This window comes from Aphidius gifuensis, linkage group LG2 (assembly GCF_014905175.1).
Source record: "Aphidius gifuensis isolate YNYX2018 linkage group LG2, ASM1490517v1, whole genome shotgun sequence".
NCBI classification, from domain to species: domain Eukaryota; kingdom Metazoa; phylum Arthropoda; class Insecta; order Hymenoptera; family Braconidae; genus Aphidius; species Aphidius gifuensis.
Window position 1 is genome coordinate 21,765,245 of NC_057789.1, and position 72,089 is coordinate 21,837,333.

A 72,089-nucleotide genomic window follows, 5' to 3' on the forward strand; every position below is an offset into this window, starting at 1 on the left:
GGGATTAATATTGTTGTAAATTCATAAAAAAGTAAAGGGCCTTTTAAATCAAGGGCGTTGTAGATATTAATGTTCATAAGTTATTAAATAATAAAGGGTCTTTCTAGTAAAGGGTTTTGTGATAGATATTGTTATTAATTTATGAAGAAATAGAAGGTCTTACCAATAAAGGATTTTGTGATTAGTATTGTTATTAATTCATTAAGAAATAAAGGGTCTTTCTAATAACGAGTTTTGTGATGAATATTGTTAATAATTTATAAAGAAGTAAAGGTTCTCCAAAATCAAGGGTTTGTGATTATTATTGTTAATAGAGTTTTAAAAATAATGGGTCTTTAAATTGGAGTATTTTTTATAATTATTTTCAATAAATTTGGAAAAATAAACGGTCTTTTAAATCAAGGGTTTTTGTGGTAATTATTTATTGTTAATTATAAAAATGTATGTGGGGTTTTATAGTCAATTGTTTATGTAATCTCCAATTTTTATCAATCATAATAGGGGTTTCATTGTTAGGGTTTTCTCAAATCATTTGCAGAGCCATCTATTGCTTTTTTTTTGTCTCGTAGTTTGACTAGCAATTTTGTACCACTGTGAATTTTGTCCCACTGTGAATTTTGCACCCTACTCTATGTAAATGCTAAGTTCGTTTATGTAGAGCGTTGGGCAAGGAATCAGATGAGCGATTTATATTATAATTTATGAGAAAATGAATGTAGATTAGAAAGGAAGCAACTGCGTGCAAGCCTGTCCCTCGCTGCAAACATCCCCGACGAATTCGCCTACCAATATATGGGTAAACCTGGTTACACAGCAATAGTAGCAGGGGAAGTAGTTCATATGATTCAATGTGTAGCTGTGGAGGTAAAAATAAGACAAGATGGTAAATGCTACAGCAATTTACCTATCACGAAAGGTAGAAATGAAAGTATGTTCATGACTCCTCGCACACACATCATAACCCCTGAGGCAACTCAACTACCATGTAACGGTCCCCTACCACAATATTTTAAAATTGACAATCTATGGTACAAATTTATTCCTAATCCAGTCTTGGGAAAAACACCTTCAATCTTGAAACCTGCCACTACAGCTAGCTGGAGATGCAACGCATTGACAGAACTAGCCTTATCAGGTATTTACACCTCAGAAGATTTACAGAACATGAGAGAAAGAAACATGTTCCCTATTGAGAGATCCATGATATTGAGTGACTTCGCAGCTCAAGCTTTTGGTACAAATCTTGTATACGCTAAAAGGTCCTATATGGGGATCATCAGCGATGAGGATTTCGAAAAGATATCTGAAAGTGTTTGGGAAAAGACATGGGGTAAATTCACTTACTTTGGTAATATTAGCGCTGGAATTATTGGAATATTCACTATTGTGCACATTTTTAAGACAATAGCGAATACCATTTTACATGGTTACGCCCTCCACACTGTATACGGTTGGTCAGTACATTTATTAGCAGCACTATGGTCAACTCTGGCCACTGGGCTCTTACACGAACGTAAAACTAAGCGAACTAACGATGGGGAATGAGACCTCTCCTGACATCGAACTGCTCCCCAAAAACGTAGAAACAGGCTTGTACCCAACCGCTCCTGTCAATAACGAATACCGCCCGATTCCCCAACCAAAACCAACATAATTAAAAAAAAAAAAAAAAAAAAAAAAAAACCATATGATAATAATAATAGTAATAAGTTAAAATTTAAGTTATGTTTAATAAACATCATGGTAAACAATGAAAGGTAATAAATTTACGATATATGTGTGTTGGGTGGGTCTTTGTTTTAATTTGATTGTAGATGGAAACACAGCATATCCTAAATAAAGATCTATCGCCAGAGGATTCCGAATCCAAATCGCTCATTGATGAATCAATAGAAATGAATTATATGAAAAAACGAAAACCACCTCTGAGATGGTTACTCACACAACGACAAACTCACGGAATACGGGGGATAGAATGGTCTCTCTCCTGTAATGACAGAGTTTGCGAATGGATACAGTATACCAAAGAGTTAGAACAACAAAAAACAATGGAAAAAATTGCTTCCGCCCAATATCGGCCATATTCCGATGACGACAACGTGTTAGGTGAACACGTTTGGGATCCAAGGATCTCGACACCAAAGAGACCACTCAGAAAAAGAAGAAGAATTCTATTAACCAAGAATTCATCTAGAACAAACAATAACACAGTTCCACCACAACCTGGCCAAAACAGCGTTGGTGAAGGGAACTGGTTATTCGATGATGTTCCTCCTCCACGAACGTCAGGCCGATACACACCACTTCGGTGTTAAATGACTACAGAAATCCGACGATGCTGGAACTTTGGATGATTGTCCTCAAATATTCTCGTTTTACCATGATGACGATAACCATTAAGAACACCAATTTTTTTAATAAATACTAATTTTTTTTATTAAATTTCACTGTTATAATTTACGCCCTGACCAATTATTCCTATATCATATAAGTAAATAATTTTAATGTTTTTGTCTGAAAAATACCTTCTCCGGTTGAAGGAATAATTAATCATGAATCAATTACCCCTTCAAGGAAGGCCACTACTACGATAATTTGCCTGCTAGATCTAAGTTACGTAAGAAAATTCGTGTCGAGTAGGTAAAAATACTAAAAGAAATCCGCATGTCTGCCTACTATTACAGAATAATACCATCGAAAAATGGCAGCGCCACAATATTTAATAGCAGCAGAAAACCTGCGAAAATGCCAACTACGAAGGTGTTCAATAGAATGGTCTTCTGCCCAGCTGAAAAGAGTGGTTTTAGCCAAAAGAACAAGTTGTGCCAGCTTGTTCTATGGTATCATCAGCCTAGCCTCTTGCATACAATTAAAAGAGGGTGTGGACACAGTAATCATTAAAAAGAAACCGAACGACCCGAGGGAAGAATTGTTGTGTGTACCGTGTTACGCAAAAACATTTAGAAATTCAGAATCTCGTTTCCACAAAATTGTACATAGGTTTCATCTGTTAACTTTGGAAAGAAACTTTAATTTAAATTGCCATAAATGCCAACAAACCTTGTTAATAGAAAATTTAGACGACAGAAATTGCGAATTCTGCAAATCAGGATATCACATCACTAACTGTTGTCCAAGTTTGTGGTCTTCAATCAAACTTGATCAAAGTCAAGCAGAGGTTATTCAACAACGAAAAATTCTGGAACAGCGGAAAGCACTGGAAAAAAAATGCTCCAAGTGTAAGCCCACTGTACCTGTATCTCGTCGCCGATGTTATTCATGTGGCAACATTGGCCACATCGCAGTAAACTGCCAAAGCCTCGAAAAAAGGTCAACCTCCACTAACCCAATAGCCTTCACAATAAAAAATATGAACCCTGAGACAACTTCCCAGCATCGCGGAAGAATAAGAAATTTCTGCTAAGAAAAACAAGCAGAAGACAGGAGGATTAGTATAAAAAAAAAAAAAAAAACATTTTAAACAAAAAAAAAAACAACAAAAAAAAAAAAAAAAACATAAACAAAAAATTTTCATATCTTTAATTATTATATTCTTTTCAAATAAGCGCGTCTAATAATAGAGACCATTAACTTTAAGAAATTTTTATTATTAATAAATTTAAAAAGATTAAGCATTAGGAAGTCCTTCTTTCCTTTCTGGGTTAATTTTTAATAATTACAAATAAATATGTCCTAGGGTAGAAGGATGAACAATCTCAATAAGTTGCTTATCCTTCTAAAATAAAATATGGTTAGAATTTAACGATTAAGAAATAATTCGGGTAATATTACATAAAAATAAATGTGTGAACTAATGAACCTTGCAAATCTGTTTAGATTTTTATAAATTTTTGTGAACTTATCAACCAATCGACCAACCACCATGATTTCTGCGAAGTACGTCACATGTCAATATACCGTGACGCAAGATCCAAAGTGGGAGAAGTTCGACGCCTCGTACTCTCCAAAAGGAGATTACCTCGATGCTGTCAGGTCACTGAAGCAGGCGGAAGCGGACGACATCCAACCAAGTCCCGGAATCAAAGATTTGGTGGTATATCGCAGCAAGGATAGATACGCAGAGACCTTTTACTGCGTAAGCTGCTATGACATAGAACGAGATATTACATCGGAAGAAATATATGAAGTAACTCATAACACAAGTTGTGTTGCCAGATCAGCGCTTTTGGAGCTAGATCTAGCTCCTTTTAATTTTTATGGCTCCTTTTCTAGCTCCTTCATTTTTGCTAGCTCTTTTTTTAGCTCCATGATTTTTTTCTAGCTCTTTTTCTAGCTCCTTGAGTATTGGCTTTTTTTTTCGCGCCTGCAGTATCGCACTGATATGACTGGTCTATATTGAAAGAACTGAAAAAGATGGCCGACGCAGGGTCGTCAACTTTTACATAGATTTCAGATGAGCATCACTATTATGTTGGTACTTCTGAGAAGCTGGATAAATATTGTCATTTTAATTTTCAGTCAAAGTCAATTGATATAGTCATCTCCAAAATTGCTTTATAAAATCGTAAATAATTAATGTAAAATAAATTTATAGTATCATATATGCTAAATAAATTATTCATATATGGACATTGTGATTACAGTTTGTGAATTTATTATTTACATGCATATTGTGTATTAAAGGTTAGTTGATATTATTTAGGCATATATATATATATATGCATATGCTTTATCGTTCTTCATACTAAATAATTATTGTGAGCACAGTTTATTTCAAGTAATTTTTAATTAAAAAATGCCAAAAACAAAAAATGCTTATTTACAAAGTCACCGAAAGCTGTGGGAAAATAAAACCGAATGTAAAGGTAGTAAAATTTTTTCATTGTATACATTAGTAATTGACTCAAATACTCGTATATTTATACGTATTAATTTTGATTATTTGCACTCTCTATAGGCTGGTTAACATCTGACCCAGGTGGAGATGAAAAAAAATCATGTGTTGAAAATATAAAATATAAAATAAACTTCACTAATTAGATATGTATATTATGTGTATTTATTTTATTTACCTACTTATTCTTTCAGTTAAAAAAAAAAATAACTATATTTTATCAATATTAAATTTTAGCGCCTTGAGCTCCAATATGGCGCTTTTTGATGGTGAGTCTAGCGCCATCGTATTAGTCAAGTCTGGCAACACTGAACACAACGGTATGGGCCAATAACCATGACCAAGTGGATATTTACTGTGGACGCTGCAGACTACTGATAGCAAAATTCCACCTAGTAAATTGGTGTGCACAATGTGCATACGAAGATAAGGGCTGGGGAATAGACCAAGGTCTCCTCAAGTCCCTCATGGAAAAACAACTAGAAAAAGAAGCAGAAGAAGACTGGGCAGAAACAGAAGAAAACATAGGATTGGAAACACTACTCCAAGACTCAACTGATAAATGTACACAATGCAACGGAGGTCATGATACAAAATATTGTCCTCAAGAACTAGCAACCACAAAAGAACAAATAGAGTCAGGGAAAATCTTCCAATACCTACGACGGTGTTACCGTCCCGGTTGCCCACTAGACATGGTGTCCAACAGCCTAGTGAGGAAAATTGAGAGAGGGCAAATCAACGTTGAAGAAGAGCTCAAGGAAGCTGGAGTCCTGTTCTGTCTCAAAGGGGCTCCCTATATCAACAATGTCACTATTCATCAAGCAGAGGGAGAAGAAATATTGTGTACGACATGTACATTAGACCGTTTCAAAAAAAAAAAAAAATTCTTTTTTTTTCTCTCCCACCCCCTAAAATCTTAGTATTTAAGAAGACAAACCATCTACTATTTTCAATTTTTTTTTTTTTTTTTTTTTCAATGTCGCTCATCGACTCTAAATATTTTCCATTTAAAATACATGTAAGCAGAATGTTCATTTTATACTTTTGTTTATAACTTTATCAATTTTTGAGCTAGAGACTTGGTAATACGACCATTCGAAAGTTCAAAATAAAAGCTTTGAAATACATATTGAAAAAAAATTTTTGATCAACTGTTTCGTGGCTAGAGAACTTTATAAACGTTTATTTCTAAAAAAACGATAATTTATTCATTCGAAGACCTCTGGGCATTCATATAAAATTAAAAATTCGGCATATAAAATATAGTGTCTAAAGCTTTTTGATTAAGCTTTTTAAATAATCATCTTGAATTGAAATTTATTGATTATTATAAAAGTTAAGATTTTTTGAAACACTGAAAAGAAAACAATGTTATTTGTGCAATTTTTTTATAAACGAATGAATGCTGTTTTCGGTTAGGTGTTTCAAAAAATCATAACTTTCGAAATAATCAATATATTTCAATTCAAGATGATTATTTAAAAACTTAAAACTGAACACTATATCTTATGCCGAATACTTTTAATGCCCAATGGCTCGAATAAAACGTTTACGTAGCGCGAGCAGCGCTGATTAAAATTTTCCAATATATTTCAAAAGCTTTAATGGTCGTATTTCTAAAGTAAAGGCTATAAAATATTGAACAGCCAACTAAGCATTAAAAATTGAAAATAGTATCTTGTTGAACTAAATTTTAATGGACTAATAAAGAGTATCTACAAAATACACCTACATAGACCATCCTCACATGTGGTCGGACGATCCAGAACTACCACTCAGCTGTGCAAACTGCGCTGAGATATTGTTGGAACAACACGACCCAAATAAATGTGCAGATTGTGTTAGAGAATTCTTAACCTTCAAGGATTTCAAAGAACTTTACGCCCAAAAAGCGGCCAAGGCTGCAAAAAGAGCCTTTGGGTTAAATTAATTACATATCTAGTTGGATTATTTTAAAGGGCAATACTGATTGTCTAATAAATGATCCGGCTACGATATTTCATGGGAAAAACATAAACGTAAAGAAACAAGGCTATGACGCTTGCCGGAACGAAAAAATATGGTATTTAAATTTTTTTTATTCGATTAAATTTTTTTTTGTCAGTTCAATAGATTTTTTTAATATAACAAGTGCATGCAATGTAAATATAAGCTAGGTGGGAGTACATATATATTCGGGAAATTTATCATGTTTATTTAGTAAATTTTCAATATTAATCATGGATAGTTCAAGTGAAGACGAATGTCAAGACGGTGGAAGTGAAGATTGTATGGAATTACTCGATGAAACGCGTGAAGAAATACCTAAATTTTCACTCACAAGTACGACGTATACATTCAAAATAAAAGATGTTCCTCATAATCGCGGGCTCGTTGAGTTTATTGAGAGTGTTTTTCGACAAGTATATGAACGTGTTATGTCTTTGTCTAGCAATAACACTGACCGAATTATTTTTAATTTCCGATCAGAAAATATGACTAGTGATTTATTTACAAATTTAACACCAATTAATGAGTTTACTTTTGATCGTTTATGGACAATAATAAGTAGTACATGTCAAAGTGCTGGCGGTATAGATGCGACGGCTGCATTTTATATAAAAGTTATAATTTTAAAATGAATTGTTGGTGGATGTGGAATGCCTAAAAGTGAAAGATCGAGACGTGGTACACTAATAATTAATAATAAAGATAATTTATGTTTACCAAGATCAATCGTAGTAAAATTATCTGAATTAGAGACAAATAAACTTGACGTGGCTAGATTAAAAGCAGTTCGTGACGCTCGATATGAATTACAAAAAACATTGACTCTTGGATTTATAAATAAATCTGGTGTTGTTATTCCACCTGAGGGATGTGGGTTAGAGCAAGTGAGACAATTTCAGATGTATTTAGCAACATTTCCGATTAAACGCGTTTTAAAAATATATAAATATGTTTCTAATAATATGAATGGACATGAATTAATATTTGATGGTACAGATTTAGTTGAGGGTTTTATTCGTGAAGAACAAAATTATATACCAATTGCATATTATGAAAATAGTCATCATTATGAAGCAATAAATACTATAATAACTTTTATGCATGGTACAAAAAAATATTGTTTAATTTGTGATGAAAAATATTCATCACCTGAAACGCATTTGTCATGTCCTGGTCGTTGTGACCGATGTTTAAATAAATTGTGTGAGATAAATGTAGATTTAATCGAGTGTCGTGATTGTGACCGGGCATTTTATGGACAACAGTGTTTAGACAAACATAGGACAACTCAATCTTATAATTCAAAGCATTCAGTGTGTGAGGCAATAAAAAAATGTAAAAAATGTTTTAGAAAAGTTCACTTAAATACGCGTCATTTATGTGGATATTATTATTGTTCTGCATGTGAAGAGCTTCAACCGCCATCACATTTATGTTATTTTAAAAGTAAAATGAATTATAAAAAAAAAGAAGATCTTTGTGGTTATGTTTTTTATGATTTTGAGACAATGCAATCTAAAACAGTTAATAATGATAATAAAATTTATAAAATTCATGAGGTTAATTATGTAGTAGTTCACCTTGTGTGCGATAAATGTATGAATGATACGAGTGATTTGGATGAGCCTAGTATACCGATCGAGAATAAATGTGATTCATGTACTACTCGCGAATTTATTGCTGAAGGGAAAGACACTGTAAAAAAATTTGTTGATTTTTTATTTGGAATAAAAAATAAATATAGTGAAATTATTGTATTAGCTCATAACCAAAAAAATTATGATGGTCAGTGGCTTTTAAAAGAATTAATTAATCGTAAATTAGGAGGAAAAATGAGTTCTATAATTACTGGTACAAGTATTAATGTTTTGTCGATTGAAAATATTAAATGTATAGATTCACTCAATTTTTTTCAAGCACCTTTGAGTGCTTTACCTGGTATGTTTGGGCTTGATGAAAAAATTTAAAAAGGCTATTTTCCACATTTTTTTAATAATGAAATAAATCAAAATTATATCGGTGAGGTACCACCACCAGAAATGTATGGTGTGCGTGCGAAAAATAAAAAAGAAGCTGACAAATTTGATAAGTGGTATAAAAAAAGAGTAGACTCTGGAGAATTATTTGATTTTAGAAAGGAAATGAAACTTTATTGTACTCTAGATGTAATTGTTTTACGTATGGCATGTTTAAAATTTATAAATTTAACTTCAAAAATTACTAATGTTAATCCATTCCGTGAAGCTTTGACTTGTGCTTCATTATGTATGCCTGTTTTTCAACGTAATTATCTTACTAAAGAAAAAATCGGAATCGTTCACAGGTCTGGTTATAGATTAAGTGACAATCAGTCAAAAGAAGCTCTTCAGTGGCTGGAATGGTTAGCTTATTCAACAGCAAGTAATATTCAACATGCTGGTAACTCTCATGAAGTCAAAATAGGTCCAAAAAAAATTAGAGTTGATGGTATAAATGAAAGACGAAAAAACATTTTTCAGTATCATGGTTGTTGGTGGCATGGATGTATTGAGTGTTTTATGTTTAATCGTGATCATGTACAAAAAGATGGTACAACTTTGAATGAACGTTATGAACGCACGCAAGATATTACAAAGTATTTAGAAGATCAAGGTTATGATGTTATTGAAAAATGGGGATGTGAATTTAAGAAATTGTTAAAAGATGTACCTCAAGTAAAAAAATTTGTTGATTCTATTGATGTAAATTATAACACAGCATTGAACCCACGTGATGCTTATTTTGGTGGTAGAACGGAGAATTTCGTCGAGTCATATACAGTACAACCCGGAGAAACTATACAGTATGTAGATTTCACAAGTCTGTATCCGAGTGTCCTTCAGCAATCTGCATTTCCATTAGCTCATCCTAAAGTATATGCTGGTCGCGATATCGAGAAAAAATTTCCAAATAATGATATATCAAAAATTGATGGATTAATAAAATGTCGTGTACTTGCACCGTCTGATTTACACATGCCTGTTTTGCCGGTACGTTCAAAAAATAAAAAACTTTATTTCCCACTCTGTCGTACATGTGTTGATACAATGGAGTCAGGTTTTTGTAATCATAATAATAATGAGAGAAGTTTAATCGGTACTTGGGTGTCGTCAGAACTAAAACTTGCTTTAACAAAAGGATATGTCATAGAAAAAATATATGAAGTTTGGCATTACGATAAAATGACGATGAATAATAAGGAAACTAATGAAGTCGGTTTATTTACAGGATATATAAATACTTTTCTAAAAATAAAACAAGAAGCCAGTAAGTACCCATCTTGGGTCAAAACTGAATCTGATAAAGATCAATATATCGAGGAATATTTTCAAGCTGAAAATATTAAACTTGATAAAGAAAAAATAGATTTTAATCCAGGTCTCCGTACATTGAGTAAAAATATGCTCAATTCGTTATATGGTAAATTAGGACAAAGAAGTTCTTTATGGCGTAAAACAATTTGCAGTGATTTGCAAGAATTTTATGAGATAGTAGATAACGAAAAAAATTTAATTCAATTTATCGAACCAATAAATCAAGAAACTGTCTTAATTTCGTTGAAATTAATTAATGAAGAAGAACCTTTAACAAAAACAGCTAACGTTGTATTGGCGGCTTTTACGACAGCGTACGCTCGGGAAAAATTATATTCTTGTATTCATGAAAATAGTAAACAAATTTTATATGTAGATACTGACTCTATTATAAGAATATGTGAAAATGAAAATGATAAATTAATTACAGGGAGTAAATTGGGAGATTTAACTGATGAGCTAGAAGAGTATGGAGAAGGTTCATATATAAAATCTTTTATATCGGGTGGGCCAAAATTTTATTCTTTTATTGTACAAAAAGCTGATGGTGGTCAAGTAGAAGTCTGTAAATTGAAAGGTGTACGGCTTGACTTGGAAGCACAAAAATTTATAAATTTTAATACTGTTAAATCATTAATTAAGCGTGAAATAGATCCTTTTAAAATTGAATATAATTCTATCCGTAGAACAAGAGATCTACAAGTGTACTCTACTATTGATAAAAAAATGATTTCTGTTACAGGACCTAAGCGTAATCACTACGAGAATATTACATATCCTCTGGGCTATAAAAAACAACGTGTGTAATAAAAAAAATTTCTCGAATATGTAATAAAAAATTTTGTTTCATAAATAAAAAAATTTTTTAATAGAGATAAATAAAAATAAAAAATAAAAAAAAAAATTTGTCCTATAAATAAAAATTTACTGTCAAAAAATATTTGTTTTGTCGAAAATAAAAAAATTGTTTTGTAATAAAAAATTATTTTACCAACCATTTTATTTTTCAGATTTCTATATAACTCGATTATTTATTTATTTTTTCTCAGTTGTTAAAATGTCTGTAGTGTGTCAATTCCTGTTTACTATGCTTCTTGCTGGAGCATCAGGCTGTGGTAAGACTACTTGGTTAAAAAAATTTTTAAATGAAAATATCACCGATGTAAAATTTGATAAAGTTTATTTTTTTTATGGGCAATGGCAAGACAGTTTTAAAGAATTTTCTTCAGTTGAATTTGTTGAAGGTCTACCAAAATTAAAAGAGTTTAATGATAAAAAAAAAAAATTAGTTATTATCGATGATCTCATGAGAGAGTCCTGCTCTTCCAGTGTTATTATGGATCTTTTTACAAAGGGAAGTCATCATCTTGGATTATCAGTTATATTATTATCGCAAAATCTTTTCCATCGTGGCTTTCGTGATATAAGTTTAAATACACATTATATTGTTTTATTTAAAAATCCTCGAGATCGTTCGCAAGTATTTTTTTTAGCACGACAAATATACCCTGAGAATCCGCGTTTTCTTCAAGAGGCTTATTTTGAAGCGACCTCTGTACCTCATGGATATATTTTACTTGATTTGAAACAGAGTACCCCAGAAAATCTCCATGTACGTACATGTGTTTTTCCAAGTGATACACATAATTTTGTTTACATTTCACGAAAAGACATAAATACAATAACGTCATCTAATAACATACCAGTTGTACGAATATAATGGCAGTTGGTACGTGTAATCCGTTTAATAAAAAACATAGTGTCAAAAATCTTATTCGCTGTATTGGTGAATGTTCATTAAATATTTTGAAAGGTACAATAAATATTAAAAAAACGGAAAAAAAAAATTTAAAAAAACATAAATCAATACTACGTTCTCTGGCCTCTCCAGGAAATATAAAAACAAAAAAAAAAATTTTAATTAATCAATCAGGTGGTGGCTCCTTGTTACCTTTATTACTCACTCCAATAATTACAGCTGTAATTACAAAATATTTTAAATAATGGAACATGCAAGAAAAATGGTTTTGATTCCTGAAGACTCGGTTAATAAATTAAATACAAACAATGACGTAGGTACTGTTCAAACACCTGGAGATGTGACGTCACGCCTTGATAATCAACTCCATAATATTTTAAATTCAAATAAAAATGACGGAGAAAAGTGGAATGAATATAAAGAAGTTTTGAGACGATTTTTATTTTTCAATAACAATAATAACAATAATATTGACTACAGAAATTTAAGTAATGATAATGATACAAAATATCCGGAAGACTTGATTATAAAAGCAGTTCCTAAAATTTTTCAAAAAAAAGCACAAGGTTTAATAAATCATATAACCAGAGCAGATAACGAAAATCGATTAAAATGGAATGATACAGGCTTGGTTAGTATAGACGGAAAAACTATTCATGATTCTAGTATTATTGATTTAATTAATGATGCGTTACGTCATCGTAAAAATATTAAAGCAATCGGCCATGATCAGTTTGCACGATTTTTAAAAGATATTCATGCGCCTAGAGATTTTGTTAGTAATATTAGTTTCTGGGAACAAAGCGACAACGATGATGCTGAAGAAGAAGTAATTACACCAAATTTAAGACCACCACCAATTAATAAAAGAAGATTGAGCAGAAGAGAATTGTCTTTTTCTGATGAAGAAATATCTACTGTACGTAAAGTTAAAAAACCTCCACAAAAAACTGTGAAATCAGCTACATCAATTTTGCGACCATCAACAAGGTCATCACAATGGTTAAGCATGAAAAAATAAATTTACCAAACATTTATTACAACCCCAAAAATCCTCTATCATTCTCGGGTGCACAAAATATATTTAAAAAATACCCAAAGTCAAAAAAAGAAATTAAAGATTGGTTAGATTCGCAAAATACTTATACGTTTCATAAACCAGTCCGGAGAAAATTTTCTCGTTTACATTACACTACAACAAATGTAGATGATTTATGGGAAATGGATTTAGCTGACTTGACCTCATTACAAAGTTATAATGATGGTAATAAATTTTTATTAGTTGTCATAGATGTACTTAGTAAATATCTTTGGGTTGAACCTCTTATTAATGAATCAGGAAATACTGTATGTCAAGCACTTGAAAAAATTTTTTTAACTAGTGGACGTCGACCATATTTATGGAAGCACCAGTAGGAGCTGCTGCTGGAGCACAAAATAAAGGATTGCAAGATCGATCACTTTTTATGACTAATGGCAATCAATTTGAGATGCTAGGCCATTTACATGTTGATGTTTTTAATCAAAATAAATTTTTATTAAATGGTGTTGAGATGAAAATAACTTTAACACGATCAAAGAATGAATTTTGTTTAATGGAAAAAAAAAAAAAAAAAAAAAATCGTTTACTACCGCCTCTCACTCGCTGAGAACACCATTTGACTTCATTAGACATCAATGACGACCAATGACGACAAATGAGTATACTCAATCTCCGCCGACCTTCATTTCGGCAATTGAAAAATCGTTTACTACCGCCTCTCACTCGCTGAGAACACCATTTGACTTCATTAGACATCAATGACGACCAATGACGACAAATGAGTATACTCAATCTCCGCCGACCTTCATTTCAGAGGATGGAAATTATAAAGTAAATATTTTAGAAGCAACACTCATCATACGTCGTGCTAAGCTCAATCCAAGTGTACTTGTAGCACATTCAAAAGCATTGGCCAAAACGACTGCAAAATATCCTTTGACTAGAGTAGAAGTAAAGAGTTTTATTTTAGCTCAGGGTATATTATCAAATACACTTGACAATATTATACTAGGAAGTTTACCTAAAAGAATTGTTGTTGGTTTAGTTGATAATAGAGCATTTAATGGTCATAGAAAATTTAATCCATTTAATTTTCAACATTTTAATTTAAATTTTTTCGCCTTATATGTCGATGGAAACCAAGTCGGTGGTAAAGCATTATCTCCTAGTTTTAGTAATAATATTCATGATGCTGAAGCCTATCAGACATTATTTTCTGGAACTGGAATACATTTTGCTGATCAGGAATGAAAATTTCTCGTTCTAGTTTTACGAAGGGCTATACTTTATTTGCATTTGACTTAACACCTGACCTCTCTGCTAATGATAGCATGTACTGGAATTTAATAAAAAATGGAAGTCTCAGAATTGAGATACGATTCGGTGTTGCACTTGCTCAAACAATAAATTGTATAGTATATGCCGAGTTTGATAATATTATAGAAATTGATAGTACACGTCAGGTACTATTAGATTATAGTAATTAAGAAGGGGTATACATATATATAGAGCTACTTTTGTTTATGTTATTCAGTCATAAATGTGTCGGAAGTTTTAATCATTGATATTCAGTGTCTAGTTGGATCTCGCAATGAATACTACCCGAAAGAAATTTCTGTCTTGACATTACACGATAAATTTATTAGTCATTGGATAATTGGACCACCTTTTAAGTACTCGAAATTTAAAAAAGGAGCTCGTCGACAAAACAATTGGTTAACAAAAAATTATCATAAAATTGATTGGGACGCATCTGAAGTACCTTACAAAAATCTACAATCATTAATTGAAAAAATTGGAGAACTTGGTAAAAATATTTATGTGAGAGGTGAAGAGAAACGTATGTTTTTACAACAATATTTGCGAGAACATTGTATTATTAATTTAGAAAATATATCACCACGATTTGGTTTATTACCAGCAGACGAACATTATTGTTTATTTCACGGAGTAAATTATCCTAATTATACTTGTACTCAACAAAACGTTTATAAATTAAAAAATTGGTTAATTGGAAAAAAATTAATTATACGAAGAGGAAAAAGTGAAGACGACATTGAAGTAGATGTAGTCTTTAATTCGTTTTTCAATACAGTCAAAGAAACATTGGTATGAATACTATTCAATTAGTTGACGCATTACCACTTACGGATTTGACACGTGCTGGAGTATACGCTAGTGACCGATTACCTCATATATGGCCGAAACCTTGTGGAATTATTGTTAATCTTGATAATCATAATCAACCAGGATCTCGTTGGGTGTGTTTTTACGTCAATAATTTGGGACATGGACTCTTCTTCGACAGCTTCGGATGACCTCCGAGAGATCCCCGTTTCCTATACGCTCTTAAAAGAAATTGTGTCATCCACGAGTATAACAATATACAGCTGCAAAGTGTTACGAGTAATTGTTGCGGTCATTGGTGCATTGTTGCTCTTCATTATATCGCGAATGGTGGGAGGCTCGACGGATTTCTCCGATTATTTACGAATGATGTTGAACGGAACGACCGATATATTTTAAGAATGTTTAAAAAAATTGTTAGTAGACGTAAGAATTATAAACATAAGAAAAATTTTCATTTCCTTACTGGTAGTGGATCTAAAATACAATCATCTATTTGTAATCGAAATTAAATAAATAAATTAATAAAAAACATGTGTGGAATTTTTATTGGAAAATAAGTAGTTTATAAATTGGGGAATTGCATCCATTGGTACAGGTGAAAACTCCCCTCCCACATTACATTATCAAAAAATGTACCCACGTCGTCTCTTACGACAACTAGTTTTAAAAATGACGTCTTCAGTAGAGGATAGAAAACGTAGTCATATGAATCACGATTAAATACATTTTATTATTGGCCGAAATATATTTTTCAGACAAAAGAATCCATGGCTGAGGCTGGATTTTTTCATTCGTCTATAGGAGATTATGTAATTTGTCATCATTGTGGAAATGGAATTAAAGATTGGAAAAATAATGAAGATCCATGGGAAGAACATGCTAGATATTTTCCGGAATGTTATTTTCTCCGACTAATAAAAGGAAATGATTTTGTCGAACGATATTCATTGCAATACAATTTTGAAAAAAGTGAAGAAAGTACAGAAGAAAAAAAAATTAAGAAAAAGAAAGACAAAATAAAAAAAAATAAAAAAAGTTGTAGCGTGTAACATAGTCACAGATAATAATATATGTATATTGGTGGCATTATGTGACATCGGTGACTGATGTATGTATGTAAATGTGTGAATGTTTGTATGTGAAGGAGAGAGGAGAGCAACATGGCGACGGAGAGACTTGTCTAAAGGGACGGTGCTTTTTTTCCATGCTACCGTTACTTGGGTAACTACCCAATCACAAGCAAAATTAAATTTATAAAATTAAATAAAATAAAATCAAAACGTGGTTAAATAAAATTAAAAATATATTGTACGTACAATCTTACAATTAACCTGAGGGTTATTGTATCCATTAAATTATTGCAAAAACAACAAAACAACAATTACATTTCAAGTTGTCCAAGTGGAAATTATTTTGAACAACAATATTGGCATTCAGGACGGCGTCCATTCGGTGAAAATTCACCGCCAATATTTTGTTCATATCAACAACATCAACACAGAATTTGGAATCATCTGGTATATTTTGTTAATTGGTTTTGGAATAAAATAATCAATATAATTTGTCATCATCGGGTCTGATCAACCCGGACAACATCAACATTCCTGTCAACATCATCATCCAGAGCAACACGTAAAACAAGGTTGTAAAATAATTGTATGAATAGTATGTGTGTGTGTGAGAGCATGTGTGCAAATAGGGTCACTAAATTATTTAAATAAAATTACAATAATACTTGATTAATATTAATATAAATATAAATTGTTGTTCCAATATTATTTAAACACCTAGACATTTTCAGGTTATATTTAATAAATTTACTTGTTAATTTTCTTCAAGCAATTTTCATAAAATCACATAAATTTAAAATAAATAAAAAATAAAATTTAGACTTTTACAAAGTAAAAAAGAAGATGACACATTTGTTTGTAAAATTTGTTATAATGAACCATTGTCTGTTATTTTTATTCCTTGTTTACATATGGTTACATGTGTCAAATGTGCTCCAGCAATTGATAAATGTATCATATATCGAGTTCATATACCTGGTGTCATTCAACCAATAATATCATAATTAAACATGTGTCAAAAGTAGATCAAATAAATTTTTAAAATAAATAAAATGTCTTAATTATTTAACCTATATTTCCCAGCTGCATACAAATGAGTCATACTTGAAATTTTATTTCAAAATTGAATAATAAAATAATAAATTTAATAATATAAAAAAAAAATTAAAAATAAAATAAAAAAAAAATTACACCTGGGCTGACTCGAACGCTAGACCCTACGCTTGAAATATTAATATAACTTTTTATTTATTTGAAAAAAATTACAATGTTTATAGGAGAGCTACTAGAGAATATTATTATTTATAATAAAAAACACTTGCAATAATTTTTTTTTAAATTATAACAATTGTTATTGTTAAATAACCAAGTACGCATTTTTAATTCAAGAGAGTAAGCGCTACGTGAAAAATATCATTATAACTTTTTAATTATTTGAAAAAAAATAGCGATCGTCCAATGAATGTGGTAGAGAATATTATTATCTATTATAAAAACACTTGAAATAATTTTTTTTTAGGGAATTTTAATTTCCTATTGTTTTCGCTTTTCATCTGGACCCCCCCCCCCCCCCAACCATGGTAGACTCCCCTCCCCCGAAAATTTTCTAAGTCCCTTAATCTAAATACGATAAATATGGGAAACATCATTAAATATGAAGGAAAATATAGAAAAATCACTGAATATAAAGAAGAAAAACGATAAATATGGGAAAATATCAGTAAATATGAAGGAAAAATTACTGAATATAAAGAAAAAACCGATAAATATGGGAAAATATTAGTAAATATAAAGAAAAAAGCGCTTAATATGAAGAAAACTCTTATAATTATGGGAAAATATCAGGGAAATATCAGAAAATATGAAGGAAAAATCACTGAATATGAAGAAAAATACGATACATATGGGAAAATATCGAAGAAAAATCAGTGAATATATAGAAAAAACGATAAATATGAAAAAATATCAGTGAATATAAAGGAAAGTATAGAAAAGTGACTGGATATAAAGAAAAAAACGATAAATAAGGGAACATATCAATTATGCCCCCCCCCCCTGAAAATTTTCTAGGTCCCTTAATCAATCTAAACACGATGAATATGGAAAATGAAGAAAAATATAGGGAAATAAAGAATATATAAACGAATAAACAAAAATATAGAAAAATCACTGAATATAAAGAAAAATACGATAATTATAGAAAAATATTAGGAAAATATAAAAAAAAAGAAAAGTATAGCAAAATATCATGGAAAAATCATATTTTTCAACAAGATTTTTCAACAAAAAGATTTAAAAAAAATTTAATAACATGATAAATTATTAAATATTCAATTTAAACAAAATATATACAATCACTGGAGGATTATTGAGAAAAATTAATGAACAATACCCATCAATAAATAATAAAGAAATAATGATACCAGTAGAAGCTAATATAAAATTCGATGACGATGAAAAAAATGAAAATATACCAAACATTAATTTCGAGTTTGAAAAAATACAAGAAATTGTACATCTACCAATTAATTCATTTGCAGGCAAAATAATTTTAGCAAAAAAAAAAAAAAAAAAGAAAACTATGCAATAGTAATAATGACATTATTTAGATATCATCGCAATCATAATAGCAATAAATAAAGTGGAATTTATATATGCAATGTCAGGACGGTTATTAAAATAAAGAACAATAACATTAGCAGACGACAGTGATTATAAAGTAAAATAAAATTTAAATGAAAAAAAGTTTGATTAAACTAAATAAAGATAATAAATTTACCAAAGAAAATATATTTTAGATTGAACTAACTATATGGAATGAAAAGGCAGAAAATTTCTAGGGAAAAAGGGTGATGTGCTAGTATTAAAGGAATTGAAAATAAATGAATATAAAAAAATTAAGAATATAATGACGACTTCAGCAACAACTAAAACGTTAGATCCTGATTCAACCAAGAGAAAAAAGTAAATAGAATGAATACAATCGAACTCGACAATTTTGTAATAAATATTTAACATTGACAGGCTAGGCTAAAATTACAACAAAATGAATAAAAACAAAGAATTTAAAAGGTTAGGAGAAAGCGATTCTGGACATGGAGATGACCCATTAGAAGGAACAAGCAAAATGAATGGAAATTAAATAAATTTTAGCTGTAACAATAATCATTGTAACAATAGAGAATGAAATAAATTTGTAGTCACGAATTTTAATATATATCAAAGAAGAAATTAAAATTCCCCCCGCAGGGAAGGCACAGTTGCTTCAGCAACTGTAATATTGATTTTTTAATTATAACAATTGTTATTGTTAAATAACCAAGTACGCATTTTTAATTCAAGAGAGTGAGCGCTATAGACATAAGTGTAGTGCTAAGGCACTACAAAACATGGCCGCCCTACACTAACACTTATTTGACTCACACGCATTCTCCATTCAAACTTTTGCTGGGACTTTTGCTGCCGCTGCAGCGCTATAAACAATTTACACTAACAAAACAAGACCCGCCCTACACTAACACTTGTTTGGCTCACACACATTCTCCATTCACACTTCTGCTGACACTTTTGCTTGTAGTCTGCTTGCACCTATGCACACGCACACATCACAAAATAATATTTAAAATAAAAAATAATATTATTATTCATATATATACATACGTACATATATAAATAATAATAACAATAAATAAATAATAAAAAAAATAATTATTATAAATAATATATATATATATATATATATATATATGTAATAATAAAAAAATAATTATTATAATAATAAATAATAATAATAATAAAATAATAGGGGTGGTTTTTTAAGGGTAGTTTTTTTGAGGGAAGTTCATCAGGGTAGTCGCATATGGGCCCCGCGGAATTTGTAGGTGCTCGAGGGGGGAACGCGAGCGAGTGGCACAGAGGGAAAGGGGGCAGGTAAAAAAACGACTCCCAAAACCGGTTTTTTCGTGGATCGTATACCATTTAACAGCACGCTGCCCGCTATCTCTCCCTATAAGCAGTGGAGGTGGTATTTCTGGCGGTCATCCGCCGTGAAAGAAAGCCCCTAATAATCCGTAGCAGCAACGTAGATTTTTTTATACATTATCTTGTTAAAAAAAAAAATGTGTGTGTGTTATTGTACGCACAGGGAAGTGAAACTTCTTCAGTAATTTCAACAAAGAGTGATTGAAGAATTCCTTGTTGCATTATTATATTTTAAACTAGCAATCTTTTTTGGTTTTCTTTCGAGTCAACTAATTCGTTTATTCATTCTTCATTAATTATGAATCTCAAAAAATATCTGGAAAACTATTTCGATTTTTGCATCGAAACCAGGGTAAATAAAAAAACAATCGGCTAAAAAAAATTAGAATTTTTTTATTAACTTCAATCAAACTATTGACGTAAAAACATTTCGAAAAATATCTGGAAAAAAGTTTACTTAATACATTATAAATGAAACAGCATAATATTCTTTTATAAGTATTTATAATAATAAAACATGATTATAGTAATAGACCAATTTTTTTTTTTTTTAATTGAACACAACCTGTTTTTTCATTAACATAACTTGGAAATATAATATTAAATGGAGAATAACCACAAAAAACTAATAATTTGAATTAATTCTAATATTAAATTGTCATTGTTTTTATTGTTGTTGTTTATGATAATGAAATGAATAATAAATAATTTCGACATCAGACTCGAAAGAATCATACAAATCATGGTTTTGCTGTTGTTATTGTTCTTGTCGTTGTTGATGAAAAGTATCATAAATTATGTTAACATCGGAATCATCGTCTATAATGGGTCATATAAATCGTGTTATTGTCGTCGTCGTCGTTGCTGTTGTTGTTGTTATTGCTGATGCTGTTGTTGCTGTTTTTGTTCTTCAACTGATAATGAAAATCAAAAATATTATAAAATTTGTTATTAATTGTTATTAATTTGTTGTCATTAAAAAAAATTTTCAGTAACGGATTCGTTCTATTAAAAATTGAAAATTTTCAAAACTCCGGCGAAAGCCCGTGTGGTTCCTCTTGATTATTCAAAATTCATTTTAGTTTTTTTTTTTTATTAATAATTTTAAATTATATGATTAAATATTTTTTGTTTTTTTTCGCGCTGTTTTTCACCTGTCAAATTAGGTACATAAATCAAAATACAGATGAAAGAAATTTGAGGTTATACCACTTGTAATTAATAATTTTATTAGATTCGTTCAAAAAAGAAATCAATACAAATATAAAAAAAATAAATCGTTCAATTTACTTTTTTTTTAACTAGACAAATCTTTTTTAGAACCATTTTGTTTATTACTTTTATTTATAAAAATTTGTCCATGGTAGTTTTTTTTTTCTTTTCGATAACATGGTAATATAAATAACTATTTTATCGATCAAGCAAATTGTAACCACAGCAAAGAAAGTTTTACGCATGCGCTTTAAACTCTTTTTTGAAGAAAAAATGTTTAAAATAAAAATCGGTAATTGTTTATATTTTGGATAACTTTTGAACAAATTGACATAAAAAAGTTTTATTAAGCTCAAAAAATTTGATATGAAATTCCTGAGAGCCACCCTGTCTTGATAAAAATCGCTAAAATTACTCCTTCGTAACTATTTTTCAACTGTAACATAGAGGATGATAGTGATTGTTATAAACAATTGCTGATATCTAATTAACAAATGATCAGAGCAAATTTTATCAAGAGAGGGTGGCTCTTGGTATCGAAAAGACAATTAATTTGAGCTATAAACAAAACTTCTAAGTTAAAATTTTAACGAGATGCAAAATATAAAAAAACAGCAATTTTGTTTTTTTGTTTATATTAACAATCTTCTAACGACATTAAAAACAATTTTTAACTCGATTATTATAAATTCCGTCATTCTTAAGGTTAAATGTAAATTGCATCGGTGGACGAAGTTTGGGCCCGAGAGGGTGCGCATCTACACACGGTTATAAAAAATATTTTCAGTGCCCCTCTGTCCAAAATATATTCACTATACTGACAGGCTCTTGGTAGTATGTGTGTATGTAGTCTATCTGGTCAGACACACACATACTACCATAGCCAAGAAACATGAGACAGCACGACGAATAAAAGAGAGAGAATGACGGCTAATGATAGAAAATTTTGATTCTGATAATTGAATATCTTTTAAAATCAACAGACGAAATTGATCGTTGAGGGCTTAAAAAATCCGTATTATCATAAACTACAAACTGATAGTAAATTAAGGAAAATCGTATAGAAACTTTTTGAGCTACAGGAGAAAATATGTGTTCAGTCCCTATACCTACGTGTTAAAGTTGTCAACTTTGACATCAATTATCTAAAAAAAACAACTTACGAAAATTCCTAAAAAAATCAGCAAGATAGAAAGATATTCTAGCTTTAATATGAAATCAAAAAATCAAAAATCGTATAGTGGGAAATTCTATTTACATTCAACCTCAATATCCTGGCAAAAAATCGCATCCATGATTTGTTCTTAGTTTTCTTATTATTTGACTTTGAAAATTATACGGTGATCGTTTTTTGTTAATAACAAATTAACTAACAATTGAAATTACTTTTAGTAAGTCTCCGGTTTTAGTATTTTCATAAACAAATAATTTGGTCTTAATACGATTCTTCTAACTTTATTACTTTACAAGATATGATCATTTTAAAAAAATCGTGTATGAATTCAATACTATAGGCTTCGCCTACGTAAAATTACCATTTGAGAAATATTGCTATAATATTTGATGAATTTTTGAAGAATATTGTGTCCTCTCAGTCACTTGAGGATCATGAAGATTTTTATCAGGATGAAAATGCTTGATATTTCCCCTATACATATATCATTTTTAGATACATCAAGCTACCTACGTTGTTAAACAATGCTATCGTTTCTAAAATCATAATGTGACATGTTGGAGCCTGAAAAATATAAATAAATATAATACAAATTTTGATGGAGTACATTAATTTTTTTCCATTTGGTTTTTCAATGACTGCTAGAACAACTAAACAATAACAGGAGCAATACTAATTATATAACTGTAATATAAATCATGGTTCATAACAAATAGTTCACGTATGTATACACCAGACAAATTTGATTGATTTCAAACACTACTTCTGTTCTGGATGAAACAGTTGTTTTAAACATATGGACACTCTAATTGTAACAACTTGGTGAATGATAAATACTTGTATCAATAACTTTATTTGGTAATTTTAAAAGCACTTCAAGTTCAAGTGCTGAACAACCAGCTTAAAAAAGTACACGTGCAGTTGGAAAATCTACCAGTACTAATTGTTTATCTCGTTGTCCTTTCTTTCAGTACCATAACTAAAACCAGATAATACGACAGATGACATCGTTTTTTTCTATATTCAGTATATTGTCAGCAACTCAATCATACATTGGTGTTCGTATATTTTCACGTGTTTTCTAATTCATCCATTGCTTCAAGTAATACACGTGCATCTTTATTATGTGAATAATCAAAACTAGCTTGTCCAAGATATAAATACATTTTTTGATTTGAGGTTGGTAATGCTTCAAGATCATATGTTTTCATACGATTTAATTTAGGTTGAAATGCACAGCCTGGTTCTAAATGACGATATATTTTATCCTCAATAAAACCATTTTTTCGACGAAATGTAAAGAATTTTCGAAATTGACGTTTTTGTAATGCAGTGAATGTAACACGTCTAATACTACGTAATATTAGCTCATCTTTATTTTGTGAACACTTTCTTTCATAAAGTATTAATAATTTACGTATTTTTTTTCAACTGATATTGGTATACTACTAGGTATTGTTAATATAACTTTTTGTAGCTCAAGAAGTGGTAAACTCAGATCACGAAATGAACCCATAAGTTTTTCATTCAATTCACGTAATCTTGGCGATCAATATGGATCTGATAGTCAATAACCAGCTAATGTATTTTTCTTATGCTGCACGATATTTTTGATGTAAAGCATTTAGTTTTTTTGGTATTGCTAATGATATTGGTGATGAAAATGGTCCAGTATATTCTTGTGTTTGTGTACATTGTTTTCTCATCATATTTAACTTATTGATTAATTTTTTTTTTTGATGGTTTCAATTTATCTCTCATTAATTGTGATGAATAATTATTTTTAATTGAATCTATAATGTTTCAATTGAAATAATTTAAATTAAAAGAGAAGTATAGCTTCCCTGTATATTTGTCTGATGTTCAATCAGATAATTCAATCTATCGTAGTCAAGGAAATGAACAGTAAATAGGAAAAAACAAAAGATAAATTTATAAATAAATTAATAAATTAATTATAATTGACTACCTTCATTGCGTTACTTTCGTTGCACCCATCTTTTGTTTTTTTTTTTTAACTACCCATTCTAAAGAAGTTTCACTTCAAAAAGTTGTAGTGTTGTGCCTTAGTGTATAAACAATGAAAAAAACATATAAATAAACAAATAAAACAACGAAAAAAGTATTATTGTGCCCAGGGCTCATATTAAAACACTGAGAATAAATAAATTTTGCTTGGGTAAATTTGTGGTTGAGCAAAATGACAGCAGCCGACTCATTAAAGAACGACGGTCTATCCGATTGCAGTTTTGATTGATAAATTGAAAAATAAAAATGTACAAGTAAGTAAAATAATTATTATTTTTTTTATTTGTTAAATATTTCCAAAGTTTTTTGTTTGAAAAAAAAAAAAAAACAAATCAATCTGAGTCAACAAGTGTTTGTAACAATGAGGTTACACTGCAGTGGTTTTTTTTATATTAATTTCATCATATTAGTTGACCGACAATTTGTTTAAAATGTAAATATAGTAAAAAATTAATTTTATTACAATTAATAAATGTATTTTTATTTTATAGCTGCGATTGAATTTAATCAAAAAACTTTCAACGATTACTTTGACACTTGGTGCTGAACGTACTCGTAGTGAGTTGATGCCTTTTTTGACGGAGAAAATTTATGATGGAGATGAAGTTTTATTGGCACTCACAAAACAACTAGGTACATTCACACCAGTCACCACTTGTAGTTGGACCTGCTCATGTCTATTGTTTATTGGTAAGTGCTTCAAAAAAAAAAAAAGATACCCAGGTAGGATCCCACAAGGGTGAACGGCCGTGCCAGGTTTGTTACAAGCTTGTATTTCTCAGCCTTGGTGGACTAGAATGAGCCTAGCTTGGTCCAGAGAATTTTTCCAGTCATTGCACAAGACTTGTTAATCTAGGCTTGTACCAAGCCTGTGTCAGTTGTTATTTCCATGCCTCACACAAGGTTAAAAATTCCAAGCTCGTGTCAAGCTTGTATTTACAGTCATTGCACAAGACTTGTTAGTCCACACTTGTACCAAGCCTGTAACAATCGTTAATTCCAAGCCTTGCACAAGGTTAAAAATTCCAAGCTCGTATCAAGCCTGTACTTACAGTCATTGCACAAGACTTGTTAGTCCACGCTTGTACGAAGCCTGTGTCAAGCCTTAAACAAGGTTGAAATTTCCAAGATTGTGTCGAGCCTGTATTTACAGTCGTTGCACAAGACTTGTTAGTCCAGGCTTGTAACACGTATGTGTCAATCGTTAATTCCAAGCCTCACACAAGGTTAAAAATTCCAATCCTCACACAAGGTTAAAAATTCCAAGCTCGTGTCCCGAGTGGAAATTGAATCCGGCTTGACCGGATCCTGATCCAAATCGGATCCAGTATGGCTAAGGTAATCGGGATCCGGGTTTCCTGACCCTTTTAGGATCCGTTATGGCTGAGGCTAACCGGATCCGGCTTTCTTTACTCTTTCTTGATCCGAATCGGATCCAGATTGCTGGACTTTATTCGGACTATTTTTTTTTTCAAAGTTATCTCCGGGTTTAGTCAGGTTTGGATGAGGCCAACCGGATCCGGCTTTCCTTACTCTTTCCTGATCCAAATCGGATCCGGATTGCCGGGCTTTTTTTTTATTCAAAGTTATCTCCGGGTTCAGTCAGGTTTGGCTAAGGCTAACCGGATCCGGTTTCCCTGATTTGAAACGGATCCAACTTAGAAGTTTTTGAAAAAAAAAAAATGATGAAACAGTTGCTGAAGCAATGTGCCTGCCCTGCGGGGGGAATTTTAATTTCTTTATTGAAATTCCTGATTACAAGTTTATTTTATTCTCTATTGTTACAATGATTACTGTTACAACTAAAAACTATTCATCATTTTGTTTGTTCCTTCCATATTTTCTTTAGTAAATTTAGTATCTTTACTTGGTTTATTAAATTTTTTTGATTCAAATTATATTTTACTTCATAATCACTGTCGTCTGCTAATGTTCGTGCTCGAATTGTATCACTGTATTGAATCTTCAATTTAATTTTTTATGTAAATTATATTCATTTCTAATTTTTGACTTACCATATTGTGTGTAATTTTCCATCTGTTATTTTTTTAATTTTCTTTTTCATCAATGTATTTTTGTTGTGTTTTTATCACTCAGTTTTATTTTTTTTTTCTTCATTTTTAAATAGTTCCCTTCTTGTTTTTTTTTACCCATTTCGATTTTATTGACTTATGATTTCAAAAATTTCGTTGAATCTGTTCTCAAATTGGTTAAAAATGATAGATGTTTTTTTTTTTCTATTGATGATGTGATGTTGTTGCATTATTTTTGTTTTTATTTTTATGTCATTAATTTTTGGTTATTATATGTTGTTTTTGATTTGACTGAAATGAATTCTGATTATTCTCCACATTATTATATCTCAAGTGACATATATTGTATTATTTTCTTCTGTTTTTTTTAAACTTGTCATTTCATTTTTATTTTTGTGATTTATTTGATAATTTTTCTTAGATTTCCATTCGCATATTAAGAGAGGGTAACATGATTGAAATCATATTTTTTATTATATATATAGTGGTTTTTCTTTCATATCTTTCCATATTTATCATATTTTTCGTTATATTTAGTGATTTTTCCATGATATTTTGCTATATTTTTCTATATTTTCCTTCATGTTTACTGATGTTTCCCCGATATTTTCTCATTTCATCGTGTTTAGATTAAACAAGGGACTTTCGTGGGATCTACTATGGTTGGAGGGGGGGGGGAGAGAACTTAATTGATATGATCTTATATATATCATAATTTTTCTCATATTTACTGATTTTTCTTTGATATTGACATATTTTTTTCTACATTCTCCTTTATATTTACTGATATTTTTCCATATACATATATCGTATTTTTCTTTATATTCAGTGATTTTCCCATATGTATTGTATTTTTCTTCATATTCAGTGATTTTTCCTTTATATTTACTGATATTTTCCATATTTATCGTATTTTCCTTTAATTAATACAATTTAGATTAGTTGTAGAGTTTTTAATAATCTTTAAAACAAGCACAATATAACGTCTATATCTTAAAATTTGGCCAAGTTGTGACTGTTTCCAGTTGACACCGCGCTTTGGTCGTGATTTATTCTAATAAAAATCTATTATACCATTGTGACGTTTCAATAAAAATCGGAAAAAAAAAATTTTTTATCTATTTTGTCATTTTCATTGAGAATAAAAATTTTCATAAACTGGAGGCCAAAAAAAATATTATTTTTTTTATTTGAATAGGTCTATTGTTTATATTTATTCATTTTATCTTGCTGTCGTTGTATTTGTGAATATTGACGTCGAATTTTTTTTTAAGTCTTCTGATTTGCTGATGGAGACGATACACCCCAGGTAGGAAGTGACGATGGGCACAAGCCTGGGACAAGCCTGATTACCCGGCTCTCGGGCCTGTGTCGGGCCTGAGACACAAGCCTGTGTCAAGTCTGGAATGTTCACGATGTATTTGCTGGTGTCGGACTAGTGTATCGGGCTTGACACAGGCTTGTGTTCCCAGGCTCGATACAGTCTTGTGTTCCCAGGCTTGACACCGGCTTGCAAAAAAAATTATAAAAAAATATAAATAAACAATTATTATTAATTTATTAATTTAACATTATTATTTTTCACGCGATACAATTTGAATTAACGATGATTATATGAACGAAAATAAACGGCGCAACGGGGGATCGATCCTAGGTCTCTCACGTGGAACTCCAATGCTCTATCAAGTCGACCACGGGGGATTCATGAAAGAGTCAGTCAAAATTTTTTATATGAATGAATTTATTCGAGAGTCAATACACAGTCCTTGTAAAAGCCTGGCACGATATTCAAAACCTAATAATTTTTATTTAAAATGTCTATTTACAATTTATAGATCTAATTAATTTTTTTTTTTTTTTAATTGAATATATGCACAAGTCAAGTCCCGTGTGAGGCTTGGTAAAACGGGCTTGACACAAGGCTCGTGTGAGGCCGGGGAAAACAAAAAACACAGGCTTGACACTGGCTTGAATTATTGAGGCCTGTGTGAGGCCGGTTAAAGACAACGGGGACAGTCTTGTGTCAAGCCTGTGTTAACGAGGCTCGTGTGAGGCCGGGGAAAACAAAAAACACAGGCTTGACACCGGCTTGAATTATTGAGGCCTGTGTGAGGCCGGTTAAAGACAACGGGGACAGTCTTGTGTCAAGCCTGTGTTAACGAGGCTCGTGTAAGGCCGGAGAAAACAATGGGCACAAGCTTGTGTCAAGCCTGTGCTCCCCAGGCTCGATACACGACCCTCGTACAAGCCTGGCACAGTTGTTCAAGCCCGAGAACTCCTACCTGGGACGTGTGCTTGTTTTTGTTGTTGTTGTTGTTGTTGTTGTTGTTGTTGTTGTTGTTGTTGTTGTTGTTGTTGTTGATTGTGTGACTCGTAAATGATTTCAACATCGGAATCAATATTGAAAGGGTCATATAAATAATCTTGTTGTTGCTGTTCCTCATATGATTTAACTTGGTACAATTTATTTATTTATTATTTAGTTGATTGAATGATTCAATATTTAATCATCTGTTCCATTTTTTTGTCCTTCACAAATTCATTCAAGATCTTGAATTTAATTATGATGAAATCATAACAAGCACAAGCACTTGAATAACCACTATCTTGTGTATTATTTGTTTATTGGACAGATTCATTTCAAATACTCATTATTTGATTTAAAATATTATTACAACTACCAGTACAAGTCTCATGAAAATTACCAGACATTGGTATAGCACCTGGTCCTATTTCAAATTTTACTAATTTAGGATTACCAGTACATTTATCAGATGTTCTTGATAATATTTCAGTGTCATTAATTGTCTCTTGAAATCCTATACAATTTAAAATACGATCTTCACTATCTTTACATTCACGTAGTACTAAATTTTATCCACATATTATTTATTGTTGTTTGGTATTGTGATTATGATGTTTCTGTCGTATTATGTCAAGCACTTGAATAACTACTATCTTGGGTTTTATTTGTTTATTTGACAAATTTATTTTCAATACTCATTATTTGATTAAAAATATTATTACAACCACCAGTACAAGTCTCACGAAAATTACCAGACATTGGTATAGAATCTAGTCGTATTTCAAATTTCACTGATTTAGGATTACCATCACATGTTTCTAATAATATTTCAATGTCATTAATTGTCCCTTGGAATCCTATACAATCTAAATTACCATCTTTGTTATCTTTACGTTCACGTGGTACCACATTTTATCCACATATTATTTATTGTTGTTTGGTATTGTGATTATGATGTTGCTATCGTATTATGTCAAGCTGTAGTTATTTGTTTATTTAACAGATTAATTTTAAATACTCATTATTTGATCAAAAATAACATAATAAATTATATATTGTATATAATAATAGTTTTAACTTTAATATTCACCTTTGTCTCTTGAATCTTTCATGAAACTAAAATTTTGAAACAAACTTTAAACAAATTTTTTCGTATCGTTGTCAAGGGAATAGATAAATAAAACAAATTTTAATTACATACCGTTACTTTTGTTGCATCTATCTTCTGTTTTTTTTTTGAAGTGAAACTTCTTTAGAATGGGCAGTAAAAAAAAAAAACAAGAGATGAATGCAACGAAAGTAACGGTATGAAGGTAAGTAATTTTAAATTATTTTTTATGTTGTTTTATTTATTTATTCCCTTGACAACTATACGAAAAAATTTGTTTAAAATTTGTTTCAAAATTTTAGTTTCATAAAAGATTCAAGAGACAAAGGTGAATATTAAAGTTAAAACTTTTATTATATACAATATATAATTTATTATATTATTTTTTATCAAATAATGAGTATTTAAAATTAATCTGTTAAATAAACAAATAATACACAAGATAATGGTTATTCAAGTGCTTGACATAATATAACAGCAACATCATAATCACAATACCAAACAACAATAAATAATATGTGGATGAAATGTGGTACCACGTGAACGTAAAGATAGTAAAGATGGTATTTTAGATTGTATAGGATTTCAAGAAACAATTAATGACATTGAAATATTATCAGAAAAATGTGACAAATGTACTGGTAATCCTTAATCAGTAAAAATTAAAATACGACCAGGTGCTATACCAATGTCTGATAATTTTGATGAGACTTGTACTGGTGGTTATAATAATATTTTTAAACAAATAATGAGTATCTAAAATAAATCTGTTAGATAAACATTTAATACACAAGATAGTGGTTATTTAAGTGCTTGACATAATACGACAGCAACATCATAATCACAATACCAAACAACAATAAATAATATGTGGATAAAATGTGGTACTACGCGAACGTAATGATGGCAAAGATGGTAATTTAGATTGTATAGGATTTCAAGAGACAATTAATGACATTGAAATATTATTAGAAACATGTGATAAATGTACTGGTAATCCTAAATCAGTAAAATTTAAAATACGACTAGATCCTATACCAATGTCTGGTAATTTTCATGAGACTTGTACTGGTAGTTGTAATAATATTTCAAATCAAATAATGACTATTTGAAATGAATCTGTCCAATAATCAAATAATACACAAGATAGTGGTTATTCAAGTGCTTGTGCTTGTTATGATCGAGCTTGTCATGATCGAAATAAATTCAAGATCTTGAATGAATTTGTAAAGGACAAAAAAATAGAACAGATGCTTGAATATTGAATCATTCAATGAAACAACAACAACAGGAGTAACTAATAATTTAATAAATGATGTACCAAGTGGAAATCGAAATAACAACAACAAGATTGATCATTCATAAACAACAGCAATCATAATAGAACAAATACAGGGTGGTGGTGGTGGCGGCGATGATGCACTATCATGTGTTTGTCGTTAATTCGCTCATAAAAAAGATGTTGAAAAAATCGATCAATATTTGACATTAAATTTTTTTAACATCAAATAGTTCTTTTTGTTTTTTTTTTTTTTTTTTTATTCAAATATTGAGGAGATAGCTACTAAATTAAAATCAAATTTATTTTCATTATAATTTGAATTAATTTTATTTATATTTTCCAGGCTGTAACATGTCAGATTACGAGGCTGAAATTGACTCAATATTCAATAATATTCGAAGCTTAAGTCATCTAAAGTTGATATATCGGGAAAATATTAAAAGATATCATCCCGACAAAAATCCTGAAGATAAAAGAGCAACTGAAAAAACTCAGTATTTCATGAATATATATACATAAAATAAAAAGTATACATGAAATAGTAATAGAAGTGTTCGGCTGACTAGTTGTTCAATAAATAAATATTTATATAAAACTAGCTGATTAACCCGGCTTTGCTCGGGATTATTTTGACAATTTTTGAATGTTATCATTTGTTTGAAAAAAATTGGAGCTAGCTAGCTTGAAATAATATTCCCAACTTACGGTTGAGAGTTGAATATATTCCCGTTATTCAATTTTCGATTTTTTGGTTGCAAATGAAAGCCGGAAAAATCATCTATTCCGATGAATTTTCCAGAATTTTCGTGCTCATTTTTTTTTAGATAATTGATATCAAAACTGGAAACTTCAACACCTAGGAATAGGTACAGAACACATATTAACGCTCGTAGTTGAAAGAATTTCTATCAATTATTGCTGAGTCAACTATCATTTTGTTCTATTTAACAATACGGATTATTAAAGCAGTTATAGATCCCTTTTCTCCTAGGGATTCAGTGGACATATAATTTTCATGGAGTTTTATAAGGAGGGTAATCTCTCGAATTTCACTGAAGCTCACAGAATGGAGCAAGTCAGTACACATTATCGCCAGTGACGGCGCTAGTCTCATCAAGATCCTAAGTCACATGGTGTTTTTGTTTACATTTTTTTTTTTTTTGTGTGGCTCAGTTAGAGGAATACCTTTATGTTATAAACAAATAATACAACTCAATAATACATTATTTATTTAACACTTAAAATTGGAGCAATACATTATAATTAAAAAAAAACACCAGGGACAAGCAGTGTCTAAGAAAAAGATGAAACTAAGGAATTAATATTGCTTATCACATAGTTTCTTTGGACACATCAATTCCTTAGCTTCATCTTTTTTTAACTACTGTTTTCCTTTGGTATTTATGTTAAATAAATAATTTTTTATTAAAAAGATTATTCCAAATGAATTTTATTTCAATTACATGTGATACCAAAGTTGACATAAAAAATAATAATAGTCTAATTGAAGTTTTTAAAAAAAATATAAAAAATAAACAACTTATTGAGGATGAATATCAGATGCGTGTTGTACAAAATTTACAAAATGTTTATGATGGCATTAATGCATAAAACCAAAAGAACAAGATATTTAAATAAATTACTTGGAAAAGAAAAAAATACATTTTTATTTATTTATGCTAGATGTACATGGAAAAATTCATCAAGTTAAAAAAACAATAAAACATGATTGTAGTAGTACAAAACTTTAACCATTTGATCCAATACCACCAGTTGCTGATATGATTATTGAAAAATTATGGTTATCATGTTTTGATAAATTTCAGGCAAGACAAAATTGAATTTATAAAAATCCATATGATGAATTAAAAACATTAAATTTAATATTTGATAATCATATGTAACTGATGTTGCTGATGCAATGATATTAAAACGATTATTTACTGAATTATTTAATCGTGGAATTATCGCAATAATAAACATGTTGATACAAGTAATAGAGCTCCTGATGATTTATTCAAGAGTGGATTACAAAGAGGAAATTTTATTCCATTTATACAAGTGTTAAAAGATTATTGTTCAGTTGTATCACTTGATTCAGGAATTAATTATAGATTAAAAATTGGACAAGGTAAAAATCGTTGTTATTTTATCAAAGGACAAGACCCAGATGATTCAGTTGGAAAATGGAAATAATGCTTCTATTAGACCAAAAGTTGAGGAATTGATGTGACCAAAGAAATTATGTGGTAAGCAGCATTGATCCTTAGCTCCATTTTTTCCTTGGTCACTGCTTGCCCTTGGTATTTTTTTTATTAAAATATATTGCTATAATTTTATTTGTTTACTAAATAAAAAAAATACCAAAGACAAGCAGTGGACAAGGAAAAAATGGAGCTAAGAAATTAATACTGCTCATCCAATAATTTTTCTGGCTGCATTAATTCCTTTGCTCGATTATTTCTTGGGTCACTGCTTGTCCTTAGAATTTTTCTCATTTCTTTAACAAATAAAATTGAATTAATACATTATAATAAATTAAAATACTAAGAACAAGCAGTGGCCAAAGAAAAAATGGAGCTAAGGGATTGATGTTACTCACCACATAATTCTTTTGGCTGCATTAATTTCTCAGCTTCATCTTTTCCTTAGCCTCCTGCTTGTCTTTGGTATTTTTTTTTATTAAAATACCAGCAGCAACATCAGTTACATAAATGTTTTTAATTCATTATGGATTTTTATAAATTCAATTTTGTCTTGTCTGAAATTTATCAAAACATAATCGCCATAATTTTTCAATAATCATATCAACAACTGGTGGTATTGGATCAAATGGTTAAATTTTTGTACTACTACAATCACGTTTTATTGTTTTTTTAACTTGATGATTTTACTATGTCTTAAATCTAGTATAAATAAATAAAAATGTACACATTACTTTTTCTCAATCTGTAAACAATGATATTTATTAATAATTTATTTATATTATTATTAAAATAATTGTAATAAATTACCTTATACTTTGGTGGTTTTTGTTGTATTTTTTTCTTTTCCAACTAATTCATTTAAAAAACTTGGTCTTTTTAGTTTTTATGCATTAATGCTATCATAAACATTTTGTAAATTTTGTACAACACGCATTTGATATTCATCCTCAATAAGTTGTCTATTTTTTATATTTTTTTTTAAAACTTCAATTCGACTATTATTATTTTTTAAGTCAACATTTGCATCACATGTAATTGAAATGACATTTATTTGGAATGATCTTTTTAATAAAAAATTATCTATTTAACATTCAATTTTCCTTAGCCATTACTTACCCTTGGTATTTTTTTTTATTAAAATGTATTGCTTTAATTTTATTTGTTAAATAAATAATGTATTATTGAGTTGAATTATTTTTTTACAGAAAAGAATACTCTAACTGAGCCACACAAAAAAAAAAAAATGTAAACAAAAACACCATGTGACTTTGGATCTTCTCGTTACTAGCGTCATCACTGGCAAAAAAATGTACTGACTTGCTCCATTCCGTGAGCTTCAACAGCTCCCTATGCTAATACACAGTGTGACGTCACAGATTACCCTCCTTATACACCTCCATGATAATTTTAAATGGTGCTGTTCCTTGTTTCTCTGCTGTAGTAGTATGTGTGTGTCTATCCAGATAGATTACAGACACATATACTCCTAAGAACCTGCTAGTATAGTGGTTATACTTTGGACAGGGGGGCATTGAGAATATTTTCTATAACCATATGTAGAATACCCCTTTCGGACCCAAACTTTGTTAGACAATGGAATATATTTTCAACCTTAATTATTTGAATAAAATTAACTTTTTTTGAATGAAATAATACGGTATAATGATAATTATTAAATATCTTCGCACTGCCATTTTTATTATCATTAAAGACAGAATTAATGGAAAATCTAAATCAAGGTTATCCATTAAATAAATTAGTACGTACTCACTGACTGAATTTTATTATTCTTAACGTTAAAAATATTTTTATTTTAATACACAGTTGATTTTATATTAACATAACACATTTCCTTTGAACCGAATATTTACCAAAGTTTTTAAGCTTGCCCTGGTAGAAATATTTTTCCAACTTTCTCTACCTTTTTACGAAAATGACCCATGGTTCGAAAAAAGTTGGAAAAAAGTTGGAAAAAAGTTGGAAAAAAATTGGAGTAAATTTTTGGTTGGAAAAAAAGTTGGAGTAAATTTTAGGTTGGAGAAATGGCGGAAAAAAGTTGGAAAAAAGTTGAAGTAAATTTTTGGTTGGAGAAAGGTTGGAGAAATTTGTCCACCATTTCTCCAACCATGGGTCATTTTCGTAAAGAGGTGGAGAAATGGCGGAGAAAAGTTGGAAAAAAGTTGGAAGAAAGTTGGAGAAATATTTCTACCAGGGTGCATCTTTATTTTGACCTACACTTCTATTAATCTATCGGCTTGATGATTTCTAAAGTAGTTAGTTCAAAAATATTATTGTTAATTTTTTTTCAATTTTTTGATTATGTTAAAACGCAAATAGATAAATCATTTGGGACTATAGGGCGTTATCTCTCTTTTTTCAACTCTGTGATTGTATCTATAAGTGCATAGCAGCCACTACCGAAGCGCCGCTTGTTGACTTGGGTGCGTAACGGGCTATAATTAGTAACTCGGTTGTTTATTAAGATAGGAAATTGAATAAACGCCTATAACGATCTGCGAGATAGGCTCTTTTATTTAAAAAAAAAATCACGATGATCGGTTGGGTAGTTGCTGAGATTATTTTTAATTTGGCTTTGCTTAGGATTATTTTTACAATATCAGAGATGTTATTATTTGTTTAAAAGAATTAAAGACTTGCTAGCTCTAAATAATATTCCATCCCAAACTTGAGGTTGAAAGTTAAATAAATTTCCCGTTATTTAATTTTCGATTTTTTGGTGGCAAATAAAAGTGTATTTTTTTTAATTTTCCTGCTAGTTTTTTTTTTAGATAATGAATGTCAAAGTTGACAACTTCAACACATAAGAATAGGGGCAGAATACATATTTACGCTTGTCATTAAAAAAATTTTTACTACTACTATTTTTTAATTATCAGTTTGTTTTTCTTTACATCGCGGATTACATACTATTGGATCCAAACTTTGTTTGACGATGGGGTTTACTTTCAACCTTAATTATTTGAATGGAATTTTGTTTTTCAATTTTTTGAATGAATTAATAATGTATGATGATATCTATTAAATAATATCGCGTTGTCATTTTCATTATCATTCAGAACAGAATAGGAAATCTAAACCAAGGTTATCCAACAAAGAAATTATTATATACTGACGGACAAAATTTCATTATTTTGAACGTTAACATTTTCATTTTATTACACATTTTCTATTGATAACACATTTCATTTAAACCGAATATTTACCCAAATTTTTAAGCTTGTTTTGACCTACACTTCTTTTTATCTATCGGCCTGATAATTCCTAAGCTAATATTATTGTTAATTTTTTTTCAATTTTTCGATTATGTTTAAATGCAAATAGATAAATCATTTGGGACTATAGCGCGTTCTATCTCTTTTTCCACCTCTGTGATTGTATGAGTGTAAAGCACCCACTACCAAAGCGCCGCCTGTTGCCTCTGCCGCGTAACAAGCTATTATTCATAATAAATAATAACTCGGTTGTTGATTAAGATATGAAATCGAATAAACGCCTATCACGATCTCCGTGATAAGCTCTTTGATTTAAAGAAAAAATCACAATGATCGGTTCGGTAGTTGCTGAGAATATTAGCAACAAAGTTTTTCATTTTTACATTTATATATATAGATTATAATATTCTGTGTTAAGTTTTTGAATTAGAATTTCATTTACATAGAACCTTAATATTATAACTAATCAATAAATTTAAAAATTTCTATCATAATTGTTAATGACTGAATGAACATGATAGTTCATTCGAAAGGAGAGCGAAAAAGACAACTAGTCAAAAATATATTAATGCAACGAGAGATCTTTCAATTACTATTTATTAGAATTACTAAAGAAGTTTCACTTCCCTGTGCGTACAATAACACACATCTTTTTTTTTTTTACTGCCTATTCGAAAGAAGTTTCACTTCAAAAAAGTCTTAAAGTTTATTTCCATAATTTAAGAATAATATAATATATCTTTATTTTATATTTAAGTTTTGTTTTCAGCCAAAAAAAAAATTAAAAAAAAAGATTTTAAAAATGAGTTATATTTACTTTTAAATATTTTTTAATTTTGTGTCTTTTAAAAAATAAACCAAAAAAACTATGCAAAAAAAACTCAACCGAAAACTATACTGAAGAATCTACCTGTACGATTTTCTTAATCTATTCCTATACTACGCTTGCCTATGCTCTATATGTACTTTACCGTTGCCCCGTGACGTCACCCATGCATTTTTTCTACGCGCTCTTACGATCTCATGCAACCTATTCCTATACTATACAATCCCATGCACCTTATACTATATGCACACACACATACCTCTACTCGCACCCTTGCTATTTTTATTTTTATTCGGCAATTGCCGAGTTCGTTCCCGCTTCCCCGAAATGCCCGGATTAATTTTGGGGGGCGGGGCACGTTCATCCGAGTTCGTTCCAAAAAAAAATCCGAGTTCGTTCCAATCGTTTCCCCTACCGTGTCCCCTCCACTTTGCCAGTTCGCTTTTTTCCGGAGACCGAATTCAACTGAGTCTAGCCGGTGCAGCACGATTCGTAATTCCACCAACCATCGATCAAGCATGCCCGAATCTAACCGAGTCTACCCGGTGTAGCACGACTTTTTAGTATTATTAAGATATTATTGATTAATATCAAATATTTATACTTCATTAATTGACTTATTAATTAAAATACCAATTTTATAATTAGTTTATTAATTAATTAATTAATTTTAATTGAGATTACTATTTAATATAAAGTTTGACTTTTATATATTGACATATATATCGAATTTATTTTCTATACGGTTATTTATTTTATAAGCAAAAAGTTACTAATTATGACTTATATTTGAAGAAAATAAATGAAAATAATGAATAATTGATTAAAAAAAATATTATATTTATAACATACAATATGCATAGATGTATTTTGTATCAAAATATAGTATTTATTTTATTATATTATTATTTATTTTTGTTATTTCATCATTTATTATTGAATTTCTTATACTATATTATATATTGACCTTTATATTTACTCTATTTTACTCTACTACATATTTTAAAGAATATAAATGTACATATTAAATAATAAAACATATTATATTTATGTATATCATATCAAAATATATAATATTTATAATATTAGATTATTATTTTTTATTTTATTTCATCTATTATTATTTATTTTTAAGCACTCAAAATAAATTATTTTATATTGACATTTATATTTTACTTTGACTTATATTTGAAAAAATATATTATATATATATATATACAATATACATTATATGTATATAAAACACATTTTTAAACATGCCTGCAATTTGCCGCGAATCCTAAGCCTGGAAAAAATGTGGAGGGAAATGTTAAGGGAGGGGGTATCTAAAACTAAAATAGGAGAAATCGCGATGGGAACGAACTCGGCTGCAATAGTACCGCCCCCGGGAACGAACTCGGATTTTTTTTTGGCCTTAATCCGGCTTGGGAACGAACTTGGTACCAGCCTTTTATTCTATACGGGCCCATGCGCCCTGTACGGCACAATACACACTCGAGGGGGGAGCTGCATTCCTGAGAGTGCCCAGAAGAGCCACCTTCTACTAATATAATATGAATATGTAACATACAGTACTTCAAAAGCAAGTATAGTCGAAAGGTTCAATAGAACCCTGAAAAATTGAATGTCGGGAAGATTTACTTTTCAGGGTAATTATAGATGGTTGACTATACTTCCTAATCCTAAATGGATCAGAAATTAAAATAATACAGAACTATAAAAATAAAAAACTATACATAATATAATTATGAATAATAATAAATAATATAAAATTATGTATACCATAATCGAAATATAATGTTTTGTGTCACGCCATTTGTTTAAAGGCAGTGTAGCTGAGGGAATTATGTAGCCCCCAGCATAATTTTTCTGTCTGCACTCATTCACTACACTCTACCGACAAACTTGTAATTTATTTAATAAATTAAAATACTAAGAACGAGCGACAACGAGCGGAAAAAATGTAGTCCACAATATAGCTTCTCTGTGAACATTGATTCCTTCGCTAAATATTCTTCTTAAATACAGCTGGTCTTTATCATTTTATCCTTAGATTTAGACTATTCCTTTAATAAATAGGCAAAGTCACGTCACGAATATATGTTGAGCAGTGTATTTTTCGGTCGCACCTATTAGCTTGGTGGCTGAACTCGAAGCGAATTTTTATTTCACATAGAGTGAAAACGGCAAAAGAAGATCATGAGAAACCTTATGCACATGCGCAAATATTGAAGCACGCAAGCTCAAATTGTATATCTGTGTGTACTCGAGAAAAATTTTAAACGATCTCCCGAAATCGAGTATACCTGATCTCAAACAATAACTATTTTGACTAGGGTTGTTAATTTACCGGTTTTTTATTCTTTTAGCATTTTGAACCAGATTTTTTTCAATTTTAACCAAAAAAGAGGAGCTTTTTATCAATTTATTAATTTATTAATTTACTATTATTTATTGTTTAATAAATGGTTATTCCTCTTATTATATTAATTAATGACTATATTCAATTGAATTATTATTGCAAAAAGATTTTATTATTAATTAATTTATTCATATTAATTTTTTTCCTTGGTATTTTAATTTATTAAAATAAACTGCATTTATTTTATTTTTGTTAAATAAATTAAAATATCAAAGAAAATCAGTAGCTAAGGAAAAGATAAAGCTAAAGAATTAATATTGCTTACCACATAATTTCTTTGGTCACATTAAATCCTTAGCTTCATCTTTTCCTTAGCTTTTCCTTGGTATTTTAATTTATTAACAAATAAAATTAATGCCATTATTATTCGATAATTTCTTTTTAAAAAAATTAACAAATAGGAAAAAGCGGGGCAAAATGGAACACCCAAAAAAATATTTTGACTTATATTAATTTTTTTTTTTTTCATTTTTACGTTCACTCCGATTTAAAAAACCGGAAAAAAATTGACGCAATAAAGAAAAAAAATCTTTTAGAAAATTGTTAGGAAAAATTTTTTTCCAGAAAAAAAAAATTATTTTATATCTTTTGTTTTTTGTTTGTAGATAAGAAGGGTGATAAATTGATTGGAAAAAAATCATTTTTGAATATAAATGAATAGTAATATTTTGTAACAACGTACCAATTTACAAACAATTGAATTTTTTTTTTTTTTGAAATGATATTGTTACGTCTTGGTATCAATATTATTAATAAATAATAAATAAATTAAATATTTAGTGAATTCAAGGGCATATAAAATACCGAGTAAGCAATTAAATTTTTTCGTTTTTATTTTTCAAATTATTTTCATTTGTTTTAGCAAAATTAACGACATTAACGAATCTTGCGACAACTTTCGTTCTATTCAAATCATAAATTAAATCAAATAAATTTTAATAAATCAAATTAAACGAAATAATAAAATCAAATTAAAAATTGTTTTTTTTTATAAAATATAAAATCAATTACATATTTTAATAATTAATAAAATGAAACAATACCAGTGGATTTAAAACTCAAAACAATTTCTAGTGACAAATTATTTTTTCCTAAATTATTTAACCTTTCCTAATCCTATACAAAAATTATTGACTGTGAATTTTCTCCGGGGTGTTGTTTTTCTGTGCTACGAGTTTGTGTTAACTATTGGATTATTCTTAATTATCAACATCATCAGGCGACTCATCTGATTTAGTTGAAAATTGCAGTCTAGATTGCGCAAAATTATGGCCCCTATTTTATTCAGGTATCTTTATTATTAACAAAGTTGTGCTATCATGGCTTTAAGATAGCACAACCATTAATCAACAAAAACTATATCCGTGCACAAAAATTTTTCATTCTGCACATAAATTGGAAATAATCTGCACAAAATTCTTGCGAGGATCGTGAATAATTCTGCCATCTAGGCTGTGCTAGTTTAAGGTTAAATGTAAGTCCCACAGTCGGACAAATTTTTTGTGCTGAAAGTGCACGCTCCGATTCATACTTTCATAAAATAAATAAGTGCCCTTTGTGCCCAAAATCTGCGCCCGTTACTATCACATCTGTAGTAGTATGTGTGTGGCTTATACTGACACACTCAAATACTGCTGCAGCAGTAAAAACTCCGATCGTGAAGTAAATTTCGGAGTTAATTGATAATTCGTGGTTGAATATTTTCTAAAGAAAACCATCAATTTTGAACTTACAAATCTCAATTGAATTTAATTATTTCGAGTAGAGGGTTTAGGAAATACAAATAAAAACGTGGGTTTTTCCATTTACGGCTGTGTTGAATCGGTCAACTATATTTCACCATTGAGAAATCTGAAAAAATTCGACCAGACAGAGAATTTTTCTAGGTAGCAATAAAAAAAAAAAATAAGCGAAATCGAGTAAAGGGAACTCGTATTTACATTCAACCTTAATGGACCGACGAGACTCAAGTCCCCACTAATCAGTGCAATTTTTTTTTTTTTTTTTTTTTTTTGTGTTCCTAAAACGATATCCATTGACTTTCAAGTAAAAAATCAATAGAAAAAAAAAATTAAAAAAAAAAAAAAAACGAAGAAATTTTTGTACGATAAAATTTTTTCGTTATGTTCCATTTTGCCCTTAATTTTTTTTTTTAATTTTCAAAATTTATTTTCATTTTTTTAATTCATCAGTGAGAAAAACTAATCGGGAAATACTATTCTCATGCATCGATTCATATTTTTTTCTTAGGTGTTCCATTTTGTCCCGTTTTGTCCTATAAGATGCGCAGCATGAATTGACGCATGTTTGAGACTCCGCTTTTTGGTGGTTAAAAACAGTTAATAAAAAAATTTTTCTTTGCCGGTAAAAAATCCATTTGTCAATTATGATAATGTATTTTCTTTTTTGATAAATTTTGAACTCATTCGACGAAATTTGTCAAAATTAGACAAATTTTCTCAAACTTTGCTAAATTTTTTTTAAACTGTTAATTTATAAGAAACTATATGAATTTGATAATTTTTTAAAATTTATCTATAAACCGGAAGTTATCGTCGGTAGTGTATCTCTAGGCGTTCCAGACCAGAGGGAGATCGAAAAAAGGTAGATCGGCGAGGGGACAGCATCTCGGTCCGTAAAACAGAGATGGTAAAGGAATTTTTCATTTGAATTCCCAGTTGTTGATAATGCAGAGGTGGTAAAGAAATGTGTCATTTGATGGTTTGAATTCCCAATTGCCATGTGTCGGTAATACAGATTTGGAAAATTTTTTTAAATTTTAACGTGCGATTTCTCATATCCCATGCTTCATGTCTCATATATCATTTGATGGTTTAAATTTCCAATCTCCATGTGTCAGTAATACAGACTTGACCGGGAAAAAGGAAATTTTGTTATTTTAACATGCGATTTATCATGTCATATGTCCTGAGGCATTGCTCAAGTCTTAAGTTCCATATCTCATGTCCTATATACATATCTATTTTTAAATTGGATGTTGCTGTAACTAGGAAAAAATTAAAATAAAAAAAATTTTATTGTATTTTCAGATGACACATGAAACTTTTATCGCAGTCAGTAATAAAGATTCCTACTTTACCGACTGGTGGTAAAGTAGATTTGACCAAGTTTCGGGAGTCAACCAAATATGTAATAAAATTTTTTCGGAAATTTCGAAAAAAATTTTGGAAATTTTCCAAAAATATTCTCTATTTTCGATCGACTCCTGAAAATTTTTCTTGTCAGCAATAAATGCACTCGATATAATAATTTTTTATTATTCATTTATTTTTCAATACTAACATCAGACTGTAAGCTGACGTCATCATTCAGTTTTTTAACTTGAATATCAATTCAACATGAAATTACAAAAAAATGATTCTCGTAGAATGTGTTCAAAGATAAAAAAATGGAAAGTAATCAAAAAAGTAAAGTCAACTATATTTTTTATTTTTCTAAAATGATATAAATCACGTCCAACGTGAAGACAATGATTTGAACAGGGCATCGAAACATGATCCATGACGTACGGCAAGCACGCGTGGTCATTGTCTTAATCATGCATCGCTTTTTATTTTTTGCTTACTTTGCACGATTTTATTTTTTTTTTCAAGACGAATGTATTGTTTTTTTTATTTATTAAATATATTTTATGTTAATTGCACGGTAAATTATTCATCTTTCATTAGTCAGTGGTCAGTTGATCTCGCGGCAACTACTTCCTTCTGATTATGAAAAAAAATATATGGGGTATTCCACGTCACTTCGGACAGTCTGAACCCTGACCTCCTCCGATTTTGGTCCTAATTTTTTTTCCGTTGTGAACACTACCAATAGCATCCCTGAATTTTTTCAGATTTTTCTGACCATTTTTGACGGCGTAAAAAAAAAAAAAATACCCTCTTAATATAGAGTAAACTCCAATTTGGATATAATTTAAAATTCTAATTTTTTAAGGGTGAATTCTGAGATCCGAAATAGGAATCGTGTGGAAATTTCAGAGTGGGCATCCTATGGGAACCTTGTTAAATCTGTATCCACGTATATTCATTTTTGTAGATTTTAGAAAATTTTTCTTCGTGTAAATTTGAAAATAGTCAAGGAATGATAAAATTTGCATTGTGATTGAATATTATAAGTCAACTGAGAAGCAGATCTTAAGCAGATAAAAATGACTGATTTACAAAATCGATATCTCGAATGGTTTTCGAGATATCGAACAGCAAAAATAAGTTCTTTTTTTTCGTTTATCATACATTTATTGACGATTATATTCGTAATAAAAAAACAAAAATTGTATTTAATTATTATAGTATTTTCTACGTAAAAAAGGTTAGTATTGGCAGAAATTTATTATCTCTAATAATCTTTCAGGTATTTATGATCAACGGTAAGAAAAATCGATTTTTTTCGTTCATTTAAAAGATTTTCTAAAGATAAATAAAACACTACAAAATATTTAGAATAAATATTAAAAATATTTAAAGTGTAGAAATATTTTTATTTATTATCAATAATTTTTGTTATATAAATTATTATTATCATCAATATTACTGTTATTATGATTTTTCCATTATTATTACAATCCCTCAGATTATGGCAACAATATAATTGAATTCTGCAGTAAAATCATATTATTTTAAAACATTTGCTGTTTTGAGAAGCAGAAAAACGTTTTAAACCATCTTTATTTGGAATCAGGCAGTGCAAACTTTGCAATGACAGCAACCATTTTGATTTTTCAAAGCGATTTTCCAATTTTTTTTTTTCTTCTTCATAAAAATCTTGTGATGCAAATTTCACAGTAATATCGGGTAGACGATTACCTTTATTAGCCCAATTAAATAATTCTTTAGCATTTGTTATTTGCTCGTCAACACGACGTTGTAAGCTAGCCCTCGCTGCCTCTCTTTTTAAAGTACCACCTACACCATCACATGGACCTTTTCCATGAGCTGTGGCAAAAAAATTCCATTCAGCCTCAATTTGATAATCATCTGTGTGATGATAGAGGTTGGTAACATTTTTAAAATTTTTAAATTGCTGAGGCGCTCCATCAGAAAAATAATAAATGCTTTTAGCATTAGGATTTGCAAATTATAATGTATTTATATATTATAATGTTTTGATCTAGTTTACAACGGTAGAATTATAGTGGTAGACGGCGATCGCATCGTGTGTTGTACTGTCTGATATAACAACTAAACTTTTATGACCTCCATTGAAATAAATAACAACAGTATAGATTGTTGCTTGTGAATTATTCCCGTAGTAACCAGGTGCAGCATCTTGAATAACGAACGCATAGTTTTCTTTTTTGGTGTTTTCTTAAGATTTCGCATGAATTGTCCTTGAGATTTCGCTATAAATGAGTGTGGCTTCAAGTCTTCTATTTTCTCGCAAAATCCTTGAGAAAATGCAATTGAACTTTTAACGAAAGTTTCAAGGGAAACTCTAGCTTTAGAAATCCATTGCTTGTAACGGATCTCATTTATTTCATTTTCAGAAAACACATCGTCAATGATTTTACGCAATTGTATAGTAGCAATGTTAAAATCTGAATTTTCACATTCTTGGTAGTATAATTCGCATGAAATTTGGCCTTTAGTTTTTCTGTAAGTTCACGAAAATGTTTCCCATCTTGTCGCAAGTCAGAGCTATTATCATCAGCAACATATGGTAAGCCTAAGGTTCGTTTTAAATTCGCAGCTATTTTATCGACTCTCTTTTCTACCCAAGGATCCAATTTCAATTTTTTTTGAGAAATCGGCGAATTTTCAAGAACTGCTAACGCAGCATTTATCGTTGGTAATTTAGATTCAATGCTTATTGTTGACGCAGAGCTCTTATTTGAGTGAATACTAATACTTTTAGAAACTAAATGAAAAATTGTTTTCAATCATGAATTAAACACTGTTCAAATTGTATTTTAAATTAAAGAAGTTTGATGAAAGACTAGCCTTGTGAGTAGTATACATAGGAGGATCCTGCCCCCCCTGCTGCGCCACCCCCTTCCCCGCGAGGCCCGCGACCCCCGCTGTGATCCGCGGCTGATTTCGTGGAATCCGCGGACAGGGGGTCCGCGAATTAATTAATTAGATCAAATCGCTGCAGGGGGTCCTTGAATTAATTAATTGGATTGATTAATTAATTAATTAGGTCAAATCGCCACAGGGGGGGTCCGATTTTTCATAAGACGCCATATTGGTTTTCCATAAGACGCCATATTGGTTTTTCTATAAGACGCCATTTTAAATTTTTGAAATTTTGAAATTCCCGGGGTCCCATTTTTCATAAGACGCCTTATTGGTTTTTTCGCAAGATACGCCATATTGGATTTTTTTAAATGTCATCTTTGGTTTTTAAAAGATCTTGTGTCATTATTATTATTAATGGAAAAAAAATATTTTCCCCAACTGGGATTTGAACCTCTGGCATGAGAGTTTGGCACGCTATCCTCTGAAACGAACAAGAGATTATGCTATTCCCGTCGGTGAAAGAATATTCCTTCGTATATATTATGGAATTTCAACTTGTTCATATATTATTAATATTTATAAATTGTTCATAAACTACTGAAAAATGAAATATTTGAATTTTATAAAATAATTGATTTTTCTTTTATCGATATAGAAAACAATTAACTAGTTGCGCTAGTCGTCAGAAAAAAAGTGGGGATATCAGTATATAAGCAAGTGCATTTTCATAAAAGTCCTCGTCTTTTCATCGATCATTGTGGAAAATTATATCCTGTCAACTATATATATAACAAGTAAGTCATAACCTTAAAATTTTTTACATATTAATAGAAATAGTAGTATAAAAAATAACATCGATCATCCTTATTCCATCAATCTCATTGCAATCCTTGGATATTTTATAAATTTTTTAAGTCTTTTATCCTTAGATTTTCACCAGCTATCATTTGACATCAATATTTTTTGCATCAGGTCATTATTTCTCTGAAAAATAACATAACCATCAAAATTTTAGTAATCCATAAATATCTTTGCCATTCTTGAATAATTTTAGAATGTTTTAAGTCAATTCTCCTTAGATTTTCACCAGCTATCGGTTGGCATTAATATTTTCAGCACCAGGTCATTATTTCTCCAAAAAAGTAACATAACCTCCAAAATTTTAGTAATCCATTAATATCTTCGCCATCCTTGAATATTTTTGAAATGTTTTTAATCAATTATCCTTAGATTTTCACCAGCTATCATTTGACATCAATATTTTTTGCACCAGGTCATTATTTCTCTAAAAAATAAGATAACCTTCAAAATTTCAGTAATCCAATTAATATCTTTGCCATTCTTGAATATTTTTAAAATGTTTTAAGTCAATTATCCTTAGATTTTCACCAGCTATCGGTTGACATTAATATTTTCAGCACCAGGTCATTATTTCTCCAAAAAAGTAACATAACCTCCAAAAATTTTAGTAATCCATTAATATCTTCGCCATCCTTGAATATTTTTGAAATGTTTTTAATCAATTATCCTTAGATTTCCACCAGCTATCGTTTGACATTAATATTTTTTGCATCAGGTCATTATTTCTCCAAAAAAGTAACATAACCTCCAAAATTTTAGTAATCCATTAATATCTTCGCCATCCTTGAATATTTTTGAAATGTTTTTAATCAATTAGCCTTAGATTTTCACCAGCTATTATTTGACATCAATATTTTTTGCACCAGGTCATTATTTCTCTAAAAAATAACATAACCTTCAAAATTTTAGTAATCCATTAATATCTTTGCCATTCTTGAATATTTTTGAAATGTTTTCAAGCAATTATACTTAGATTTTCACCAGCTATCGTTTGACATCAATATTTTTTGCACCAGATTATTATTTCTTCAAAAAAGTAACATAACCTCCAAAATTTTAGTAATCCATTAATATCTCAATTACCCTTGAATATTTTTGACATGTTTTTAATTAATTATCCTTAGATTTTCACCAGCTATCGTTTGACAATAATATTTTTTGCACCAGATCATTATTTCTCTAAAAAAATAACATAACCTCCGAAATTTTAGTAATCCATTAATATTTCAGCCATCCTTGAATATTTTTGAAATGTTTTTTAGCAATTGTGACGTATTTGCATTTATCCTTAGATTTTCACCAGCTATCGTTTGACATTAATATTTTCTGCACCAGGTCATTATTTCTCTAAAAAAGTAACATAACCTCCAAAAATTTCAGTAATTTGTCATTATCTTTGCAATCCTTATATATTTTATGAAATTTTTAATAAATTTGTAGATTGTCAGTATATAACTTTCTTTTTAATTATTTTTTAATTTTTAGGTCAACCAAACAATTATCAATAAAATGGATCCAACTAAACCACATAGAATACTCCGAGAGGATTACCGAAAAACAGTTGAACTTTTACAACAGGACGCGAATCCTGATCGCATCCGTTCGACAATTGTTTCATTACGTAGAGATATTACAAATTGTAATTAATCACTTCGAAGTTTGCCAACTGCTTATAGAAAAATGACTCAGACAACAGTCATAATGCTGACACGTTTTTTATCGAAATTGGAAAGTTTGCAAGTACGAGGTGCAGGTGCATCTGCAACAGTTGATGTATCAAACGCTTCTACTGAAAAATACATTGAATGGCAAGACTTAGGAAGTGTATTTAGAAACAGGATGAAGACTGGTGTTATAGTTAATTTAAAACATAAAGATGTAAAAGACTTTCTTTCTGATGCTAAAAAAATGTTAATTAGTCAGATAGCTCTCATTTTACAAGATAAAAATGCACTCAAAGTCAATACTGTATTAGCTTTAAACTATGAAATTGAAAAACCATCTGATAATAGTGTGGAAGTTGAAACAAAATATTTCAGTGAAGGTAGTTTTGAGGTTTTACAATCATCAGATCTAAATCAATTATTCAAAGAAAATTTTGAACATTTTATAGAAGATATTGAGGAAGCTGAATTAAAAGGATCTGGTTGGAAACTGCTTGAAATTCTCCATCTTGAAATCCAAGTCAATGATTACATACCATTGCAAGGTGGTATTTCATCTTTCGTTGAAATGCCATCATGGATACTGAAAACACACTCAGTCGTAAACGTCAAAAATTCTGATAATTTGTGTTTCATTTGGTCAGTTTTAGCATGTTTATACAAAGTGTCAAATCATTGTGAGCGTGTGAGTCATTATATGAAACATCTCGATAAATTGAATTGTAGCGGAATAACTTTTTTAGTTTTTGAAAAACAAAATAAGTTGAAAATCAATATTTACGGAATTGAAGATGACGATGATGATGATGATGATGATGAGAAAAAAAATAAAAAACTTAGAAAAGAAAGGATAGGACCATATTATATAAGCAAAAATGAATCTGATCATGAAACGATTCATCTTTTGATGATCAAAAGATAAATAGAAGCGGAAGATGATGATGATGATGATGATGTTGTTGTTGTTAATGATTTCAATTCACAAAAAAATTTGTCACAATATCATTTTGCATGGATAAAAAACTTATCAAGATTGGTTTATGGACAAGTTTCTAAAAATAAAAATAAAAAAATCATTTGTGATCGCTGCTTATGTCATTTTTAATCTCAACAATCTCGCGATAATCATGAAAAACTATGCAGTGAAAAATGTAAAAGTTCAATGAGATTACCGACTGCAAAAAATATTTTACAATTTAAAAGTTATAAACATCAATTAACGGTACCGTTTATAATTTATGGTGATTTAGAATGTTTATTGGAAAAAGTGCACAGTGAAGAACTTGAAAAGAATCAAATTTATCAAAAACATGTTCCAAGTAGTGTAGCTTATTATTTAAAGTGTAGTTATGATGACTCACTTTCCAAGTTCAATCTTCATAGAAGTAAAAATTCAATTGAATGGTTTATTACAGAGCTTGAACAAATTGCTCATCAAGTTAATAAAATAATAGATGATATTAAACCAATGTCTCTTACACGAGATGAAGAATTACAATTTTTGAATGCTAAAAAATGTTATATTTGTGACAAAAATTTCATGAAAAATGACGTTAAAGTACGTGATCACTCGCACTGGACTTCAGAATACCGAGGTGCCGCCCATCAAATATGCAATATTAATTATCAAGAATCATGTATTATCCCAGTAGTATTTCATAACCTCACAGGCTATGATGCACATTTTATCATCAAAAAATTAAAAACCCAGTTTAAAGGTAAAATTGATATACTTGGAATCAATAAAGAAAGATATATTTCATTTACAAAACGTGTCAAGGGTACTAGAATTAAATTGAGATTCATCGATTCATATACATTTATGGCTAGTTCCATAGATTCATTATGCCTTGGGGCTATATACCTGTTGAACGAATGAGTTTGAGTAAAAGTATATGTAAAAGAAAATATGAATAATGTAAATAGAAAGTTGTATAAATGTATATAATAAAAAATAATTGTTAGAAAATAAAAACACATTGCTTGTTTTATTTATTAGTTTATTGATTATCTATCCATTGATTATGACTATTGTCAAATCCAAGATATTTTCCATACGTTTGATTCCCTCGTCTTTTCAAAACTTTTTCAATCAAATAAATGTCAGAATGTCGAACTTTTTGTAGCTCTTCAGTATAAAAGCTTCCTTGTATTGGATTTCTTTGATAGTCTTTAAGCTTATACGTTACAGGTGATGTTTTATTAATTTCAGTAATTGTGAATATTTCGTTTGTCCAATTTGGTTTATATCCTTTATCAAAGACATGCTTATATTTACTTATTCTTACATGTTGATTTAATTTAAATTTGATTTTAACATGACAATGATTCAAACTTTTAAATACAGTTTGTTTTAATATTTTAATATTTTTACCAACAACTTCAACTGGTTTCATTTTAATTGTGCGATGTTTTGTATTATTATATTTTTTAATTAATTCTGGCAGCAATTTCAACTATTTATAATTTCCTTGCATGCTAAATTCAAAAAACATTTTGTTTTTTAGTGTTCTATTGAATCGTTCAACTATTGATGCTTTTAAATGAGTAAATGTTGAATACATATGAACATTATATTTTTTTAACATTGTTTTGAATGTTGAATTATAAAATTTTTTTCCTTGATCCACATGAAGATTTTTGCATATTCGACCTTTTTTGAATATTGATTCCATTGCTGCTGTTACCTCTTTTCCAGTTTCATTTTTGAGTCCAACAGCCCAGCTGAATTTTGAGAAAATATCAATGACTGTTAAAATATAATTATATCCAGAATTGATCTTTGAATGTTCAATCATTTCAGCAAGATCAGCTTGCCACGTTTCATCCTTATCACGAATATCAACTTTACGTCGGAAAAAATTTTTTCTTGCTGGAGCGTGTAACTCACGCACAACGTCTCTTTTATAATCAGTCATAGTTCACTGACGGATGTATACAGACTGATTTTTTATATTAATATATTAATCCACATTCTCTCAACTCTTCAATAATTGACATGATCTCATTATCATGATTCGGATTACCAGCTGCTCTTGATGCTACTAATAATCGTAATCGATCAACAAGTTCATTCGGATCGTCCCAATAGATATAATTGACTCTACTTGGATTATTTTTTCTAAGAGTCATTACCGTTGGTAATAATCCAGTACCATAATGCTCATTATCATTATTCTTATGAGGTGCAATAAAATCAATGTATTTTCGAGATGCTGAATTTTTTTATTGGCATATTAGATCTATGATATTGATGATGTGCGTTTGTATTATTAATAATTTCATTATAATTTTTTTCATCAATATCAGTGATAGTTCTTCTGTCTGGTGACTTCATAAATAATAATTCCATTAATCCTGGTGTTATTTTGTAAGATGTATCAAAAATATTTAATTCATCATCGTTAAAGAATATTTTTGCATTTCCAATTTTGTAATCAGATTTCACTTTTTTTACACCATAATCTTTATCCCACTGTATACTATTGAAAGTAATCGATTCTTCATCTATTAAATCTTTATTCGATTCTTCTACAAATGTTTCCTCACCTTCATCAGCAGTATCATATTCACCTTCTTGTTCATAAACTGATTCTTCAATATCAGAAGTACTATAATTGTCCTCATGTGTTGAATTATTTTTTTCATCATTCGTATTTTTTTATCCGGAAATGATTTATCATCAATTAATGATTTTTTGTTGATCGTTGTTGTTGTTGGCAGTTGTGCAGCTAATTTGTTGAGCGGTGTGACAACAGGTTTAAGATATTCATTCGCAACTTCTGATAAATTTTCTTTCCCTAATTTTATCAATTCATATTTTTTACGAATAATGTCTTGTACTTTTTCAATTTCACTTAAAAATTTTGTTTCATCAACTAGTTCTTGCTCACAAAGAGGCATGTTGATCCTTTGCGATTTTACAATTAACTGAGAAAATTTAACAAATTGTTTTGTTATTTATAGTTATAAAGCAGTCAAAATTTTTTCTGTATCTCCCTTTTTCTATATCTCTATCTTTATCGATACACAGAAAGCAATATTTTTCTTTCCAACAATCCACACACATCTGCCGGAATTTACTATACTCCATATCAATAAAACGTGATCGTGATGTATATGCTTTAAATTTGTATCATCTTGTGGGAAGACTATTAAAAAATTGATATTATCACGTACTAAAAGTTTTGGTATTCGTGCATATGATTGACATAAATAAAAAGAATCAACAGCTTTGTGCCTTCCCATACAAAAAAATGCTTTTATATGGTCCTGCTTTTCAGTTGCAACGTCGTCAAATATAAACAAAGAATTTGGTTTTGCTTCGTCAACTGGTACAACTTGATCGTTGTCTGAAAATTTATAATAATTTATTTCTTCAAGTGGTTCTAGTAACTTTTCTAAAAATTGATATTTTGGTTGGTATAATAATTTACTATAAATATAAATATTTGCAAATCGTAAACCATTTGGATCAACAATTAAACTCATTAAAGCGTTCGTTTTACCACAATTACTTCCTCCAATTATCGCACATCTTATTGTATTTGGTAGTAAATCACCATGTCGTTTTTCTTTCAAACCATTACCACTTTTCGATGTAATTATATCAAAGTTTATAACTGGTAATTTTAGAGCTTGTTTCTGGTATTCCATCGTGATGAGCACTGACCTCAAATCATATAAATTCAACCGTTTTATACCAAAGCAAATCAGTCTGTTATAAGCTATGATTGAGCATACATCAAAAAAGAAAAAGAACAAAAAACGTTGTGGAAAAGGACTTCTCAATAAAATAAACAACAAGTTACCATTCGAACTCCATCTGCCTGGTTATTCATATTGTGGACCAGGTAACAAGTTAGAAAAACGTTTAGCAAGAGGAGATCCGGGAATTAATCCTTTGGACGCAGCCTGTAAAAATCACGATATTGCATATTCGAAAAATCGCAACGACATTAAGGCAAGAAACGCAGCTGATGATATTTTAGCTCGTGAAGCAGCTAAACGTATTTTTTCTAAAGACGCAAGTTTAAGTGAGAGAGCAGCAGCTACATTCGTTACTGGAGCAATGAAAATAAATCAAAAAGCAGCTATTAAAACAAATGGTGGCAAGAAAGCTATTACAGTACCTAGAGTTTTACCAGTTGCTAAACATATCGGTGGTGCACTACCACTTTTAATCCCGATTTTCTCAGCTATATCAGCATTGGGTGGGTTAGTTGGTGGAGCATCTGGTGTTGTCAAAGCTATCAATGCAGTAAAGACAAGTAAAGAACAATTAAATGAAAATAAGCGACATAATAAAATGATGGAATCGATTGCCATAGGAAAAGGACTTTATTTAACACCACATAAAAGCGGTATGGGACTTTATCTCTCTCCAAAAAACTTCAACTGATGCTACCACAGAGAGCTTTAACTGACGGTGATTTATTAAAATTTGCTAAACAATCAAAAATTGCTAATTTCCGTGGAGTTTTTATGCGAAATGATATGCCAAAAGATGGACCATGGAAACGAGAGTGTGGAATCATTAATTTAGATGATAGAAGAAATCCTGGAACACATTGGGTAGCATATAAAAAACTCAATAAAAATTCAGCAATATACTTTGATAGTTTTGGCAACTTACAACCACCGAAAGATCTTGTCAGTTATCTTAATGTTGGTAGCATCAATTATAATCATAAACGTTATCAAGATTGGAATACGTATAATTGTGGACATTTATGTCTCGCATTTCTCACAGGAAAACTATAAAAGCGGAAGAAAACAAAATTTCTAATCAGTTGTTTATCGACCTTGACAATGAACGAAACGTTCACTTTAACTCTCACCGGTAAATCTTCAGTCTTAGAAACTGATTACTTTCCACCCATACAATTATCAAGTGAAAAAAATTATTCATTAGCACTTATTTTATTTTTATCATTTAACTCATTAGCAAATATCGATCATGAAAATAATATGATTTCATATTTGAACAGTTATGATAGAATTATAATTCCAACAGGAAGTTATGAAATAGATGATCTAGCTGCTTACTTTAAAGATTATAAAATCAAAATTACATACGATAAAAATACTCTACATTCATATATTACAACTGAAAGAGACATTAACTTTGTAATACCAAATTCACCAGCACATTTACTGGGATTTAAACCGAGAGTATTAAGGACTCATATGAAACATGAATCAGATTACCCGATTAATATTTTTAAAGTGAATACATTAAGAATCGAGTGCAACATTACAACAGGAGCTTACGTGAATCAACAAAAAGTTCATACAATATATTACTTTTTTCCTGCTGTACCACCTGGTTATAAAATAATTGAAGTACCAGCTAATCCAATTTATTTACCAATTACTGTTAAAACCATTGATCATTTACAATTAAAAATTGTTGATCAAAACGGAAAATTAGTAAATTTCCGTAGTGAAACAATAACCATTACGTTACACGTAAAATCATAGGAATGGGAATTTGCTTCAATTCACGCACTATAAAACGTGGAGCATCGTATAAAAGCAGCACATCATGGACACCTCCAGTCAGTCTGAATCGAGCAGTCAAGAAGTTGACACCTCAGAATATAAATTACCTGCAGAGTCTAGGTCTAAAAGTAAAAAAAAATTTTGGAACTTTAATTGGATAAATATAACTTGTCTTAATTGTTTTACACGTCAAAATGAGTGATGAAAATATTTTCGATATAAACGCACCAGTTCAATTTAACAATGAAATAGCCAACTATGAGCTACATGCTCATCAGTCATTCGGATCAACCAGTTTCGATAATAGTGATGAAATAAGAATATCAATACAGAATCAAGACTTGTTTGTTCTACCATCAAAAAGCTATATACGTATGAGTGGAAAATTAACGCAACAACGTGCTGCTGCAAATGCGGAAGATCCTCTTGCTAATATTTTATCTTTAACATTAGTAAATAATGCTATGTGTTTTTTGTTTGATGAAATGCGTTATGAATTAAATGGAGTTTTAATTGATAAATCAAAGAATGTTGGTATAACATCTACAATGAAAAATTATTTATCATTACGTTCAAGAATGAATTATGAAAATGCAGGATGGATAAATCAAATTGGTATGAAATTAATAAATGATGATGGATATTTTCATATATGCGTTCCATTAAATATGATTTTTGGCTTTGCTGAAGATTATCAAAAAATAATTGTCAATGCGAAACATGAACTCATTATGATCCGATCACGTTCAAATATTAATACGATCGTACGAGATAATGAGACAATTCCTAATATGCCGGAATTTGATTTAAAACTTACAAAAATTGAATGGCTTGTACCATATATAATGTTATCAAATAAAAATAAAATTGATATAATGAAATATATACAAAAAGATCCTGTCATTTCTATTGGATTTAGAAGTTGGGACTTATATGAGTATCCATTGCTGCCACAAACAACTCATCATATATGGACAGTGAAAACTGCAACTCAACTGGAAAAGCCACGTTATGTTATTCTTGGTTTTCAATCAAATAGAAAGAATGATTGGAAAAGAGATGTGACACATTTTGATCATTGTAAAATAACAAATGTTAAACTTTATCTTAATTCTCATATTTTTTCATATGGGAATTTGAATCTTGATATTGAAAAAAATCAATTTGCTTTATTATACGATATGTATGCTAATTTTGCAGAGTCTTACTATGGTTCAAAAATAGATTTAGTAACAAAAGATAGTTTTATTACAAAATCTCCATTAATTGTTATTGATTGTAGTAAACAAAATGAGTTTTTGAAGACTGGTGCTGTAGATGTACGTTTAGAATTTGAATCGAAAGAAAACTTTCCTCAAGGAACGACAGCATATTGCTTAATTTTACATGATAAAATAATTGAATATAGACCAATAAGTGGAATAGTACATAAATTAACATAAATTAATTGTAACTAATGGTTTTAATTAAATAAAAAAACAAACGAAAATAATTTGATTTAGTGTATTTATTTATTTATTCACATTTCCTCATCATCATCATCGAAATCACGTAGATTATATGTACTATCATCTAATATTACATCTTGGTTATTTTCACCATCGAGAACCATGGTTAGTGTTCCTTTTTTGACAGCATTTTCTAGCTCCTTAAATTCTTCATCATCTTGATTGAAATGTGTTTCAAATCTTTTTGGTAGATATGCATAATTTTCATTCTCGATTTCAACTGTTAGCGCTGGACCATACTTTGATGTTGGAAATCTCGCTACTTTAGTAATTTTATAAACTACTTTTCTCTTCAAATCTTTCAATGATTTGCGTTGGTTAGTTTTTTTGCTTTTGCAAAACCCATTTTTTTGATATCTGTAAATGGAAAAGTTATTTTTTAGTTAACAAAATAATTTAAAAAACAATGATAATATCAATAAGTTAATAAAAATTTATAAATATATGATAAAACTTACTTGTTGGTTTCGAAGACTGGGCGCACTACAGCTGATGGACTGAACGATGAGTGATGCTTAGCCTCTGTGCACGAGAATATATACTAAATCTCAGGTCCCCCACCAATGAAAAAGTTCCCTTTCCTCTTTTCACTAAGAGTGGGGGAACGTTGTGATTGGTTAATATTTTGTGGGAGAAGGGAAAAACAGGTTATGCTTATCCCTACTATAAGTTTTTTAAGAGTAGGGGAACGTTGTGATTGGTTGATATTTTTGTGGGGGAAGGAAAATCAGGTGATGCTTATCCCGACTAAAATTTTTTTCTTCTTAGAAAATAGTTTTTACTTTCTATTATTCTAATCTCTTAATCTTTTAATCCTTTAATCTTTTTTCTGGAATTTATAACAATAGATGTGAAAAATATTCTTTTGAGAAAAGCTAATAATTCCTGTTTGAACATGTTTCAGTATATTTTCTAAAATTTAATCCATTGTCAGATGATTCATCAATTTTTATAACAATGAAATCTAGACAGTATTTTTTTTTTTTTTTTCCTGTTCAAACATGTTAAAACTTGTTGAAATTTGTTTTTATTATTTTATTATACAAACTAAATCTTTATTTTTTTTTATATCTTATATTTAAAGGAAGGAAGGATAATTCTAAAAAAATTAACAACTTTTAAAAAATTTGGTTTTGCATCATTTATTCATTAAAAAAATTCAATTCTCCATTGTCAGTTCCTTCTTTACATTTCAAACAATTTTTTTCTAGTACATAATAAGATATTCCAACTTCATCTTCACAATCATTTTGTATTGGATGTTTTTTACATCGTTTTAATTTTGAAATTGTTGGCTTTGAACGTTGTTCTACTGATAATTTCTCCCAAATTTCATCAATTTGATGTGATGCAAATTTTATAATAGCCATCACTGGAAGTGCAGCAATATCTTTTTGTGTCAAGTCAGTTATATTTTCAACTGCACAAAAATGTAAAATGGATTTTTTCATGTTGGCTCTTGTTGAAAATTTTTTAATATACCAGTATTTGTATCTCTGTGCATTTTCATATGCACATTTGTAAGAACTGCATAAAGGATGTGAATTCACATGTCGTATTGCTGGATGTTCCATCTCTAATATTTTTATATCTGGACATCCCAAGTCTTCCAAATTAAAAATTGTCATTGGATTAAAACGTAAAATAAATGTTAACCATTTTTTTCTATCTTCACCTTTGACAAATAAATAATTAAACTTTCCAACTAATTCTTCAATGATTATTGTTGATACGTTATTATATTGATCATAACCAGCTTCCCAAGATATCCCATGATAATTTTTTTCACAATTATTCACAGTTTTTTTATATTCTTCTGTTAGATGTGATTTTTCACAAGGTGGTTTGAATATTTTTATAGTTGGTGAAGATCTTGAATTTATAGGTTGGATAACTAACTCTTTTACAACAAATAAACCTTGAGGTTCTTGAAATCCTTGAAAATCAATGAATGCTGACATTTTGTTTTAATATATCAACTCAATTCAACTCGACTGTATAGTGACCAGTTCTGAACTGATGATATTTCTTTTATACCTCTGGATATCCACTCCCCTCTTTTTCCATCCCTTCCACTTCCTATTTACCCCCTCCACAACTTATTTTATAAACATCAAATAGATGATGAAATAATGGAATTATTTACAATACTTTCTGTAATTTGTCTTGATGATGCAAGAGCTAAGGTTCCAACCTATAAAATGATTGGTCCTCAGTTCAAACCATCATCAAGACAAATTTTTTTTTTTTTTAATTCCATCAACATTGTTTTTATATGAATAAAAAAAAAATATTCCTTCGAGCCGGATTCGAACCAGCGACCTCTGGATGTCTCTCATATTTTAATCAAACCAATTACAGTCCATCGCTTCTACCAACTGAGCTATAGAAGGCAATTTAGTTTTTCATTAAATAATATTTGAAGGAATATTCTTTTACCGACAGGGAATAGCATAATCTCTTGTTTTTTTCAGAGGATAGCGTGCCAAACTCTCATGCCAAAGGTCCGAGTTCAAATCCCAGTTGGGGAAAATATTTTTTTTCCATTAATAATAATAATGACACAAGATGGCGTCTTTTAAAAACCAAAGATGACATTTAAAAAAAATCCAATATGGCGTCTTGCGAAAAAACCAATAAGGCGTCTTATGAAAAATGGGACCCCGGGAATTTCAAAAATTTAAAATGGCGTCTTATAGAAAAACCAATATGGCGTCGTATGGAAAACCAGTATGGCGTCTTATGAAAAATCGGACCCCCCCTTGGCGATTTGACCTAATTAATTAATTAATCAATCCAATTAATTAATTCAAGGACCCCCTGCAGCGATTTGATCTAATTAATTAATTCGCGGACCCCCGGGGAGATTTGATCTAAATAAATTAATTCGCGGACCCTCCCTGGGGAGATATCCGCGGATTCCACGAAATCAGCCGCGGATCACAGCGGGGGGGCAAGATCCTCCTATGTATACTACTCTTGTGAGCATTCAGCAACAGGTTCATCAACGATATCTACGATATCTTCACCTGGTTCTGATTTTAAATTTTCTTTTTCACTTTCTCGAGTGTCATTATCTTCATCTGATTCGGATTGATGCATTGGCACGAATGTCAAAATGCTAATTTTTGAAAATTTTCGTTCGAGCTGTTATCAACATACAGTCTAGATGCACTCCATTATTTTACTGCACCAGGTCTAGCATTTGATGCAATGTTAAAATATACAGGAGTGAAACTTAAACTTTTGACGGATCCAGCAATGCATCTTTCCATTGAGAAAGGAATTCGAGGTAGTGTTGCGCAATGTATGAATAGATATGTCAAAGCCAATCATCGGTATATGGGTGGAAAATACAATTCAGAAGAAGAAGAAGCATCATGTATTTTGATGTTAATAATTTATATGGTGCTGGCATGAGTCAATATCTGCCTTATGGAGGTTTTCGATGGGAAGAAAATTTAAATATTGATGTGACAAATATATCTGATGAAGCTAAAATTGGATATATCTTGGATAATCCAAATATTTACATGAATGGCATAAAGATTGACCTTTGTGTCCAGAGCAATTCACTTTACCAAACCCGAGGAACGAAATTTATATATATCTTTATATACCTCTATATATTTACATATAACTTTATAAAATTTTATATAATTTTATATAATTATATAAAAATTTAAAGAATTTTTAAACTCTCTATATATAATTATATACAACTTTATGAGGTTACATACAGCTATATATAATTTTATAAAGTTATATATAAATGTGTACAAAGTTGTGAACGATTTGTGTATAAGTATATATAATTATATAAAGCTATATATTTCTATATGTAGCTGTATGAAGTTTCATATAGTTTTATAAAAGTATATAAACTTGTATATGAATAAACGAAGATATTTTTACCCAAGGAACACTGAGAAAAAAAATTGCTACAGTTTAGCAAATTTTTTCTTGGAACTTTTTTGTCTTAAGTTGAAAAGAAAAATAATTAATTTAAGGAAAAATGTCTTGTTTTGAGAAAATATTTTTTTTCAATTTGAGACAAATTATTTTTTTTTTTTTAAAATATAGAATTAATTTAAGAAAACTTGTGATAAACTTAAGGATATTTTGTCTTTTAATTTGAGGAAAAATTTGCAAAAAACAAATGACATATACCTCAATTTGAAAGACAAGTCATTCGATTTAAGGCAACAAGCGTTCAAGTTAAGAGAAAATTTGCTAAAATGAAATGACATAACCCTCAATTTGAAAGAAGAGTCATTCAATTTAAAGCAACAAGCGTTCAAGTTGAGAGAAAATTTGCTAAAACAAAATAATATATGCCTCAATTCAAAACAGTATTGATTCTTTTTATGTAAAATATTTGTTAATTAAAATCACTTGAGAATTAAATCAAAGCAACAAACAATCAATTTGAGAAAAAATTTTACTTAAAATAATGTATATACCTTAGTTTGAAAGACGAGTCATTCAATTTGAAGCAGCGAGCTATCAAGTTGAGAGAAAATTTGCTAAAATAAAATCAAAATTTACTCTATTTATATCATTATTCACTCAACTTAAATATGTTTTTTTCTCAACTTGAATGATTTTTGTCTTAACTTAAATTAATAAATAATAAAAAGTTGAAAAAATACATTTTTTAATTGAAAAAAAAAAAAAATTATTATTGTTCGCTCACTGAGAACTTCACTTCGTTTTTTTTTATATCATAGTTTTTTTTTTTTTTTGTAAACTAATTTTTGGTCCCGAGCGTGATTCGAACCTATCTCACTAAAAACCTATGTAAACCTATACTCCAAACGCCAGTGTGTTATCCCCTAAGCCATCGCACGTTAACTTGAAAGACAGAAAATTTTCATCCTCATTAAGAATGACCTTCTTTTACATATATTATTTATTGAATATATAATAAACTTGACGTCTTTTAATACATTTATTTGAATAAAGTTTATTTTAGTTTTTTTTTCAGACAAATAACAAAAAAAAGTTAAGTGGTGATGTAATTTAATTTATTATAAAATACATACTCTAATTTGAATAAGTTAACAAAGTTGTAGCGTGTAAAAATAGATACATACAATATTGTAAATATAAAATGTATATATGTATGTATTGGTGCCTCCGTGACACCAGTATAATTTTGTATTTCATAAATGTATAATGTATGCGTGATAATGTGTGTCTGCGTGTCATAGAGACGACGGAGAAAAAAATATAGGCACTTCTTGTCCGGCCACCAAACTAAACGGTGCGTCCGAAAAATATTGAGAATATTAATTAAAAATTGTATTGGTGATTTGGCTCTGCCATATCACAACTAGTAAAATATATACATATTGTGTCTTGTTAAATTATCATATTAAATATTCTGCTTGTTGAATAAATTATTTTATTATTTTTAATATTAAATATAATTTTGTATCTCTGTTTTAAATTATTGTTTTAAAATTAAATTAAATGTAAAATAGTAAGTGAGAAAAAAGTCTACTTACAAAGTCAATCATATATTTTTTTTCTTTACTACATAGATATATAGATTCAACTTATTTCAATTAGAGTATGTATTTTATAATAAATTAAATTAAATCACCACTTAACTTTTTTTTGTTATTTGTCTGAAAAAAAAAACTAAAATAAACTTTATTCAAATAAATGTATTATAAGACGTCAAGTTTATTATATATTCAATAAATAATATATGTGAAAGAAGGTCATTCTTAATGAGGATGAAAATTTTCTGTTTTTCAAGTTAACGTGCGATGGCTTAGGGGATAACACACTGGCGTTTGGAATATAGGTTTAGATAGGTTTTTAGGGAGATAGGTTTGAATCGCGCTCGGGACCAAAAATTAGATTACAAAAAAAAAAAAAAACTATGATAAAAAAAAAAATGAAGTGAAGTTCTCAGTGAGCGAAAAATAATAATTTTTCTTTTTTTTCAATTAAAAAATGTATTTTTTCAACTTTTGATTATTTATTAATTTAAGTTAGAACAAATAGAAAAAACATATTTAAGTTGAGTGTATGATATAAATAAGAGCAAAATTTGATTTTATTTTAGCGAATTTTCTCGAAGAGCATGAAATGACTCAAATAAGTACCAAGGTATTTGATTCAGCAAATTTCTCCAAATTGATGTTTGTTGCTTGTTAATTCTCAAGTGACAATAACAAATATTTTACATATCAATACTGTTTTGAATCAGGCATATATTTTTTATTTTAGCAAATTTTCTCTCAACTTGTCACTCATTGCTTTTAAATTGCATGAATCTTTTTTTTCAAATTGAGGAATATGCATCAATTGCTCTCAGCACTGAACGCTTGTTGCTTTAATTTATTTCTCAAGTTATTTTAATTAATAAATATTTCACATAAAAAAAATCAATATTTTTTTGAATTGAGGTATATATTATTTTATTTTAGCAAATTTTCTCTCAACTTGATCGCTTGTTGCCTTAAATCGAATGACTTGTCTTTCAAATTGAAATATATGTCATTTTTTTTTTGCAAATTTTTCCTCAAATCAAAAGACAAAATATCCTTAAGTTTATCACAAGTTTTCTTAAATTAATTCTATATTTTTTTTAAAAAAAAATAATTTATCTCAAATTGAAAAAAATATTTTCTCAAAACAAGACATTTTTCTCGAATTCATTATTTTTTTTTTTTAACTTAAGACAAAAAAGTTCCAAGAAAAAATTTGCTAATATGAAAAAAATTTTTTTTCAATAACAGCAATTTTTTTTCTCAGTGAACGATCGTTATAGAGGTATATAAAGTTATATATAGCTATATATAGCAGTATAAATAAGTTTTCTACATGTACAGTTTTATATAATTATATTAACCTTCATAGAACATAATATTTATAAGTTAGTGAACCAAAGTTACAAATAATAATATAGAGCGAGTTCTACGGGTTAATTCATTTATAACAAAAATTCTTTATTATTTATTAAAATGTAAATCACATTACACAATAAATATTATTTTAATAAAAAATGTATCACATATTCTTTCTAATGAAACGTGGTATTTTACAGACATAGTCACGACCCGTATGACAAGTCTTATGTTCTGTATCATACTGAATTTGATCAACATATATTCGCTGGCTTTTTTAATTGGAATAATGTGTTCTATTCGGATTCCAACAGCATCATGAACGAAAAATGATAGGCTACTATCGAAAAAAAGGTCAATAACCCTGGTGAAAATAATTTGGCGGATTATGTCATAATATGGCATAATATGACATAATCTGACATAATATGACAAAATATGCCATATTCCGACAAAAATTCATTTGCCAAAAAATGGTATATTCTGGCATCCAAAAATCATGTAAGAATATGTCAGAATATGGCATATTCTGACATATTCCGACAAAATTAATTTGCCAGAAAATGGCATATTCTGGCATCCAAAAATCATGTAAGAATATGCCATATTCTGACATATTCCGACAAAATTCATTTGCCAGAAAATGGCATATTATGGCATCCAAAAATCATGTGAGAATATGTCAGAACATGTCATAATATGGCATATTCTGACATATTCCGACAAAATTAATTTGCCAGAAAATGGCATATATTCTGGCATCCAAAAATCATGTAAGAATATGCCATATTCTGACATATTCTGACATATTCCGACAAAATTCATTTGCCAGAAAATGGCATATTATGGCATCCAAAAATCATGTGAGAGTATGTCATAATATGCCATATTCTGACATATTCCGACAAAAATTCATTTGCCAGAAAATGGCATATTCTGGCATCCAAAAATCATGTAAGAATATGTCATAATATGGCATATTCTGACATATTCCGACAAAATTCATATGCCAGAAAATGGCATATTCTGACATCTAAAAAGTTTGTAATGGCAAAATCATTTTGATAATAGTTTTTTTAGGAAATAATATTTTATTCTCGGTCACGTCGTTGTTTTAATTATGTGACTTTGTTATTAAATTATTACGCAAGGAATTTTTTGAGTGATACCATTTTTTTTACATTTCTTCTTGTACATTGCTTTTTGAAATTCCACGTATCAAGAGTCAGCTAATTTTTTTGCAAAGTTGTAATTTAAAAATATTTATGTATGCCCTGGTAGAAATATTTCTCCGCCGTTACTCCGGCTTTTTCCGGCATTACTCCATTTTTGGCCCATTTCCAGAGAAACTACTCCAGCATGAGGTTGGTGGCGGAAAAATTACTCCGGCAAGAAATTGATGGTGGAGAAATTATTCTGGCATGAGGTTGATGGCGGAGAATTTACTCCGGCATGAGATTGGTGGTGGGAAAATTACTCCGGCATGACATCGATGGTGAGAAAATTACTCCGGCATGAGATTGTTGGCGGATAAATTTTTCCGGCATGGGATTGATCGCGGAGAAAATATTACAATTGAGGGTCTGGATGCAATAACACGTCGAGCGCTCGAAGTCAAGAAAATGCTATGTTGCTGTGGGTGGAAAATAAGAAAAATTAAAATTAAAAAATTGAAAAAAAAAAAATTACGGTCGTCGATAAAATTAAAAAGTACATATTTTTCTCCAAATAAACTTTTTTATATGATAATTAGTTTACGAGATAAAAAATAAAAACGAAATTTTTTTTTTTGAAAAAAATACTTTTTTTTAATCATATAACTCGAGACAACTTCTTTAAAAAGTAATAAATCGACTTGAAATTTTGACTGTAGCTTCATTATAAGCTACCGATTGCAACAGTATAATAAAAAAAATCATTTATTCATATTGTTTAATTTTTTTTATATGATGATTATTTAATGTCGAGGAAAAATTCAATTTGTCTAACTTTGAATGAAAAAAGAGTCGGAGAAATTTAAAAATTGAGTAACTTGTCAGTGGCAATATTGTTGAGCAGTATATCGAGAAGTTTTTTACAAATTTTCAGATATTTTTATTAATTATTTACTGAGTTATTAATTTAACAACAAATTGCGCGTATACTGTTTGTATTTATATGGATATACAAACGCGCGAACACACGCGTTCGCGAGAGACGGGGCTGACGATCACGCACACATAGCCCTAACGGCAGCTCGCAATTTGTTGTTAATTCTCAGTAAATAATATTAAAATATCTGAAAATTGAAAAAACACCTAGCCTCAACAATTCCCGACAATTTTTAAATTTCTCCGACTTCATTCAAAAAATGCGTAAATTGAACTCGACGATAAATCATATAATAAAAATTGAACAATATGAATAAATGATTTTTTTATTGTATACATTGCAGCTCGGCAATAATACATCAGAAATTTCAAGAATCTTTACGAAGTCTCGAATTATATGATAAAAAAAGTATTTTTTCAAAACCGTTTTCCTTTCTGTAAACTCATCATATAAAAAGTTTATTTGAAATAATGTACATTTTTTATCGACGACTTCATTTTCCAGTACAATTTTATTTTCTTGACCTACAGCTGTACTCAACGACCTAACGACTTCGCTGTTCCTCAATCTCAGACCCTCAATTGTGATTGATAAATACTATTTTTGAGCAGACAAACTAGAAGTATTTTTCATCGGTTGAACATTTTCATAATATGACAATCTATTCTTTTGTGTTCTTTTGGTTCATAGAAAACCACATACAACCTCGCACATACACATGCTTTATAAAAAAAAAAAAAATTGTCAAGTTTGCTGACATATTTATAATCTAATGCATTTCTGATCACCGCTTGTTACATAGTTATTAGGGGTTTTCCTTCCTCGCCGAGTCACCTGCACCCGTATTCACAGGGCAAATTTTATACAATTTAGGGCTTTTTTTTGCCACTGATGGCGCTTGTCAAATTTTTTTTATATAGATTTCATATACAAAAGCTTCACAAGCGCCGCCAGTGTAAGAAAAGAGCCCTAAATTGTAATGCCCTGTGAATACGGGTGCGGACGGCTGCCAGAAATACCACCTCTACTGCTCACCATCACTACTCATATACATGTGTGCGCCACTGTAGCATAGCAGTGGAGGTGGTATTTCCGGCGGTCGTCCGCCGTTGAAGAAAGCCCTATTAATCGGTGGAAGCAACGTACAGTCAGTGTTGGGTTTGTATAATACCGCGGTATCATACCGGTCGTAAACCTCGGTATAATACCGGTATTATACCGCGGAGGTTTCATACTTTCATACTTTCATACCACGTTAGTAGCGCCATCTGTAGGAATTTTTCGTATATTACGTCACACACCATTTTGAATTGCTCATAATTTAAATTTAAGAATATCATTCCTTTAATTATAGCATAATAGTAATAATCTTCATCCTTTTCTCAGACTTTTGTCAGTAGTAATAAATTTATTGAATATATTAAAAACTATTGACAAATGTCTAAGGAAAGGATGAGGCATATTAATTTCTTTTGGCTCAATTAATTCTTTATAAATCAATATGTGCAACACCCTTCCTTAGTTATTTTTCCATAGTTTTATTTTTTTTATTTATGTAAAACCTATTGGAAAAATGTCTATGAACAGAATATTTGTTTATGTTAATTCATAAATATTAATTTAGCCAAAAGAAATAACTCTGAGCACAACATCCTTTCCGTAGCTAATACTTTTCCCATAGCTTTTTATTAATTTAAACAAATAAAAGCTATAAGAGAAAAATGGTAGCTGAGGAAAGAAGTTATCACATGTTAATTTATACGAAATAATTTTTGACAGAGAATTAACATGCAGGCAACATCCTTTCCTTGGATAATATTTTCCTATAGCTCTTTATTATTTATAAAAAAATGGTCATAGGAAAAATGGTAGCTGAAAGGAAAGGATGTTATACATGTTAATTTCTCTGGCAAGTAATTTCGTATAAATATAACATGTGACAACTTCCTTTCCTTAACTACCATTTTTCTATGTTTATTATTTATTTAAATAAATAAAAGCTATGGGAAAAATATTAGCTAAGGAATATTATTCCTACATGTTATTCTTTAACAAAAATCAATTTCGTAAAATTAACATGTGTGACAACTTCCTTTCCTTAGCTACCATTTTTCCCTATTGCTTTTTACATTTAAATAAATAAATGGTCATAAAGAAAAACATTAGCTAAGGAAAGGATGTATACATGATAATTTCTTTAACAAAGTAATTTCGTATGAATTAACATGTGACAACTTCCTTTCCTTAGCTACCATTTTCCTATGACCATTTATTTATTTAAATTATAATAAAAGCTATGGGAAAAATGGTAGCTAAAAGAAAAGATGATATTACAGCTGAATTAATTCTTTTAGAAATTAACAGGGAAGCTACATCCGTTTCTTAGCCATTTGTCAATAGCTTATTATCTGTTCAAAAAAAATTAAAATACATTACTTTGTTGTTTTATAATCAAATATTGTTCATATTATTTGTTTATTCTGTAATACATCTATTAATATATCAACAAAAAATTTGACATTCGAGAGTTTTATAACATTGTAGTGACAATTTTGATGCCATAGGGGGCGTTCCTGAGTTTCATACTTTCATACTTTCATACCGGTATTATACCGGTTTAATACTTTCATACCGGTATGAAAGTATTAAACCCAAAAATCGACCATTTACCCAACACTGCGTACAGTTGAGCTTGCCAATGTTAGTTTCGGGGTAAAGCCTAACACATATAAACATGAAACGTCCGTGAGGCTTGAAAAAACCGAATTCGAACCGAACGCAAAGGAACGATCCTTCATGTTTATATGTGTTAGTCTGATTAGTACATCATATTAGTACATCATATGGGGGACGTTCCAAAAATCATTCGGAAACCCGGAAGGTCAAGATTGTGATCATAGAAAATTTTTGATATTTTGTTGTGGTAGACATGATTTTTTGTTCATGTATTTTTATAGCCGCAAAACAATAAATTATTATTGTTTAATTATTAATAATAATTATAAAAATACTTTTTACAACTGTAATAAGTAACAAAAGTAAATGGCATATGCAATATGGCTGTTTTTGTTGCTTACAATATCTACAGTAACCTCTAGTTACTTTTAAGTTTATTTTATCACTATATTTTTTCATCTACTGCGCCGGTCCGGGTTTCCGAGTGATTTTTGGAACGTCCCCGTGATTGTTTTTATTCATTATCTTGTTATAAGAAAAAAGTTGTAGTGTAGTAAATAAGGCAATGGAAAATCATATCAATAAACAAATAAAAAAATGTTGTTAACGAAATCGCTTCCCGTTGAAAATTGAAAATTTTCAAAACTCCGGCGAATGCGGGTTTTTTAATTACGGAACCATATTTATCATTATTATTATTATACATAATATATTTTTTTTAAAAATATTTATTTGAATATAAATATTGTACACAATAATATCAATGATAACATTTGAACCTAACCTCAATATAACATGTATATATTTTTAAATATATACATATATATATATTCGTTGTTTCTTTTCTAGTTGTAATTTAATTTCAAAAAAAATTTAAAAAAGTTGACATTTATCTTATTTTTCTACTTAGATCAAAAACTTTCACTATTTTTATTTTTTTAATTTTAATCTTACTATTTAAATGAAAGATCGATGAAAAGAAATACCGACTTACCGATTGAAATATATTTTTTGATTGGCGCATGCGTACAAACTTTTTATTTAGAAGAAATTGTTGTAAATAATAAATTGGTAATTGTTTGGACACCCGATAACTTTTGAATAAATAAACGCAAAAAAATTATGTTGCATTCAAAAAAATCTTTATAAAAATTTCCACAGTCAAGGATATGATAGAAATTCCAAGTCCAACTTTTCAAAAGCCCTTCATTCATTACAAAGTTCGCGATGACACCTATTATTATAAACAATCGTCTTACAATTGAAAATGGGTGGTTTTAATATTTTCAAATATAGCCTTGGCTGTAGAGATTTTGATAAGGAAAATTTTAAGACCAAATAGAACTCTGTGAGATAATTTTTAAAAAAGTTATGAAATGTCTAAAAAAACACAAATTCTGATATTCTGTTAATTAACAAATTTCTAGCAACAATGAAAAAAAAAAAAAAAATCGTAATTTTGTAGAGTTTTAAAAAAAAACCATCCTGGCAAAAAATTGCATCCATGATTTGTTCTTATTTTTCTTAATATATTTCAATTTTAAAATTTTTTCATTATCTATTTTATCAACAAATAATTAACTAATAATTAAAATTTTTTATTTCTATCCTTGGTTGTAGATCCTTTCAATACCTTTAGTTTGAGCCTATTTCAAGCTCTCTATCTTAAATAGTTTAGAAGATATGAACATTATTTATTTTTTGCGAGTGATTTCAATACGTAAGGCTTCGCCTCCGTAATAATAAAAAAAGCCATATAGTGCCCAGGGCTAATATTAAAACACTCAGAATAAATGAATTCTGCTTGGATAAATTTGTGGTTACTGGTTCAGCAAAATGGCAGCAGCCGATTCATCAACGGACGACAGTCCTTATCCAATTGCAGTTCTGATCGATGACTTATAAAATGAAAATTTACAAGTAAGTACAATAATTATTATTTTTCAAATATTACCAAAGTTTTTTATGTTTGAAAAAAAAAAACGACTCGATCTTAGTCAGCAAGTGTTTGTAACGATGAGGTTATAACTGGAGCTGTTTTTTTTTTTATTAATTTCATTATATCAGTTGACTTACAATTTGTTTAAAATGTAAATATGATGAACATTTTATTTTATTACAATTAATGAATATATTTTTATTTTATAGCTGCGATTAAATTCAATTAAAAAACTTTCAACGATTGCCTTGGCACTTGGTGCTGAACATACTCGTTGTGAGTTGATACATTTTGTTCCATTGGTACAACGTTAGGCATCTGAGCTGCGTGAACCTACTGAAATATCATAAAACTGGAAGGTGAACTTCTATGCTTAACCCATAGTTGCTTTCTTTTAGGTGTTTATTTTTTTTCCTGTTTATTTTCACGCATGCGCAGTTAAATGCGCAGTCGGCAAAAAGTCAGATTGCAACAGCGTAGGACATAAGGAGCTGGATCAGCCATGTTTTAATTCTTATTTTTGAAGAATTATTTGTTTCGACGCCACTGCTCTCTCCTCAATTTCGCATGACATACGCATGTGCATGATCATGCGCATTAAAGTGAAAAAAAATAAATACACAAAAGAAAGCACCTCATGGTAGAAATACTACAGGTATGGCAGTGCGCAGCCTGGTTTGGCCGCTGTGAATCGACCAATCAAAAGGTCGCCTTCTCGCCACAAAAATGGAAGACTTTATGCGCGCGCGATACAAGTTTGTTAAGAAAATTTTCAAGTTTTTTTTTAATTTTTCAAAAGTTATCATATTTATTCAACTAGATTTGGTATATTTTATAATGATTCACATACATTGAAAATAAAAATTAATTATTTATATTAAATAAATAAATCCAAGTATAATAAATACAACACAACCTCTATTGTTTGTGGCATAAAAAAAACAACAATAATGAAAATATTATAATTTATTTGTTAAACTGTCTTGGTTTTTTTATTTTTCTGATTTTTTATAAACATGCTCCACATATATTTATTAGTACATATTTACAACAATATAAAAAATAGTTGTCAAAACAGTATGTTAGAGAGAGAAGCTCTTATAATAGAGATTGCGTGTTAGAAAGAAAAGCAAAACAGCTCGAAGGCGCGTTGTTGATTGGTTGAAAAAATAAGGCTGCGCTGAACGCGACGAAAAAAGCACGGACTATTGCCATACCTGGGGTGCGTTCCGTGGCTATCCAGTCCGTACGAACTTCAAAATGGCGGAGTTTGGAAATCTTTTGATCATTTGTTGTGGTAGATCCGATTTTTTTCATTTAATCTGATCAAATTTGACATTAGCCAATTTATTTGACAGATTTGAAATAACTAAATAGAAACTTTGCCAACTTAAACCTAAAAAAAATAGTAATACCTAATATTTTAAATTTTTATAAATCTCTGGCCTTCTCTCTGGCTATAGTGATGTATCATAGTAACTTTTAACATTATTAGGATTTTCAATATTTTCATTTTTTTCGTCGCCATTTTGAAGTTCGTACGGACTGGATAGCCACGGAACGCACCCCTGTAGTACTTCTACCATGTGCTTAGCCAATGCACGGAGTGTCGCTAGAGATAGCAATACATTGGTTGGCATTCCCTCTCACTCACGCATGCGCACATTAAATCTTGTACAGTCAACGTCAAAACAAACTAGTACCACACGGGATAAAAGTTACATTATATTTCAGTAGTCTCAACCAATTATATTTGACGTGACTGTACCGACAAGGACAACATCCCAACCATTGAGTTTCTCTCTCGGCGACACGAAGTTCGGCTTCCAGTTTTATTATATTTCAGTGCGTGAACCTAGCACCCCACTTTATCGTAGAAACTTCTAGTAAGGTTCATTTTAAAGGTCTTAATTTGTAGTAATTTGTAGTGTAAAGGGTTTAATTTGTAGTTCAAAAATTATGGGTGGAGAAAGGGTTAGAAGGTTCTTTCTTCAAAAATTGACTTAGAGCGATG

General features: G+C 29.7%; 1 protein-coding gene across 1 annotated transcript; it reads left to right on the forward strand.

The window, feature by feature from the left end:
• Positions 1-7,497: 7,497 nt before the first annotated feature.
• On the forward strand, positions 7,498-10,986 carry LOC122850524. Its single transcript, XM_044149655.1, has 4 exons — positions 7,498-7,717; positions 7,844-8,169; positions 8,872-10,519; positions 10,610-10,986. The coding sequence occupies exons 1-4, from the start codon at positions 7,498-7,500 to the stop codon at positions 10,984-10,986; spliced, it is 2,571 nt and encodes an 856-aa protein (XP_044005590.1).
• The last annotated feature ends 61,103 nt before the right edge of the window (positions 10,987-72,089 follow it).

Bases quoted from the DNA above. Each gene is read 5' to 3' on its own strand.
- LOC122850524 (XM_044149655.1), top strand. From the start codon at position 7,498: ATGCCTAAAAGTGAAAGATCGAGACGTGGTACACTAATAATTAATAAT. The intron at 8,170-8,871 runs GCAATAAAAAAA...TATATCGGTGAG, and splicing joins CAAAGCATTCAGTGTGTGAG to GTACCACCACCAGAAATGTA. The intron at 10,520-10,609 runs GTATTCATGAAA...AATTAATTACAG, and splicing joins TCGGGAAAAATTATATTCTT to GGAGTAAATTGGGAGATTTA.